At 33.0% G+C, this 72,089-nt stretch overlaps 1 long non-coding RNA gene across 1 annotated transcript; it reads right to left on the reverse strand.

Moving 5' to 3' along the window:
* Positions 1–50,135: 50,135 nt before the first annotated feature.
* Positions 50,136–59,707, reverse strand: LOC123661064. Its single transcript, XR_006744280.1, has 3 exons — positions 59,391–59,707; positions 59,295–59,296; positions 50,136–50,147 (listed from the first exon to the last, which is right to left on the reverse strand). It is a non-coding gene; the product is annotated as an uncharacterized LOC123661064 (long non-coding RNA).
* Positions 59,708–72,089: the final 12,382 nt, after the last annotated feature.

Genomic DNA, 72,089 nt, shown 5'->3' on the forward strand with positions numbered 1-72,089 from the left:
ATCATAATAAGATTCTGGTTGCGGTTCATCATCATCATTACAGCCTATATAGTCCACTGCTGGACATAAGCCTCCACAAGTTTACGCCAAAAATAACGTGAACTCATGTGTTTTGCTAATAGTCACCACGCTGGGCAGGCGGTGACCGCAGTACTGGCTTTGTCGCACCGAAGACGCTGTTGCCCGTCTTCGGCCTGTGTATTTCAAAGCCAGCAGTTGGATGGTTATCCCGCCATCGGTCGGCTTCTTAAGTTCCAAGGTGGTTGTGGAACCTTGTTATCCCTTAGTCGCCTCTTACGACACCCACGGGAAGAGAGGGGGTGGCTAAATTCTTTAGTGCCGTAGCCACACAGCACAAGTAGGTTGCGGTTCAAGCTCTGCCTTTAGAGAAATTTAAAAAAAACTATTATGCGAATTTTATGTAATAAAGCTTTTTAGGATATCCATGAATACCATAATGATGTAAAGGCATGGGATTGAATATTTAGTTGGATTGGGCTATGGTCCCCATCATCAGACGTCTTCCTGTCTATAGATGTAGTTACATAGTATTGTGAGCAGGTGGCATGTGGTGATTTCGGCACACACGCTTTTTTTGTTGATGACTTTAAATTTTTAAAGAGTAATCGATAGTGTTTTCCTCCGGCCTTTTTTCCTCTCGAACTAAAATACTACATTCATTAATTAATTGTACGAAATACTTACAAATTTAATAAATATTGTAATAGGAAGGTGATATATGGTCAATTTTGTTTGTTTTTTTTTTATTTTATTTAACTACATTTACATTTTTTTGAATTTATGATATATCTTAAAAAATTTAATTTATCAATCAACAACGTATATTGAAGTTATTCATATGCAAATATGAATATATTAAATATATAAAAAAAATCGTTAAATCTATGTAAATAAAAATGAATGTTGCTAAGCGCATAACTCGAGAATGGCTCGAGCCGAATGACGGCTATTTTTTTTTGTATGTTCCTTAAAGCCAACGGAAGGTTTCGATACTGAAAAAATAAAATAAAAAATTACTATTAACTTTTGACAGTACGAAGTCTGTCCGGGCAGCTAGTAGACCATATAAATTGTATTAAACTTGAACACAGTCCACACTATTGATCATTTTAATGTCCATATTTCGTAGAATTAATGCTCATCCAGTCCCAGTTATCCAACGAACTTTTGGAATTAACGGCTCTTTGATTTTCGGCATCACAAAGCGCAGTAACTCCCGCGATAATTATGCAAGCGTCAAATTGCTCCGACGTAAAATTACGCTTCAACATAAGCATTTTTAAACTTAATTTTCACTCTGTAAAAATATTTCACAACTTGGTTTTTAGTACGGGAACTAAACTGAGAAGTTTTATGAAACCACTCTCGCGGAGAATTCGCGTATGGATGTGACTTAGTTACTTGGATCTTGAAAGTTTGTTTTAGGGTTTAATCTGCGTTATATGTTACAGGGTTGACGACTCCTCTGATACAGTGGTGTCGGAACTCGATTAGATCGACGGTCGCGTCTTCGATGTTCATTAGGAGTAGATATCAACACAAATATTTATTTGTAGTTTGGTTATCATACCATATAGAAGGCCAATATTACGTTGCTAATTTAATTTTGTTTTATACTAGAATAGATGGCAATCGAAATCTCCTATTTACTCCAGCCTTAACTTCCTCTTACTTTCGTTAATTATTTAAGCCTATAAAAATCTGTGAGTCCTATAACCTACAAATTATAACTAAGAGACATCTTTCTCGATTTCAACTCAAACACCCCATATACGTTATATCTAAACTTTTTTTTAAATATAAAATTTTTAATTATCTAAAATATAAAATTCTCGTTTCGCGGTGTTTGTAGTTAAACTCCTCCGAAACGGCTTGACCGATTCTCATAAAATTTTGTGTGCATATTGGATAGGTCTGAGAATCGAATAACATCTATTTTTGATCCCCCTTAATGTTAAGTACTCTTAACCCCACCCCTATTTTTTTTTAATTTTTAGATAAATAATTTATTTTTTATTTTATTATGATTTGGCGTTGAAAAATACATACAACCCTAAACTTTCTACCCTTCTACCACCAATCCCTATTTTTAAATAGCGTTTAGCGGCAAGACAGCGTTTGCCGAGTCAGCTAGTAATCAATAAAATGAGTCAGGTAATTATCTTTATCGATCATAGGTTACGGGTTACATGTAGAATATATCCAAAAATAATAAATGTTGGGGTTTATTTACGTCACTTACATCACATAAATATACTTTCTTGTTTAAATAGAGTAAAATTGTTTTACTCAAATTATTTTGCATCATTTTAATTTTTTAAAACAAATACACTTAAAGTCTATTGACTTAGAAACAAAAAAGTCTTAGAAACAGCAAAACCAGCTAAGTCAGAGTCTGAAATAAACAATTCCTTCAATAGAGTAAGGTAGAATTAAGAAGGTCTCAAAAATACTTTTTTATCTGTGGATTATTTTGATTTATCTGTGGATTCTTTTTTATCTGTGGATTTAAAAATACTTTTTTATCTGTGGCGATTATGTTCACTTATCGACGCGAAAACCTTAAACAATATTAAACGTTACAATATTAAATTGGTCGTTTCTAGTACCTATAAGTCTCCGCAGCCACTAACAAGGTTGGGAGCGCGCTGCTACCTAATTGTATGACAAACGATATCCCGGCTTGGACCGTAAGCTTATTTGTAGCGCTGCCGTACATAGTCGTTTCATTTATGCGAACAAACTATGTTTTATAATTTTTATGATAAGCGTAAAATTTCTTATTCTCTATGCACAAAGTAGAATTAAATATGTAATAATGGTGATACTGTATACAATTTAAAAAGTTTTATTATAAAAAGTTTTGTCGTGTGTTACAACTGTTATTACGGTTTTCCTTATTTCATTTTTTAAAGAAACATTTATATAGGCATAGTATGGCGATATAATGAAACAAAATATATAAGATATATTAACGTATAAAATATATATAAAATTTATATAATAGTATTGGAAACGTATTCATCGTACCAAAGTCAGTCGAGATGTTATGATGTTATGATGTTACTAAAAACGTGTCACAATGACGTATCAATGTTCAATAAATAACTTGACAATATTTTTGTGATAGGTTCATTATTATTTCGTCATACAATGACTGATGAAATATTTAAAAAAATCCTCTTCATTTTATTCGTTTTAATTCATCGGCGTCTCCTTGATGTAACATGTAAATTATTGCTGCAGCGAATACGTTCGTTCTCACGAAAAGGAAATTTTATATATTTGAGCATACTTTTTATTTTTGTGTTCATTTTTTTACAGCTGCAGTGTAAAAGATTTGTTTGAAACACTTAATATATCATTACTGTTATATATGTATAGGCCTATGTCCAGTAGTGGACTGTAATAGGCTGAACTGACTGACTGACTGACTCTTATGATAAACTTTATTTACAACAAACAAACTGAGGTATGGCACAGCAGGAATTTCCTGCTCAAAATATGGAGCAGCCCGACTGAGGTAGTACCTCGACCTTACAGAAGATCACAGCAAAATAATACTGTTTTCAAGCAGTATTGCGTTCCTGTTGGTGAGTAAGGTGACCAGAGCTCCTGGGAGGGATTGGGGATTTGGGCGGCAACGCGCTTGCGATGCTTCTGGTGTTGCAGGTGTCTATAAGTTACGGTAATCGCTTACCATCAGGTGAGCCGTACGCTTGTTTTCCGACCTAGTGACATAAAAAAAAACCATCTTTTTTTAGCTTAAATATTTTTCCGAAAATTTCCAAAAATATCGGAAGAAGTCGCCAGGAGTACATAGTTATCAATCGAATAACTTCGAAACAAAAATAACAAATTCGAAAATTCGACCAAATCAAAATTCAATTTAATCAACGTTTTCAAAGTAAAATTTCTAAACAAGAAACTCCTTAATGGCTCAACAAATGGGTACAAAAAATAACAGAACAGAGTTAAGTCATCGTTGTAGCGATCAAAAGCTTGCGATACTGAACTTTTATGAAGAAACTTCGTAGCTGTATTCTTAGGGTTTTTATTTGTTTACAAGTGAGACAGTTTCAAACACTAACAATTTATATAGTTATAAAAAGGTAATAAAGATTACCTTGGTGAAGAAATAAAAAATGGCATAAAGTGTAATAATGTGTTCATATATTATAGAGATGGTAAATTTCTCATTTGTGGATAAATAGTTGTTTTTAGATTAATCATGGGAATCTATCCTAATATCATAAAGTTGAAGAGTTGTTTTTGTCTGTTTGCTGCTTGAAATTGTTTTCATTGTTAGATAGCCCGTACTGTGTGGCTACGGTACTAAAGAATATAGCCACCCCCTCTCTTCCCGTAGGTGTCGTAAGAGGCGACTAACGGATAAGACAGTTCCGCTACCACCTTGGAACTTAAAAAGGCGACCGGTGGCGGGATAACCATCTAACTGCTGGCTTTGAAATACACAGACCGAAGACGGGCAGCAGCGTCTTCGGTACGACAAAGCCAGTACTGCGGTCACCAACCCGCCTGCCCAGCGTGGTGACTATGGGCAAAACACATGCGCTCACATTATTTTCGGTGTAAACTTGTGGAGGCCTATGTCCAGCAGTGTACTGTATAGGCTGTAATGATTAGATAGCTCATTTATCGATGAAGGCTAAAATACACTATATTATCACGCTAACACTAATAGGAGCAGGGCACCAATAAAGAATGTTTAAAAATTGTTTTATTTTTTCCTTTTGATAGCTTCTCCAGCTAGCCAAACGTAACTATTCCACGCGGACGAAGTCGCGGGCAGATACTGGTTAATGATATTATAACGAAAGGCATGTGATGAAATTTGAAAAAAAAATCTTTAAAAGGCTAGTAAGCGTAAAATATTTCCCAAGGAATTTTTATAAATATAATTAATTTAATTTTTATTATATTATATGATATAATAAAACTGTCTATCTAAAAAAAATAGTGCTTATTTCCAAAATAACTTAGTAAATTAAGTTCCAATCTTTTATTCGCGGCAAGCATATCTGCCTTTTAAAAATAATACGTAGGTATTATTAAATAGCGGACTTGTAAATGGGGTTGCCATTGTAATTATGACCATGAATTTCAAGAACCGTAATCATTATTTTAATTCCATGTATTCGTTTCAATATAACGACAAAACGGTTCGATAGACAAATATCAGTTAATAAAAGATCAATGTATTTGTTTTAGATAAACCAATAGATTAAAAATTGGTGTTTAATAACTACGATCTTTTACTACAGCATAAGAGATCAAGAATCCCCTTCTGCTCCAAGAAAGTCATATGAAAATAATGTGCGTCTGTTTCGACTTTAAATTCCAAAATTCAAGATAAGACAAGAAATCATTCCGTAAAAATAAATTATAGTAAAATTCAGCCAACACACATTATTATGTTAAATATTATGGTAAAGGTAAATAAAACGTGACAATTAAAAAATTCTAAAAGTATAATTGTGTTTGATCGCAAACGAAAATAAACAGACTTCAATTAGGTACATCGACAAGTACAACGCAGGTAGACGAAAATATAGTCAAGTAAATGCGCGTCGTCATCAGTAATCTTTGAGTCATCTCAAATAAATTTAAATTGGACCCATATGACCATCTTTACAATAAAAAAATAATTTTTGAGATCGTTACACACCGTAAAAAGTTATGAGGTATATACAACGGAGGTCAACGAAAAAATAGCCAAGTAATTTACGCATTATCAAAGATAACTTAAAAAAGTACTTCTCAATTAAATTTAAATGCAATATGACACACCACTTTTCGATTTAAAAGAAATCGTGGAAATCGGACCATGGAAGTTTAAAGTTTAAAAATTTATTACGTGCTAATTAATGTTGAAATTAATCGCCAGAGAAACAAAGAGACATGTACGATTTATGCCTGTTGGCTTCGTTATTTGTAGTGGTCCTGCTTCTCCGCGATTTCGTTGTTGTGATTCGATTTCCGCCTGAATCTGGGTCTAATATTTGTATTTAATTATTTATTATGTTTTATTTATATGTAGGAAGTAAATTAAGAAGAAGAACTAATCCGTAAGAAAACCAGGGTAACCGACATTTCTCGAAGGGTCGCACAGCTGAAGTGGCAATGGGCAGGGCACATAGCTCGAAGGACCGATGGCCGATGGGGTGGAAAGGTTCTCGAGTGGTGACCACGTACCGGGCGCCGCAGCGTTGGCAGGCCCCCCACGAGTTCGACCGACGATCTGGTCAGGGTCGCGGGAAGCCGCTGGATGAGTGCTGCACAGGACCGATCGTCGTGGAAAGCATTAGAGGAGGCTTATGCTCAGCAGCAGCCCGTGAGCTAATATGATGATGATGATGATATGTAGGAAGGGAGGTTCACACTAGTTAATTACAATGTAAGGATACAAGATAGTTATTAGTTAATGGGGGCGAGACTAAATTCTTAGCATTCGATATATTCACCGTGTGGGTGCCGGGTCCATCATGTGGCAGAGGAAGAAACTCAGAGCAGTTCCTAGGACTCGCGACCTAGATGTAGACTTAAGGAGACTCCCTTTGAGATGCGCATCAACGCTCACTGCTCGAGTTGCCGGGGCGGCAATTATAGGCGCCTAGCGCTAGAAATTATAGATCATAATATAATATCTAACAATTAATTCATTTTGTTCGTTTCGTTTGCACGAATTAACTATCGAAAGAATCTAGGTTAAGCTATTAAAAGGATACATCAAGTGCATCGTACCAAGCCAGAGCCATGACTGCCTTACCGCGGTTGCTTTGGACGTTTTATACACGTCAGAATGACACGAGTAATAGAATGAGTGAGGGTAGGTGAATATCGAACGATGTGCTAAGTGGCGTGATCGGTGCCCCTGTTGTTTAAAAATCTCTAATTGTCTACGACAGGACAGGTACCGACATATATTTGTCATAAAAAATATATTTGGCTATATTAACCGGTTATCAATAACACAAGCAATAAATTGCTTATCATAGGAGCAGACAACCGTGTGTGTATGGTACTACCTACTCGACTATCAAAAACAACACTAAAGCAATAATGTATATTTAATTATTTTTCTTTGATATTTATAAATGACATCTTAAGAAATACTAGTAAGATTGTAAACACAACAAATGAACAAACTTCGCCCTGAATTTGCTTCACGACGTTATAAAGTAACACGAACAAACATAATTTGTCGTAACTCGTAAGACATAGTCGGTGCTACGAAATTCTGAAATCCTCACTGAAATTACTTATAAATCTGTCGCTTCTTAGATTTCGACGAGTTTAAGTGAGACTGTGTTGTGGAATAGACTGGTGTTCTCAACAGTTTGTCTAATATAGATTATAAATTACAAAATGGTTTATAGTTTACCAATTACACATTTTTATTTTCAAAGTACTTTTTGGTATTCTAAAAAGTGTGTACTTATAAATTTAGACATTAACTTTATCAATGTCAAATAATATTAGCATGCTAATATATTGGTAGAAGATACTAAGCCTTAATAAAAGGATTAGAGGGTACTTAAAAGTTTGTCCTATACACTAAACGCATTTGTTTTATTACGAAAAGATATAAATTCTTGTCATTTTGAAAAAAAAATACATTACATAATATATTCATATTAAATATAAATAAATCCAGTAAAATATATTTTATCTTGAAAAATGTTGTTAACCACTGGCATGGAAAGAGTATTTTAGAGCAATTTGCACGTGTGTGATATAGCTTTCCTTAGGATTCTGGGACTTACACTAAAACTCAGCTTTGGTCGGCAACGTTCTATTAGTTATCTAGGCGAGGCAAACCTAAATACAAGCACTGACCTTGTTTTTATTAAATAGTTTTTCTTCTAAACACTAATATCAAAAGAGAAAAAGTTGTTTCGTATTTTTAAAAGTTTATGAACGTCGTGCAATTATTTATATTTTTACAATCAACATAGTTTATTTAGTGGTTTTCTAAGTGAGATTTTTTATTGTAGTAATATCGATCAATAGTACCTAAGTTGCGGGTTTTTTAAGTAGGTAGGCTCGAACTGTATTAGAAATACAGGTAAAGTTATGCTTAAGTTTGATGTGAATAACAAGGGTTAAAATAGTAAAATATGCATAAATTCTTCTGTGAAACATACTTTAGCATATATAAATCCTATCACTTATCAAATAATCTATTAATTTTAATAAAATTGATGCTAGCTGTTACAGCGAAACTCTTTGAATTATTTTGTCATACGTCATTTTTCTGTCAAGCTAAAAATTGAAGAGTTATTAACAGAAATCCGTACAGCGAGAACTTTGACCCAATACAGTCTTATATATAAAAATGAATCGCAAAATGTGTTGCTAAGCGCAAAACTCAAGAACGGTTGGACCGATTTCGCTAATTCTTTTTTTAAAATGTTCCTTGAAGTACGAGGATGGTTCTTACGGAGAGAAAAATTCAAAAAAAAAAATTTAAAATTTCCTGAAAAAGTCTAAAAACAACACTTTTCTATACTCCCATACAAAAGATTTGTGATAATACTTAAAAGTCAATTTGAACTTTAATACCATACGATAAAGTTTGTGTTAGGCGATACGAAGTTCACCGGGTCAGCTAGTAATATTATATTTATTATAGATGACGTTTACTTAAGGCAATTTCATTAAAAGAATAAAAAAAAGTGTACATAAAAGTAACATATTTTCTTTTTCTTAGCTAGTATATCGATAAGATTACATTTATGTAAAATTTAAGAAATGCAGTTTTGATTGCCATATTATAATACATTTTCGAAATATTTCATCAACGCTGAAAGCAGAGCAATCACTTTTCTATATTACAGTACTTTGTTTTTTGTGTAAAGTGAAAAGGGAAGCTAGTATTGAGATGGCGAATACTAGCGCGACCCCATCTCGCCCCATCCAGGTGGATGACTGCACACACGTGATGGTTTTTGGTCAGTAAAAGTCTGACAAAACCTCTCCGGTGCCCCCACGCTGGAGGGGTATCCATGACGATTTTTCCCACGTAAAAAAAGGATAGCTAGTATTGTGTCATAAAACTATTTTTAAGCTCTGTAAGACTGTTTAGTATATGTTATCGTTAGTACTTTATTAAAATATATCGTTATGTTCAGTGTAATTAAGCACAGCGGGCAGATTCTTATGAACTGCTAATGTCTTAGCCTGGTAATAAAATGTTACATTCTTAGTAATTAAATAATAAGAATAAAATTTATATACATATTTTTTGGTTGATAAAATACCTCGTGTACTCAATTAAATTTTTTCTTGTAGTACCCGATTTATTTGAAATGACTGTACTAAACAGTATGTAATATTTAATACAATTTTTTTTTTATCTGTATCAGTTGACTGTTACCTAAAACGAGGGCCTTAAGTTGCTTTGATTAGAAATAGTCAACTATTTGATTATATATGATACATAAAAAAAAAATAAAAAAAACCTGACTTGTAAGTTATATTTATTTATTTTTGTTCATATTTTGTGAAATTTTATTAGATTTTACTGAGCAATAAATGTCATAAATTTTTACGTAAGGGGTTCCATCACGTCTGTTATTACTGATAATATTATTTTGTAAATAAAGTTACACAATAATTAATATAATTATTGTACTTTTTGATACTGTAAGACGTCGAAATACAAAAACAAAGATGTGTGTCAGCTCCGACGCACGTCTGGAGTTTACTCGTTCAGATCGACTGTCTTAAAAGGCCCAAAAAAGGCTCACTAGTCTAAGAAAAGGATTATTACCATATCAAATCGTAAATAAACGAATCAAAGAACACCATCTATCGGAACCCAATAAATGGCTACATGACTAAACTATTCTCATTGAATAGAAAAAAAACATTGCATTAATTATAACAAAGTGAAAAGTGAAAACATAGTTTTTGCTATTCGACGCCTAGTAAAATAACAAAGTTGAGAAAAATTGTGGAAAGTAACCATAAACATACGTTTTGTTATTTTAAGAACCGACCCTAATGGATTAAAACTAAAAAGCCAGTCTGAACTCAGCTCTTGAACTAAGTTTATACAAAAAAGGTTTTAGGACATGGCTTGCCGCACGTATGTTGGAAGTGCAAAATAAAATTAGCTTAAAATTCACATTTAGTTGAAGACTAAATATGTCTAGGTCTTACACTTAAGCGTTCCATTTTCGTTCACAGAACAAATATTTGGAAAAATGATATCTAATATACTTAATGACTACTTAACAGTAGGATAAGCGCAATACAGAATGTTAACAAAAGGCATAAGAAATTTAGAGCTTATGGATAATAATTTCAAACTAAAGAAGCGATACTATAAAAGCAATAGAACCAGCTGACGACCCCGCTATATCAGCCAGCCTGACTGCAATTTATGTGAAGACGAGGAGGATGCTTAGAATATGCACCAAAACTTTGCCTACCAAACCCAACTACGTGGAGACACAACAAGGACGACGAGAATTTAACATATATTTATAATAAATATCACATTGTATGTACATTTTGATTAATATATTAAAATTGTCTTATTCAATTTACACAATATAGTTCTTGGATTCGTAAAATATTTTCAGTTTCAGTTTCGAATGTAAGACTGAGGACACGACTTTAACATTCCTTAATGTGAATAATTTACACTATATTCGAATTGTGTATATCATTTCCACATAGCTTTCTGCTCCAAGATTTCATTAGACATGTTCAATGCTGACACAGCGTACTGTCAACGTTTTCATGCCAAACGCCTCCAACTAAGCCGCAGAGATGTCTTATTCTCGATGTACTAAGCAACTACTCCTAATATTCATCAAATGTATTTTATAAGTAGTTTCGTTTTTAGATAATGTTTAATTTTTAACATAATTATGTACTTTTAGAGTTTACTCTTAAAGAATAGATTTTCATTTAAGACCCCCGGTATAAAAAAAATATGACGAGCAAAATCGAACGAATGACCTCATTACTTTTTTGCTAACGCCATCTACCTCACTCTATTGAGTTCCGATAGATGGCGTTATTTGATTCGTTTATTTGCCATTAGATATGGTATTAATATTTTTTTAGACTAGTAAGCCTTTTTTTGCTTATTAGACAGTCGATCTGAAGGAGTAAACTCGTAAAGTTATGCGTCGGAGCTGACACACACACTTTTTTAATTTTTTCTTAATTTTTTGTATTTTTAGTGTGTGTGTGTTTGTGTATGTTTGTCTCTGTTGTGTGTGTGCGAGCGCGCGGTTGAGCTTGCGTTTCTGTCTGTTTTTGTTTTATTAACACCTCAATTCCAAATCGAAATGTATTTTTGTATGTATACAAATATTTCTTGTCTTGTAGTTGGTGCCATGGGTCAAACTATCATTTTAAGTATCATTTATGAGACAGACCACGACATTAAACTCAACGAAAATAATAGAAAAATAAGACCTACGCACGGCTTGATAAAATGATTGTACAAATGGTTACGCTCTGAATTTCATACATTTAACAATATTAATTCAGTATGTTTTTTTTTTCGTCATTTCATCCACTATATTATAATTTATTTAGAAAATAATGTAAACACTACCTTTTGATTAGTTTACATGCCCCTATATGCCCTAACAACTTTTATCAATACATTAATCTTAAAAGCTATTTGCAACCCGTCCACCCTGTTAATAATTTAATCGATGCAGTAAAATTACATTTTTGTACGGTAAAATCGTTTTTTTATCATGAAAATTGGTGTTTTGTTTTACCAATGTTTTTTTTTTTTTATATACAAATGGGTCGGCAAACAAGTGTACGACTCACGTGATGGTGAGCCGTTACCGTCGCTTATAGACGCTTACGACACCAGAAGCATCGTAAGCACGTTGCCGATCTCACCTCCAATCTCCCTCAAGAAGCTCTGGTCACCTTACTAACAGGAACACAGTTTGATAGCAGTATTATTTAGCTGTGATCTTTTAATTAATATATAGCACGACTTACTTTTACTTTTCAATTCAATCAATATCATAAAACTACTGCTATCACTAAACTACTACTCTCAATTTTTTTGCCTTTTGTACATTTTTTTCTACAAATTATTGCTAATGTTGCTTGTTTATTTCATTTGTTTGGTGTACAATAAAGTTTAAATAAATAAAATAAATAAATAATAAAAATTAGTTATGTTAATAATTTAAAAGAAAAAACGAGTGTACTTTAGACCCTCTTAACTTCCGTTTGCCTCACCTGGTCACACTTATCGCAATGCTCTCGTCACACATTCATCAGCTTGCTCTCAAATTCAATCATGCGTAAAGAAGCCTTACTTCAAAAATTAATAAATTGTAAGCTCGTAAGGAACAACTCGGTTCATTTAGTAATTAATAAACGTCAAATTTATGCTTGAAGTTACAATGGCTACACAAATTACAATAGAATTTCTTTTTGTCACTGAAATATTAACTAAATTTTTTTTTGATGGATTCTTAACTGTTTGATCAACAAAATATTTGATTGATAAAAATCAGTCAAATGAATAAATTAATGTCATATTACCTTCTCCACTTGTTATTTCATGGTTGCAAGGTGTAATAGGAATTCCTTTGTGTATCGTGCGACTGAGGGCCCAGCTTGCAAGGCGTAGCGTGGCATAACTTAAGAGGCTAATCCAGGTTAACTATGGTACTATTACCTACTCACATTTTCATTACATTATACTATATTATTAACCAATGATAATAATACAGAAGTTGGTAAAATCATTGGTTCTTATAATCACTGTAAAAAACTTTTTAATTTTAAATTAAAGTATATATAAATTAATCAATGCATCACTTTAGATTAATAGCTACCAATATTATGAATTATTTGACTTAAAACTAAGAAGACAAAAAGATGGTTGATAGGTGTGGTTGAAATAATTACATTTATTTTTACTTTTGACAAAATTATCTTTGAAATATCATCAACATCATTATCATCATTTCAGCCTAATACAGTCCACTGCTGGACAAAGACCTCCAAAACTTTGCGACGAAAATGGCGTGTTGTTATGTTTGCCCATATCACCACGCTGGGCAGGCGAGTTAGTGACCTCAAGGCAAAATATGTTTTAGGACAAATATTTGCTTAATCCTTGTGTATATCTTAAAAATGGATGGTAATAATTGTGTTTGCTCGCAAACGAAAAAAAACCAACTTCAATTACATCGACGAGTAGTACAACGTAGATCGACGAAAAAATAGTCAAGTAACTGCGCGTTATCAAAGATTACTCAAAAAGTAGTTATCAGATCTCGATAAAATTTATATGTGACCAGATGACAAACATCAGCTTTTGATTAAATTAAAAATTATTAAAATCGGTACACCCAGTAAAAAGTTATTGCGGATTTTCAAGAAGTTCCTTCTATTTCTCTGGGATCCCATCATCAGATCCTGGTTTCTTTATCATGGTACTAAACTTGGGATATCTCCTTTGTATGGTATATCCAGTAGAAAGTTATGTGGTATAATACAACGTAGGTCGACGAAAAAAGCGTCAAGTAAAAACGCATTATTAGATATAGCTCAAAAAGTAGTTGTTAGATCTCAAATAAATTTAAATGGGACCAATTGGCACACACCACCTTTCGATTAAAAGAAAATTTGTCGAAATCGCTCCACCCAGTCAAAAGTTCTGATGTAACATACATAAAAAAAAAAATACAGTCGAATTGAGAACCTCCTCCTTTTTTGGAAGTCGGTTAAAAAGAATTAATCTTGGGGTTTTTTTTTCGTACGTGTTTTTCAAGTTTCAAAGACCAGATAAGTCAGAGGAAGTAAGGAAATATAATCGTTTTGTAAGTCACAAATTTTTGTCATAAAGTAAGAGGTACGTAAAAACATACTTTTAAGGCGGTAAAATGTATTTGGATTTGAATTGGCGCCTGTGTATTTCTCGATAAAAATGCTTGTGGTATCGCAAACTCTTCTTAAATTTAATAATATATTAAAATTAATAAAATATGTTAAAAATCAATCCAGATACTTCTCAGTTTGAATACAAAAAATCGAGTGTGCTTTAGACCACACGACTGAAGTAAAACTTACGAAACGTAACTCTAACTCTTTCTATCATCACTAACTTATATCTCCCTCTCAACTTACGTTTGCCTCGCCCGAACACGTTTTCGTAACGCTCTCGTCAAGTCAAGCGTACGTAAAGAAGTTTTACCTCAAAAAATACAATATAATAATTACAATGACTAGACTGACAAGACTTTTAATTTTGAAAATACTAATTTTTCTATTACTTTTTTTACGTACTTTTTATTTTGTAAATAGTAAAAACTACACTTAAAGAAGATTGAGGAATGGAGTCTCATAATTTACCAGCTCGGTGCTGCAGTTGTGTTAATAAAACGGCTTTTAGCGAAGACACTACATGTTACGTATTGTTTCCGAGCTTTGTCAATAGATGGCGCTGAACGGTAGTTTATGGTATCCTGTGTGATAGTAAAAATAATTTATTGAGTTTTTTATTTATTCGTTGTAGTTGACTCATTTTTCATTATAATTATTATTAAATATCGACATATTAAAGCAAACTTTCCCTTGCACTTTGATATAATTATGTATATTAAACAATAAAAATATATTCACAATTAGGTACAAGAAAAAGAAATTTCCAAAAAAAAAAAATTAATAGTTGTTCGTATTGTACCCAGGACTTAGTTAAGGTTCAAAATTATTGTTCTTCATAGTTTTTTAAACAGTATGATCAATCATATTGTGACATTTAACAATACTTACAGTGAGACAATTGAAAACAAAAATCAAAACAAAAGAGGGAAATGATCCAAAATTTTACAACAAGTATCAAAATGTGTATTAGTCAGCAAACCAAAATTACAAGATACCTCGGTGTCTAAAGAAATAAAATGAGATTCGTCTATTACAATGCTGTGTCAAGAATTCAAGGTTTCTAGTTTCGCTGGTTGTCATGGCGATATTGCAACAGTAAAGAACAAAAGAAATTGCTTGCGGTTCAAGTTAAAAGAAGAAAAATTTCAGTTGTAATAATTTTTCATCTAAATTACATATCTAGTGCGTCCCATTATAGAATAATGATGCGTCACTTTACTTTGTTTTATTTTATTTATTAAAGAAATAATAGTGTAACCTTTTTATTACAAACATCATTAAAAAACCACGCATGTTTATGTATAAATTCCCACGACTCGATTCGTTAGCTGGAGCTCGTTGCGAAACTTTCCCACCTGGGCAACGCACCTGGGCACCGCGTGAAAACGACCCAAAACGAAGAATGCCACACAACCCGATGCCCCAACTGAACGATGCTTCCTCTTGTTTCTCACATCGAACCATTGTCACGTCTAATCTATAATATATATAAAAGCGAAAGGTCACTCACTCATCACGAAATCTCCGAAACTATAACACCTACAAACTTGAAATTTAGCAGGTAGGCTCCCCATAAGACGTAGGCATCCGGTAAGAACGGATTTTACGAAACTCGACCCCTAAGGGGGTAAAACGGGGGTTGGAAGTTTGTATAAAAGTCCTATGTTTTTGAAGTAAGAGACTTGAAATTTAAAATGTATGCTATGTTAAAATGTATGTATATGTCACTGACTCACGCATCACGATAACCCAAATACCGCTGTATGGTCCATCCATCCAAGATCGACAAAGATGAAATTTGGCACGGAGGTAGATTATAGTTAGTAGACGTCCGCTAAGAACGAATTTTGAGATATTCCACCGCTAAGGGGTTTAATTGGGGTTGATAGTTTGTATGACACATATACAGCAGCTATAAGTTCGCCTGATAGGTTACTGCAGCCTGAAAATAAAACTAAAAATGTGGTGTATAGAGAGGTTTTATAAAAATAACTATTAAATTATATTAAATTGTGCCTTTGAAAAAGTTACTCAGAGTGATAAGCATTTCAAGTGACTGAAATAAAAAAATAATTAGCGTTAAGCATCTTAATAGTAATGCACATCTTCATAACCACACGGACGTAGTCGCGGGCAACAGTTAATGTATTATAAAACAAAGGCCCAAAAGCGTATGTGATCGATTCCCTCAAAATCTACTGAACGGATTTTCATGCGGTTTCACCAATGGAGAGAGGGCTTCAAGAGGGAGGTTTACGGAACGGTTAAGCCAATTTTGATGAGAGTTTCACTGGAAGTTTGCCGGGAAAACTTTGTGACAAACTGATTACAACGCGGGCGAAGCCGCGGGCACAGCTAGTTAATTATAATTTAATAATAATAAATTTAATTTTTAATTAAACTTGGCTTTTTTTGCAACCTTCGGCTGTCGGTTTTATAATTCACATTACATTATTGTAAAATATGTTTGTAAACTATGCATCTGTGTATATTTTATAAGCTGTTCTAAATAAATAAATGAAAAAAGTAAAATATTATATTACTAAAAATACCTCCATAGACTTAAACCAAACACTGAAACATTTTTATGATATATTCAAATGAAATCCGCGATCTCAAGAACGCGGACTGTTATCATTAGTGCCCCGGAATGGGATGAGAAGGGGTGGGCACTAGATACCGAGTAAACGATACGTCAATCTCGCCAGAGATCGACGGAATGAATAAACGTTGTAACTGCATTTTATGGAATGGAAATTAAAAAATGGAATTCTTAAAGAATTTATAGAAAAGTTAGATTCAGAATTTACTCTTTGAAACGTTATCAAATATTTAACATATTTGTACCCTCCACCAATTTAAAAATGGAATGTCGAGAAATATGCTTGCGGAGCAGAATGTTTAAGTTTTGAGAATCTGATGATTTTTTCTTCTAAGCTGCTTTTTGTTAAATTATTAATTTAATAGCAATCATTATCTTGCTTCTATGACGCCACCATCCTACAGCCATGTATTTAAAATTTGTATAGAAAAATACCCTTTTATACAGTTATCCCCTGAATTTAAATTGTTGTAGGTAATCGACTTCCATTAATCATACTCGAAGGAGATATATAATTAGTTGAATTAGTTACCAGGAATGTTGAAGTCTTTGTTATTTTGTATTATTACAGTTAGGTCGGTGAACAAGCGTACGGCTCACCAGATGGTAAAAGATAACCGTAGCTTATAGACGTCTGCAACACCCCCCCCCCCCACAAGACCTCTCGTCACCTTACTCACTAACAGGAACACAACGTACTTGAAAACAGTATCCTTTAGCTGTGGTCTTCTGTAAGGTCGAGGTACCCTAGTCAGGCTGCTGCATATTTTGAGCAGGAAATTTCCTGCTGTGCCCTACCAAGTTACGTGGTAAGGAAGATAAATAAGGTAATTTTTTTACCCACTTTTGACTTCCGACCCTTCTATATGGAGAGTTAGGCCTTGTTCCAGCGACGAACGTTACGGGCTGAGTCAAACATACCACAATAAAAAACAACAACGTAACATCTGTACACGTAATGAACGTAGAACGCATACTGCACAACTAACGCATATAACTTGTAATTAAGTTTGTTTGTTGTTGTTTTTAACGTAGTTTGACGTTGTTATACTTTGGTTACTTCATTTTTGATGTAACATGCAAGTTAGTTTCGTTAACAAACTGTATCGTCAACGTGTACTAGTTGTTAGCAGGCAAACGCGTTATATATGTATAATTTATTGTTATATTATATGCATGAAATGAATTGTAGTTTTCTAAAGAAAATAGTTGACTAATTTTTAAATCACCACAAACAACAAACAACAAGATGGAGTTTAGACTTTTGTGTATGATATAATATTTACTCTATAGATTGAATTCAAAACTCTTTGATAAAGCATGTTTGAAGCAATTTGTAGTCTTATCATTAAAAGAAATGCATCACATTTAACGGCCTCAAGTAAGATGGATGTGAATTCTTTATCAGATACATGCTAGAAACAATTATGCAAAAATACAGCAGTGGAACGCGTGACTGCTGACGCTAAAAAATTGTGTTTATTTACAAGAGATACTTAAGAGTTAAAACTACCAAACATTAAACATTATCATCATTAGGACTCAATCAGAGTAAAACTTTGATGTCACAAATTCCACGTAAGACAGCTATTATAAGTGCCTTGTCGTCAGAATTTACATTTTCAGAATTTAAAATTTAAGCACTAAAAGAAACAATAAATTCTTAAAAAACAAAAATTATAAAAAGAAAATTATTAGAATCATACTGAATATTAAAACTATTTAACAAATGTTTTTAATATATCTTAACATATCACTGACCTACCAAAATAGATAACAATTCTGCACGTTTTTAAATTACGCGTACGCGTAATATTATGGAAGTGAATCGATTGTTTGTACCGATCCCGTTCAAAGGGTTGTTAACCTGCGCGTGACCGTTTATTAATGTTATACAACACGTAGTAATTTTAAAAAATGAAATATCATATTTTGTGACTAAACACAAGGGAGACCTTTGAAAGACTTTCTCCTGCTTTATTCTTCAGCTTTTATAGCCCACCATCGCCTTATTGTTTACGTCATCAACGTAAAGCATTTACTATTGAGCCAATGTCATGTGAATATCACGTAAAATATAAATATTTTCTTGAGTATCGAATTTATTTGACCGACTTCAAAGAACACGTTAATCGTATTCTTGTAAACACTACGCAAAATCTTCCTTATCGTCTAACGATTTTTGAAATTCCTTTACTTACTAGACTTCTCTGAATGAAAAGAACTTTCCGAGTTGGAAACGGAAGACTATTGGACGACGGAAAAACGTTTTCGACTAACGCAGTCGCAGTAAAAGAGTTTAAATAAATATATATTTGTGACAAATCGCGTATTCTTTTCTTGCATATTCATCTATACTAAAATTATAAGGTGATAAAGTTTCTAAGTTTGTTTGTTTGTAGGGGGGTAATCATCGCAAATACTGATCCTATTACGAAAATTCTTTCAATAAAAGAAGGCTACACTATTCAGGAGTGACATAGGCTATATTTTATTGTGATTGAACAAAAAATTCAGTGAAAAATCTTATATATCTCCCCCGAAACGACTGGACTAATTTTTATGAAATTTTGTGTGCATATCGGGTAGGTCTAGGAATCGGCCAACATCTATTTTTCATACAGCAAGGTTTAAAGGGCAGGGGGATTAAGAGGGTTGATAACTAACATACATGCCAAAACAACGTTTGCGGGGTCAGCTAGTCCTCCATAAAAAAATAAATGTCAATTGACTTTAATAAGTAACAAATATAAAAATAAGTATGAAAAAAATAGCTACAAAAGGAATAAAATAAAGATAATTCATAGATCAAGTAAAAAGAATAGATAACGCACCAAGAACAAAAAAGTGAAGCCACTTTTTTAAATATGTGTTAGTGAGTGAAGTGTTGACACTTTTTAAAAAAATTCCCTGAAAATTTTATTAAATGGGATTAAACACAATTAATTTAATATAGGTAAAATGGGTATGCGAAAATAAAAATCTGTTTATAGTTTTAAATATATTTACTCCTTTTTTGCTTCAAATTGTTAAATAAATCTATTGCAGCCATGTTTTGATTTAATGAATTATATGAATCTGTGTCAATGAAAATTGCGTTTTTAAGTAATTGATAATTCCTCTAAAGGGCAAGTTCCTGTTTTAAAGACGTCTAACTCTTTGCTGTAATGATTTAATTTTTTTACATTTTTTTTTTAAATTAATTTCCTGTTTTTTTTTAACTTTTCTCTTAGTTTATGTTTTCTAGGTGTATCAAAGATTGAATCTTGGTTAACGACTGACTTTAGACTTATCCGGTAGGTCCTAGAACAAAAATACAACATTAAAATACGTAGTAGTAAGTAGTAGTATATACGTGATGGTACTCTGCGAAGTCCACGTTTTGTACCGTACATGTCAGCTTTATCAAAATGGTTTGAACAAACGACATTAGATGAGGATGGCAGTCGTTGTAGTTCATTTCGGCTCAGTCGTACAGCTACCTACTCTATCTATCTCCTATTAAAATATTCGATGGAAACCTAAAATCATGATATTTAGCCCATATGTGCTCACCGCCCCATTTTTAAAACGGCAGGTTATTTATTTTCTGTGTCGAACTAAAACTGTGGTTTGATTATTGAATGGTACTGTTCGCTTTGTTTACATTTTGACATTATAAAAAAAAAAAAAACGAAAATTTGCTGGCGCCATTTTTTCTGTTTTTTGGAAGAATAGAAAGTGCAAGTGTGGTGTTCACGATGGCGGGAATAAAAAGTAAGTTTATTTTTTATTTATTTATAAGTAAAACCGTGTAAAGCAGTTTTTTTATATGTATTATTTTATATTTGATTAGTTTTGTGATAAAAATCAATTCTTTCGGTTGAGATTTAGTTTTTTAGAGGCATTATTTATAGCGCCCCATTATTGGGTCGCTGGGCACGTACTTGCATGTTGATTTCAAACTTCATAGTATATGTGTTATATTTTATTTACATTGTTTATAGCAACTTCCAGTTATATTGGTACTTTATATGTTATACTTTTAAATTTATTATGTTGTTTTAGGTTGAGTTTGGCAGAAATTATCGACTTATTGGAGACGGGAGATGAGGACACTATCTACACATAGCCCAGCAACCAAATGTTGACGAGAGACTGCGATAGTGACGAAGTAAATGCGCTTGTAGGTAATATCAATCACCTGACAGGCAATCAACTACGAGCCGAGGCGCTACTTGTATCGAGCCGAGGCGCTGCTTGTATGTGTGCGCAAATTGGGTTCACTTTTACAAAGATAAGTTATAGAAGTGGACTCGATTGATGACGACAAGATATCCCTATCGGGAGATACATCCACTTCTGCGCCAAAAAGAGGTAGCACAGGTAACACTAATCCCGATCTAGGTGTTGGAGGATCTGTCATTACGAACTTGGCGGCCAAATTGCCTACAGATTTTCGAGTTCATGTTTACATAGACAATTTCTTTACATCGTTTAGATTGCTTATCGCTTTGAAGGATTTTGGTCACCAGGGGACATGAACAATACGGGCCAAAGGGTCGAAAATGCGCTGCTGGAGTCAATCGACGACATAAAGAAAAAGCAGCGAGGGAGCTATGATCAACACGCCTGATGTTTCATCAAATCATTGATGAAACATCAGGCGTGTCCCTAGTGCGATACAACGTCAGTAACGTCGTTACCGTAGCTTCGAGCTGTGAAGGTGTTTCTCCAGTTGGATCCGCAAGCGATGGTCAAGTGCTGTAAAAGAACCCTCGATTTAACAGCCCTTTTGTGTTCAAATGTATAATCAATATATGGGCGGAGTAGATCGTCTAGATCAAAATATAGGCTGCTACCGCAATAGCATAAATAAAAAAAGTGGTATTATTCTGATGTGTGGATGTGTATAGATGTTCTTAGATGTAATAAAAATTTCTTTACTACCTCTATAACAGTTATTTTATTAATATTACTCTTTAAAATAAATGCAATTGAAAAAATTAAGGAGTGGTTATAGACGTGATCTGCCGTGCTCAGCGCCCCAAAATTGGGGCGGTGAAAATGTCCAAAACGGCATATTTTTTTTTATTTAATTTTCAGAATACCTTTATTTTTATGCTTATTGGACTTAGAATATAACGAAAAAAATATCAGTTTTTACGAAAAAAAAAGTTGAGCACATATGGGTTAATAGTAAAATATGAGTAGTCAATTCACAAATTTAAACAGACGAAAACGAGTTAAAAATTCATATTGACTTCAATTTAGGTAAAACATAAAATCACACGATAAAAAAAAAACACAATAATGATGTCCACTTTCCACTTAATTATTTTTCTATGATTGCCTACAATTTACTTACCCGCATTTTGGGCTAATGGAAATAAAAATTACTGGTAACACTCCCTCGGTACGTCATTTCGGGGCATAGAAATTATAAGTTTCGAATAACCTCAATATTATTTTGGAATAACAAAAAATATAAAGTTTTGTATGTATTTACGTGTGAAACGATATTTCTTCAGACTTTTTGTTCACTTTGGTATTGTTTTTGCACCATTTAATTACAAAAGAACGCCATTTTATAGGCAAAGTTACTGTACGAGGCCTCGTGAGATACTAACGAAAATGAGCGTAGTTTGATGCATATGTGTGCGTGAGCGCGTGTATTTACTTGAAGGAGCCGAGTTTTGTGGTTTCACTAACAACAAAGGCCGCGCATTATCTACTTTTTTTTACTTCATCTATGAGATAATTTTAAGTTAAACTTTGTATTTAAAAAAAGCACATATCTCTACAAATAAATAAAATTAGGGTGTCTGTTTGTAATATTAAAATAACCGTTTTTTACTAAATGCATATGGATGTATAGGTACATTTTTTTGTACAGTACAATAACCAAAATAACATTTTTTTACAATGTTTGTCTGTCTGTCTGTTTGTTCCGGCTAATCTCTGAAACGGCTGAATCGATTTTGAAGGGACATTCACTGACAGAAAGCTGATGTAATAATGAGTAACTTGGGCTGCTTACAGGCGATATATGTCAATAATTCTTGTCTTATATTATGATCAAACTTATCAATACTAAGCAATTCATGAAAACTTGAACCGAGCTAAATTTAATATCTTAAAATTACACTAATTTTTATAGACTCCACTCTAACGATTTAAGCGTATTTTTATATATTTTAAATAAACTATACTGAACATATTTTGTTCATACATTGTTCATACGGAGAATAAAGCAGTTGAGAAAAATGTACACACAAAGGTAGTTTTATCACTAAAAGGGCCAATCTCTTTCAGAAAACTTTTCTTGTTGGAAGGTAGACAATCTTCTTTCTTCTGATGCAAAGTGAATAGTAATAATAGCTACATTTCTACTACATAACATTTTTTTAGCTAATCCTATCAGATTGCGAGTTTTTTGTAACTAAAATTAATAAATAAACCGTTTCACTCAATCATACTCATGTAGGTTTTCGATTTTAAAGCGAATTTACTCTTCAGTGGTCAATTTGCGCATATCCAGTTGGTTTTTACGTCAACTGCTATTACTCAATTCAGTAACAATAAATTAAAACGAAATTGGCCCGGGAATTGAATTCGACGCAGATTGTCGAAAAATTTTGTGCATGATTTTGTGTGTAAAAAAATAAAGATTTATTTTTTATTTATTTATTAGTTGACTAAATTGTGTAGTGCAGTCAGACATTTTTTTTTTGTATATTTTTTCATTGTTGTTTTTTCTTGTTGTGTTAATTGTATATATATTATAAACGTAATATTAGCCATATATTTTTTTAAATAATTTAAAATATTAATGGTGTATCTTGTAATCTATATTCTAGTTATTTGAGTATGAGATTAAATAATTAGTTTAAAGATTTACTGATTCAAGGTTTTTGGGTCTAAACTAATGAACATTTACGTATTTTTAATTTAAATTTAATGAAGATGTATTTCAGTGTTTCTAAAATGTTAAAACTTTCAGAGAATACAAAACAAAATCGCTACTATCGAAGTTAAAAGAAAGAATACTTATTTGAAAAGAAAATAAGTGCGCGTGACAGCGTTTTTGAAATTTCATCCTTACGGTTTTAGAATTAATTTTGCTATTTTCTAACAACAAGTTTCTCTTATAAGTTGTTCATTCTTTACAACACATACATACATACATACATATAATCACGCCTCTTTCCCGTAGGGGTAGGCAGAGACTACTTCTTTCCACTTGCTACGATCCTTACGTACTTCTTTCGCTTCGTCCACTTTCATTAATCCCTTCATACATGCTCTTCGGTTTAGGGTACTCTCGACCTGGCCTTTTTTCAAGACGTCCCATATTTGGTCTCGGAACGTCCGCCTAGGTCTACCCCTTCCAACCCTTCCATCCACACTCGCCTTATACACTTTTTTCGTCAATCGTTCTTTACTCATTCTTTCGACATGACCAAACCATCTGAGCATACCTTTCTCAATTTTTGTCACTGCATCTTCTTTTAGACCACAACATTTCCTTATCTTACTATTTCTTATCGTGTCACTCAGTTTAACTCCTATCATACTTCTTAACGCTCTCATCTCAACTGCATTTATTCTGCTTTCATGTTTCTTCTGCCATACCCAACTTTCACTTCCGTACATGAGTGTCGGAACCAATACTCCTTCATGCACAGCCTAACGAGCCTTGTTAGACACCTCCCGACTGCTCATAAAAGAGTGCAAAGCTCCATTCACCCTGTTTCCTGCATTCACTCTTCTTTCAATATCACTCTCACACTTTCCATCTCTTGTAAACTCTGAACCCAGATACACAAACTCATTCACCTGTTCAATTTGTTTATCTCCAATCACGATATTGCAGTCTGTCACTGCCTCATCTCTTTCAAACACCATCACTTTCATCTTCTTTACATTAATCTTCATTCCTTTTCTTACAAAAGCTCCACTCATATTAGTTACCATCTCCTGCAACTCTTCGGGCGAGGACGCAAGTAATACTTGATCATCAGCATAGAGAAGACATTTGACGAGTAACTCATTCATTCTAAACCCATTTTCATTCTCTTTTAAATCTGTCAAACAATTGTCCATGAACAGATTAAACAGCCACGGTGACGCTACACATCCCTGTCTAACACCTTTTTCGATATTAAACCATTCAGTGTATGCCCCATTTATCCTCACATAAGCACTAAAATCTCTATAAAGAGATTGCAATGCTCGTATGAGGACACTACTCACACCATTCACGGACAATGCTGACCACAATTCATTTCTCATCACATGATAGAGTTATCATAGGCCTTTTCTAATCTACAACACTAATATTTAAAACAATATATTTGGTCATTTTTTTTTCAATTTTTGACGGAAATAGTCTCGTGCAACTTAATTAATCAATATCTTTTGTTCCTTTCATATTTTAGTACCGCACCTTGTTATTAATATTCAATTAAAAAGAGGGTACGGCATCATATTTAATTAATAGGCTTTATAATCACCGACCTTCATAAAAGAAAATCCTGGGTCATAGCTACGACACTGATGCGTATAATAAGTATTTATATTACACCCAGACTCGGGGTGGGAATCGAACCCACAACCCTCGGAGCAGACATCAGGGTCACTACGAACTGCGCCAACGGGCTAGTCAATGTATGTATGTATACATCAATCAATTACCATATTCCATAGTCCTTAAAAAGTTAATCGTTTTCCTTAAGCTATCGATCTAAAACTAAATAAAACGAGTCTATCCCATATTAACGTACTATAACATAATTACATTGTGGCACGTTTTATACGACTAACTAAAGGTCAAACTAATACGAATTTCTTAATGTTACTATTAAGTTGCGACGGTTATTTATAAGTACGTCAAGTATTATACCTTTTAGGATTACGGCCTTTTATTATGGCCATTACTTAATCTGAAAACCTAAAAACTTTTTCAATATAACAAAGAGGGTAGCTAACAAAAAAAAATTTTTTTTTCATCAATCTGGAAAAGCCGAACCTATAAATAGTATATACTGGAATCTCGTTACAGAAATCGATTAAGAGATTGGAGTGGAAAAACTGGTGTAAAATTAATAAGGGCTTGCGACCCGACCGCGGATACACCAATAGTGGTCGCTTGCGGGTTAATTAATTAACCGGGCGATTGCTTTCAACGATATTATATTTTTGCGAATTCATGATTCTTTTATACGACCAATATTTTAACGTAGATTGGAAAAGATATTAAAAATATATTTTAAACTGTAATATTATTAAAATAAGGTACTTTTTCGAAGTTCGTCGTCTGTAATGAAACAATATTTAATACTAAATGAACTAATCATCTACGTGTAAATATTAAGAAGACTGTAAATTTAAACAAAAAGTTTAAGAAGTTAATCCTTTAATATTTTAGAGCCAATAATTCTGTAAAGATCACTTAAATTTCAATTAATGATGATAGATCGAATTTAAGCTAACATTTTAAAGTTTCTAAAAATAGGTTTATCACACACATTTACGCTTAAAACTAAATATAAATGAAACAAAAATAATTGTGTTTGCACGCAAACGAAAAAAAAACCGACTTCAATTACATCGACGAGTAATACAACGTAGATCGACGAAAAAATAGTCAAGTAACTACGCGTTATCAAAGATTACTCAAAAAGTAGTTATCAGATCTCAATAAAATTTATATGTGACCACATGACAAACATCAGCTTTCGATTAAATTAAAAATTATTAAAATCGGTACACCCAGTAAAAAGTTATTGCGGATTTTCAAGAGTTTCCCTCGATTTCTCTGGGATCCCATCATCAGATCTTGGTTTCCTTATCATGGTACTAAACTAGGAATACCTCCTTTCCAACAAAAAAAGAATTATCAAAATCGGTACACCCAGTAAAAAGTTATTGCGGATTTTCAAGAGTTTCTCTCGATTTCTCTGGGATCCCATCATCAAATCCTGGTTTCCTTATCATAGTACTAAGCTAGGGATATCTTCTTTCCAACAAAAAAAGAATTATCAAAATTGGTACATCCAGTAGAAAGTTATGCGGTATAATACAACGTAGGTCGACGAAAAAAGCGTCAAGTAAAAACGCATTATTAGATATAACTCAAAAAGTAGTTGTTAGATCTCAAATAAATTTAAATGGGACCAATTGGCACACACCACCTTTCGATTAAAACAAAATTTGTCGAAATCGGTCTACCCGGTCAAAAGTTCTGATGTAACATACATTAAAAAAAAAAAAAAAATACAGTCGAATTGAGAACCTCCTCCTTTTTTGGAAGTCGGTAAAAAAAAACAGTGTGCTTGAGACCACACGACTGAAGTAAAACTTCTTTAGCAATAATCCAGCATGGTGTCTTAGATATACAAAGCGTAACTGGCTATGAGAGAAAGAGAGAAAGAAAATGTATGCTCGTGCCTCTCTCTTGCTCCTCGTGCCTTGCCTGACCACACTTTTCGTAACGCTCTCGTCATGCATTCACTACTCCCCAAATCAAGCTTCATCAGTTCAGCCTATCACAGTCCACTGCTGGATAGGCCTCCACAAGTTCGCGCCAAAAATGACGTGAACTCATGTGTGTTGCCCATTGCGCAGGGTGAGTGCTGGCTTTGTCGCACCAAAGACGCTGAATCAAGCTTGCGTAATTTTTTTTTACTTCAATATAATTTTAGAAATAAAGTCAAGAGGTCAATCAGGCAAAATTATTTTTTATTATGTTATGTTTTAATGCGTTTAAAAAAGTAGGTACTCCAATAATAAAATATGTACGAAAGTATTAAATATTTTTAAGAAGTTTCTGATCTTTGGCAAGTGCATTAGCAAATCATGTTAGGAATGAATTTCAAGTAATATTTTTTTTATGTCACTAGGTCGGCAAACAAGCGTACTGCTCACCTGATGGTAAGCGATTACCGTAGCTTGTAGACACCTGCAACACCGGAAGCATCGCAAGCGCGTTGCCGACACAATCCCCCCAGGAGCTCTGGTCACCTTACTCACCAACAGGAACACAATACTGCTTGAAAACAGTATTATTTTGCTGTAATCTTCTGTAAGGTCGAGGTACTACTCCAGTCGGGCTGCTCCATATTTTGAGCAGGAAATTTCTGCTGTGCCCAACCTCAGTTAAAAGATTGACATTAAGCTAGTGAGTAAGGTGACCAGAGCTCCTAGGGTGTAACGTTATACGTACATTATTTGTGCTGCTAAATTAAAATATACTTAAATTTAATATTTAAATACGTGAAATGATTTTTCTTTAAAAAAAAAAAACATTAGTTTATTATAATTAAATGAAATGAAAATCTATAGTAATTTATGATACACTATTTTATCATAAATTATTTTTTTCTACAAAAAAATAATAAATTCATTAACCGGCATTTATATATTCGCGCGGGCAACATTTTATCTTTTTTCAAAAATTCAAATGAATCTTTTGTCTCGGCTTATAAAAACGGCAGTACTGGTCGCCGCCGCGTCATTCATTTTTGGAAAATTGTCTCAAGAAATAGTTAACGCACATCACCTGTTTTATTACGGTCTCTTAATACGGTGTCTAATATATATATTTAAGCATCGTAACCGTACTTTATAAAATTGTGTGATCCTTGCTTAGCGTTGTCTTGATTCAACGAATATATATAGTTTTAGTGTTTATCGCCCCCAAACTGGGTAAGTGGTATTTTTGTATAGCAGGCAATTTATGTAGTTAATGCAAGTAATCATGCCTATTGTAAAATATAATATTTGTATACAGTAGCATAAATCTCATCTCAATTATGTTCTTAGATTTCATCTTTCAAGTCTACCCTCATTTTTAATAATTTTTTTATTATAATTGTATATTGAATATAAGTCAACCTACTTTTAAAAAAATAATTATCTCCGCTTCTGGCTTTATGATTCCACGGCACTACTGCTACAAATTAGGTGCTTTCTTTTATAACGCAGTGCCGTGGATGTTTGCAAATAGTGCTGGAACGCTTATTTTTATATTTTGATGGCGCGTTCCAGGGTTCGACGTTTGGGGTCACCAATTTCGACGTTTGGGTGACCGATTTCGACGTTTGGATTACCAATTTCGACGTTTGGGTCACCAATTTCGACGTTTCCACCTAACCCCAACGACGAGAATACACTCCGCCGGGTCTTGAACTACCCGTTCCTGCCGCCCCCGGTCGAAAGCGGAATCCTGCCACGCGACTCCCGGGAATATCACCTGCACGGCGAACCAGGAGAGTACCTGAGCCGAACTGCATTTGGAGCTTGTGTGAATTGAGTGCTCGACCCCGCCCATATACGTACATATTTTATTCTACCTCACCGGGTTAATATTAAGCTAATAAATTTTTTTTTGTTCATGGTACCCTGGTTTTATTTACTTCCTCAATAGACCAGGGGAACCGTGACAAGGGGGGATTGGGGATAGGGTCGGCAACGCGCTTGCGATGCTTCTGGTGTTGCAGGCGTCTATAAGCTACGGTAATTGCTTACCATCAGGTGAGCCGTACGCTTGTTTGCCGACCTAGTGACATAAAAAGAAAAAGAAAAAAAACGCGTCCAGGATGTTGTTCGATCTGCCACGCTTCTGTAGCGCGTCGTCTATGTTCGTCGAGGCGCATACTAATTGCTTCTACGCGATCATTAGAAAGCGGTGCGCCTCACAGTGGAAGCGAGTGCGCGGAACATCGAATACCATCCTGAGTGTGTTGGCCGACCGATGGGACTCCCCATTGATTTATCGCTGGATACAGCTCCATGCTCCCGCTGCGGACTGCTATTTTTAGCACGGGAGTCTCACCGGAAGCCACAAATTTTAATTTAATTTAATTTAATTGATATAATGTAATTGTTACTAACCATCTTTTTGTTTTAATTTTTTTAAGTGTATTTGTTACTAACACATAATTTATTATTATTTATTTTATACTTTATTGTACACCACAAATATATTACAAACAAAGCATAAAGATAGTTACAGACAGTGAAGTACAATGGACGGGCTTATGGCTAATTAGCCATTTCTTCCAGACAACCCAATTTAATTTAATTTATTTTGAATATAGATTTACTTCTGAAATAAATGATTATTATTATTAATATTATTTTTATTACTTTTAATTGAGAAATTACTCAAAATGAATTATTTCAGGACTTCGTCTTTTTTTGGGTTTTAAAATGTAATAATAATAATAATAGTAATTACTTGCAAGAACGTGGTGTTGAAGTTGTTGTACGTGTACTGTACCTTACGGTGTGTAAATATTAAATATCAATGTGGTTCGATACAATATTCTTAACATTAACTGTAGATTATTTATCATTGAATTATACATTATTAAATTATTTATAGATTATTAATAGATGATATAATTTCTTCCTAAATATTTATACATTATTTAACATGTGATATAATTTCTTTCTAAAACTATATTTATTTATTTATTTATTTATTTATTTATTCATTTATTTATTTATTTATTTATTTATTTATTTATTTACTTATAAGGGATGGTACACAGCACAGAAAAAAATATAATCCAAACAAGAATGAAATATAATCAAAAAGGCCAATTACGACCATCCATCCGATTAAAATTTAAATTAACAAACGTGAAAAAATAATAGGCAAAACAAAAAAAAAAAACAAACAAACTTATTTTCATATTATAAATAGGTACCTATAATTAATAATACCATAATTGATATGTTTCTTAGATGTCACGTTTAATTAAATATCTCTAAGGTCATTAAATTAATATCCTAAATTCCGTAATACGATACAATTCGATAAGTGATACAATATAATTCCTTAATAATAATACAAAGCTTCTTCTCTCGACAATATCGCAATACAGAATGAGTAAGCTTCACGTGTGTTACCGACGTCGAGCCGAGTAAATTTGCGATCTTAAAAACCGCGTTTCAGTTCACACGTTCAGCCCTTTTACAGACTGAACATCAGCTATCAAAATTTTTTTGTATAGCTACATTATTTTTTCCACATATTTACACATTTATTTATGCATCTTGCAAATACTCTATTATATTAAATAGCATACATTCTATCGTATAATCTAATTTATGTATTTAATTGAAATTGATATAAATTATGTAGTAATTATAGCAAGTACTTATTGACCGTTAACACCTTCAGCGATTCAATTAATTAAACCAAATACGATTAAATTATTCCGGAATCGATCGTCAACAAGATGTGGATGATTAGCGTTAATTAGTTATTATTTAATCAAATAATTAATATGATACATAATTTATATTATATATTGTTCCAATATTTGCTGGAACTGTTGATGAATTTTATTTTGATTGAAAAGTGTAGCGTGTCATTTGGTCCCATTTAAATTTGATTGAGATCTGACAAATAACTTTTAGAGTTATATCTAATAATGCGTATTTACTTGACTTTTTTTTTTTTCGTCGACCTACGTTTTATTAAACCGCATAACTTTTCACTGGGTTTACCGACTTTGATGATTCTTTCTTTAATCAAAAGTTAATGCTTATCATGTAGTCGGATTAAAATTTGATTGAGATCCGATAGCTACCTTTTGAATAATCTTTGATATTATTTGCCTTTTTTTGATACCATATGACGTATTTACTTGACTAGTTTTTGTACCTATGTTTTATTAATTGTCGATGTAATTGAAGTCGTTTTTTTTCGTTTGCAACCAAATACAATTATTTTAAAGATATCCTAATTTTAAGCTCTGAGCAAATTTCAATGGCCTTTATAAATAAAATCTCCCTAGAAAAGAGTTGATTTCTAAATGAGAATTAACTTCTAAGGAATCTTGAAAATGTTTCACTAAAGACAGATTAATTATCTCTAAATTTGTATTGTTTCAAGAATTCATCTCATTCGCTCTAATTTAGAGCACTTTTGGAATGCTTTAATTGAAAAAATTTGTATTTGCTTTAAAGTCGATCTAAATCTAATGAAATATCATTTAAATAATTTTAAAGTAGCAATTAATAGATGAATATCTAGAATTTTTCTATTTATAAATAACTATATTAAATAGTAGCATAGTTCTTCGAGAAACACAAACAAAATAAACGCAATATAACTACCGACACTTAGAACTAAGAATAAATGTAAATATAAAGTGAAATTGTAAAATTAAATCCTTAATTATTTAATTTTCACGGATCAGATATAAATATTGCCATATATTTTTAATTAGTTCAAAAATAATAATAATATACAACATAATTTACCTACTAAAATAAGCATACAAATACAGGGGTCTAGACTCGGTGTCGAGACCCTTAGTCCGTGGGGTCCTAGTGATATAAGACTTTTTAAGGAAATAGCAAAAAGGTTATTCGACGTCACAGGAGACCTAAGAACTAGCAGCTACTTCGAACAAAGAATTAGTCTAGCTATTCAAAGGGGGAACGCTGCCAGTATCTTCGGAACCTTGCCTAAAGGGACTCATTTTAATAATATTTTTTAGTTATTATATTATGTATACATATATAAACTAAAGATTTTTAGTTTCAGGTTCATTGTTATAACTTTGATATTACCTATTTATTTATTAATACTATTAATATTAATACTTATTTTACTTAATTAAATTCTTGATATAATTATATAGATAGATAAAATATAATTATAACACACCACTCAGGAGATATTAACATTAAACAGTTATTTAAACATAGAGTTGGTAATGTACAAAGGCGGTCTTATCGCTTAGTAGCGATCTCTTTCAGGCAACCTTTTGATAGAAGAAAATGTATATTGATAAGAATTTAATCATTTGAGTGTTAAAACTATATTTTGAAATGAATTTCTGAATTGAAACTCTCGAAATGTTTATTGACAAAAATGCAGTAAGGATCTCTATACATGCTGTGTGGCAAGCAGTGTGCAGTTATCAACCGGTTCTTAGCAGGCAGTGTTAAATTTTATCGATCCATGTAGAATCATAACGTTACGGCTTACCTTGTCACGTTACAGCAATATAGTGTAACTACTTCTAAAAGCTCGCTAAAGGTAACCCAGAGGCTACGTTAAAGAAAACTGTCGCCGCTCATACATGTTAATACATTTCAAAAACATGAATAATAACAGATAATATTGTTTCTAGGTCTTCGTCTGCGTTGTCCAGTGTATGAACAATGTATTTTATATTATACGAAACTTATATTTAAAAAAAATCAAACAGACTAGGCCAAGAAAAAAAACGCATAAGTTAGTGCATACATACAAAAATTGCTGTTTTATATTTATGTTAAGTAACGTAGTTTTTATTTTAAAAAATACACTAATAAGTTTTCTTTGAAAGATATTCAAGAGACTAAACAATAAAAATTGAAAGAATATACCCTGTAATATTTTCGAAATGCACGCACAGCGGCAAACCTTAAGATGACAGAGCTGTTTTTTATTTATTTATATAAAAGAAGAACAATATATCGATGAGAACTCGAAACAATATAAAGACATATGCCAAAACTGTATAACATCATGATGCTTTGTGGAACTATTTCGTAAAGTTGGACATTGTGTTAACGAGGTTGTTAGATACGAGAGAGCTATTACCGAGCTATCATAGCTTTATTAGCACTATATGATGAGAACTATGTTACTAATGATGTGAATATAGAATTATATTGCTAGAAATGGTATACGTGTTGGAAATGTATTATTTTCTTTTAAACGGGGAACTAAAGAAACAAAATTGTACTCTTGTAAATATAGCAATTTTACTTTTCTGTTATATATACGGGCGTTTCGGTTGTGATTTCCATCTTTAATGAAGTCTGTTAGGTATTGTAAGCAAGCTAGTTAGCTGAGTTGAGCAGTAGATACTAAAGTATCAGTACAATTAGGATTTAAAATTGGGACCCAATAAACATTTTTCACACTATTACTCTATTATGGTAAAATAAAACATCGGAATATTTTAACGCCAATGTTATTCTTGGGGAGGCCTATGTCCAGACTGCAATAGGCTGAACTATATTATTGGAGAAATTGTAAAGCTTAGAAATACATGTGAACATTAACCAGGCAAAATATTATTGGAGATGCAATTTTAAGGAATTTAATTTAGCACTTCCATTATGTTCTACGTTCTAAGTAATCAAATTTACTTGTGGCGATGCATATGATATAACACTTGCGCAATCACGACCACAAAATCCAGATTAAATATTTTATAGATTACCACATTCGACCAGTCTTGATATCAGTAACTGTTTTGCGTTTACCGCAAATATAATTTAAAACAGAATATAAAGATACAAAAGCGAAAAACCATATTGTGGTCTTGTTATTTTTGATTAAATAATTTAAAGCGAATCGAAGCAGACCAGTTCAGAATGTATTAGTCTCACTGCTTGGTAAGGGCCCTTCTTATCCATACAAGGTAAAGAGTTGAAGATTCATCATATAAAACTAGGTTTCATAAGGAAATTACCAAAGCAGAGAAATCCTCTAATAATTATCTGACAATGAATATGAATAATTATAAATCAATTATAAATTAATAATTAATTTAATTATAATCCAACGAACGTAGAGCCTTTTGAGGTCACAAGAGAAACAAATGTTGATGTAAATAAATATCTGCTAGTTATGGGAATAGGTAGTTTTTTTTTTCACTTTATCACAAATGCGCTTATGAGCCCCGCGATAACATCTTCTTTCACCACCATGGGTAGAGATCTCTTACAGAGATAAGTTCGTCCTTGCCAACATTCTTTGTAAAAATGACTTGTAATTATGTTTTTTTTTAAAGTGCAATAAAGAATATATATATAGATAGGACACAGCAGGAAATATCCTACTCAAATTCTGAAGCAGACCGACTGCAAATTAGAGTGTCCATTTGTAAATAAAATAATTATAATTGTGTTTGCTCGCGAACGAAAAAAACCGACTTCAGTTACATCGATAAGTAATACGACGTAAGTAGACGAAAAAATTAACAAATGCACTGGCCGTCACTACGATTTTCGAGGGTTTCTCTCGATATCTGTAGAATTCCATCATCAGATCCTGGTTTCCTTATCATGGGTCTACACCTGGGATGTCTCCTTTCCAACAAAACAAGAATTATCAAAATCGGTTCATCAATGACGAAGTTATCCCCGAACATACAAAAAAATATATATATAAATATATATATATATATACTAGCTGACCTGGCGAACTTCGTATCACCTTATTTTTTTCTGAAATATAATAATAACATAATATATCAAAATAAAATATAGCCTATCTTTTAAGTTGGATCAAACTGCACACGGTGTGCAAATTTGACTAAAATCGGTTAAGTAGTTTAGGAATCCATTGAGGACAAACATTGTGACACGAGATTTATATATATTAAGATATATATATCTTTACGTCTCCTAACCAGGGCGACATAATCGCTCTTGCGATAAAGCCCTTCAACTTGATTAAAAAAATATATATATACACGGTCGAATTGAGTAAACTCCTCCTTTTTTGAAGTTGGTCAGTAATCGCTCTTTACTAAATGCATATAGATATACACACGATATATATACCAATATAACATTTTTTTTACAATTTTTGTCTGTCTGTCTGTTTGTCTATTTGTTCCGGCTAATCTCTAAAACGGCTGTACCGATATATAGCTGATGTAGTAAGGAGTAACTTAGGCTAGTGTTATTTTATAAATTTATTTATTATATAAGTCGCAGGCTCAGCAAGTACGTTAATATGTAATATTCAAAATTGACCGAAGAATGAGATACCATTCCGAATAAAATAATTTATATTTTTATTGTGTCTCACTATAATCATAAATCATTGACTAAAGGCGTTAAGAACAAAGTCTTAGAAATCAAACAAATAGCATCATTTCCTATGATCTATCAACGCTTTATCCTGTCAAAGAAAACGTAGGAATAGTGACTTAGACTAGCATAAACTTTACGCACTCGGTCACGTGTCAGATGAGAAGTGAGTAATATTATATTATTTTGTATCTTGAACTGGACATACACATCAGAAATTGCTACTTTCTTTACACTGTATTTATAAGAAAAAAACTATCATCTATGTCATACATTCCTTTACAACTATAAACTATAATAAAAAGATTGAAGTGATTTCATATAATTTAATTTGATTATATTGATTATTAATTTGATTTTTAAATTAATTTGAATAATTGTATATTATTAATTCTAAAAAAAGATAGATATTAGATTCAAATATAGACTATTTAATAATATAAACACATTTATATTGTGTCTCCCATAGTAACATATTAAATGAATCTTTCAACATAGCTATAATAGACGAAAATACATAGATGAGTGTCAGTAATAAAGTACTGTGATTTGATGTGGAAAATGCTAAAATATTTACACAATAAAATAAGGTATCAGCTGCATAAAGTACGTACTCATTACGAACAATTAATAATAATAATAATAAATAACTTTATTGCACACAGTAACATATAACAATTACATAAGTATAAAGCTTAAAGGGAAAAAAAAAATTAATAATTACGTCGCATGCAACGGGCGGTCTTATCACTAGATAGTGATCTCTTCCAGACAACCCACCAGAAAGGAGCTTGCTGAATTTAAGGGCTTGTGCAGCTTAAGAATATAATATAATATATAATTAAATAATATATACAATCCATATATTATACATATATCCACACATGCGCAATACTCACGGCATTAAAAAGTATAAATAGATAAAAAATAATTAAATGTATAATATAATAAATAAATAAATAATAATAATAATAATAAATAAATAATACTTAATTGGGTACAACTATAAGTCGTTTTGGGAAAATAATGGCGAATGTATGCGTGTAAGAAATCAAGTCAAAGTTTTGTAAAAGTTCTTAACTCGATTTTTGAAGACAGATATAGTAGGGGATTGACGGATTTTAGAAGGAAGGGCATTCCACAGTTTTACCGCCTTTACTGAGAAAGAACTGGAATATGTGCTCGTGTTATATTTAGGTAAACTTAACTTGTTATCATTTAGAGAGCGAAGATTTAGGTGAAATGTCGGGTTACCCAGGAAAGAAAAGCGCTCTTTAAGGTATAGCGGGGAAGACGTACGAAAAAGAATAGAATAAAGGAGAGTTACGACATGGAGGTTTTAAGTAAACAATCAATTAATTTAAACATTTAACGTTATCAAGTCACTAGCAACAGTAACCTTAATCATATTTGTAAAAAGCAAAAACAAATTACTCAAAATCTAGTGCAGAACGTCAGGGGTTCCTTAACTTTACAAAAAAAAAAAATACAATCCGATAATAAGTAAATATTTAAGTAATATTGTGTGGCTACGGCAGTAAAGAATATAGCCACCCCATCTCTTCCCGTGGGTGTCGTAAGAGGCGACTGAGGGATAACACAGTTCCACTACCACCTTGGAACTTAAAAAGCCGACCGATGGCGGGAAAACCATCCAACTGCTGGTTTTGAAATACACAGGCCGAAGACGGGCAGCAGCATCTTCGGTGCGACAAAGCCAGCCCTGCGGTCACCAACGCACCCGCCTGCCCAGCGGGGTGCCTATGGGCAATACACATAAGTTCACGCCATTTTTGGCGCAAACTTGTGGAGGTATATGTCCAGCAGTGGACTGTGATAGGCTGAAATGAAGTAATATTGTATTAATGTATTGGGAAGGTAGCCAGAACTACTGGGGATACGCTATATTGATAGCAATGAGAGGTTGACAACGAGCATCTGACATTTCTGGTTTTAGATGCTTTCATAGCTACGGCAACCATGTCCCATACGGAGAACTTTATTTAACCTTTAAGTATGGACGTGGAGTCTCACAGGCTACTCGATGTTTTCGTTTTCCTAGTTTCACCTATTTGCCCTAACTCCCAGCGGTTGAGCGGCTCAGTAGCTTTTGTTTTAGTTGTAAAAGTACCAACGAGAGAGGGGGTTGCGTCTTCCAATGAATATCACGTAAGTAATGACCATCAAAATATTGACCGGAGTCTGTCAGGCTACACGTCCATTTTTGCCCTATGATATATTTTACAAGAGTGATTACGTTTGTATCAGATTTTGAAGTACAAAATGTCAAAAAACAATAAAGGTAAGGTAGTTCTAAATCAAAACGACCATCTACGAGATCTGTTCAGGACCCTGTGAGAAAAAAAATTGTGCAGGAGATCCACTTTTGTGGTGAAGTGAGTTAGTTGTTATTAGCTTCGGGATCAGTCTGACAATGAAGAAAGTACTGAAGATTTTTTTTTTTTATATTGGAGTCCAAACTGATACAAAATCATGAAAGTGACAGTGATGATGACCAGGACCAAGACCAAGACATAGGAGAAGAATCTTGTAGTGAAAGAGATAGCCTATGGTGTCGCAATATCGTGTCCTAGACTTGAGTACCATGAATGCGTACATCTCATATAAGATGCACCAAACAAAAGCTGCGGAAAGAGATTTAAAACATTAGTACATGTGCTTGTGGTGCCTTATGTGCAAAGACGTTTTATACATACACGACTGCCAGGAGAGCTGAGGTTGACCATGACTCTAGTTTTAGGTATTTATATGGTTACAGAAAATGTCTAGGATAAAGAAACCAGCCAAGAAACCTGAAGAGCATATAAAATCTGTTCCACGAAAAAACATAGGATGATTACCCGTGTTTTATTGGGTGCAACAAACCTGTGTGTCTCCAATGTTCTAGACCTTTGCGCACTGACTTCCAATAAATTTACGTTATTTGACTGTTGTCAAAATTTTTTATATTTGTTATATGAAGTAGTTCTTTTGTGTTTTTGGTTTGTTATACATTATATTTTGAGAAAAAAAGACTTATTTTGTTATAGGAATAAGTTTGGCTGCTTTTATTACCTAAAAATGTAACCTAAGTAGATTTCGATTGAAAAGAGCCATAGTTTTGGATTTTTAATATTTCTATAATTTTTTAAATCAAATTTGATTATATAAGCACGTTATTTAATTGCTAAACTACGTAACTTTAATATGTAATTAGTTTTAAAGTGATCTTATATCAAATTCTCCGAAAAAAATTGTGTGTATATAGGAGCCTGTGAGACTACACGTCCACAGTAGTGTTAAGAAAAAATGACGTCCATACTTAAAAGTTAAACATTTTTTTGCCACGCTAGCTATGTAAAAATATCACCAACAAAACAAAATATTTGAATAAAGGGGAATATTTTTATTTTCAAAAGTAAGATTTCCATATACAGACAGCGTATACATTTAATAACTTTCTATATAAAAGAAAAAGTATTTGAAGATATAAAAGTTACATCATAGATCAGACGTTAGATCATAGACCTTGAAGCTCGACTTATTTTCCTACATTTACTTTTTTTGATAAGCGGAAAGAAAATATTTCAAAGAAAAGAGTGTTGTTATTTAATAGTCTGGAAAGTAATATAGAAATGTAATCATTAAAAAATACTAGCTGACCCCGCAAACGTTTTTTGTTATGGATGTTATTAACCCCTATTTAGGGTATGAAAATAGATGTTTGCCGATTCTCATACCTACCTGATATGCACACAAAATTTCATAAAAATCGGTCCTGCAATTTCGGATAAGTATGGTAACTAATATTGTGACACAAGAATTTTATATGAAAACAAAAAAAAAAAACAACAAAACAACGTTTGCTGGCTAAGCTAGTAAATATATAGAATTTTGGTGAATACATACTACCGGCCCCTAAACTCCGCAAATTACAAATATTTGTTGAGGCGACATTTGGAACAGCCAACTGAGGCAGTAAGCCTCAACCTTTCAAAAAATCTGAGTTATATAATACTGTTCTCTAGTTATGTTGTGTTCCTGAGGGAAATAAGGTTGCCAGAGGTCCATGGGAAGATCAGGTATGGGGTTGGTAAAGCATTTGCAATTCTCCTGATATTACATTCCATTGACTAGAGTAACTGTAACAATCAGGCTGACTGTACATATGCTTGAATTTGAATTTGTTATTAGTTGTAAAAATATATTAGTTTCAAACATATTTCTCTCTTATTTTTTATACTTCTAGGGCGGAAACAAGCATACGAGTCACCAGGTGGTAAGCGATTACCGTTGCTGATTGACGCCTGCAATACTAAAAGCAAGCGCGTTTCCGACCTTAGCCCTAATAACCCCCAGGAGCACTAGTCACATTACTCATCACATGAAAACAAAACTGCTTGAAAGCAGTAGTATTATTTAGCTGTGACCTTCTGTAAAGTCGAGGTACTTCCCCAGTCCGGCTGCTCCAGATTTTGAGCTGGATATTCCCTGCTGCGTTTTACCCCAGTAGAGTCTTAATAAAATAAGTATACACAAGGCTCAATTATACTGTGTACAAAAATTAATTAATATTCTCGCAAAAGATTAAGATCAATTTACAACTTAATGGGTCGGCAGAATGAGGTCACGCTCTCAAGATGCTACGTGGCTATTTGCCAAAAATTTGCAACATATGTAAGTCTTCAGTGCTGTTCACTTAATCACGTTCACTTACGTTTGTATTAACTTTTCCATAACGTGCATTACTTTAAAAATACACAATACACAGGGTACGAGTAAGAGACAAATTCAGCGAACGTATACTAAGAACAATTATTTAAGCAATTTACAGAAAAAAATCATATAGAAACTTTGCCAGAAATAAACCTGTCTTGTACTGGAACTAATGCTTCATTGTGGCTTCATTGTGATTGATTTTTTGAGTATAGCTTAGAAATACTATCACAGTGTATATGGTTCAATTTCATTCCTCTCGCTTACATCCACCTTGTTACTCACTTCAACCTAACGTAGTTCGTCAGTAATTCACAGAGCCCATCGCTAGATACGTCTTCTGGACTTTGGCCTTCCCGAGTTTGCGCCAAACTTCCCGGCCCTCCACAGTCCTCAACCCCAAAACGAGCTACAATACAAAAAGTCTATTCTATATTTTTCTATCATCATCATCATCATCATCACATCAGCCTTTCGCAGTCCACTACTGGTCATAGGCCTCCACAAGTTCACGCCAAAAATAGCGTGAACTTATGTGTTTTGCCGATAGTCACCACGCTGGGCAGGCGGGTTGGTGACCGTGAAATTTTTCTATACTGTTGGATAACCATTCATCATTATAGATTATAACAGTTTTATGGAACTTACTTTCAGATTACAATAATATTTTTAAAGTGGATCTTTTTACAATAGTTGTGATTTGAACTTCGAACAAACGAAAATGCGTCACGATAGAGAAAGAAACACATAAATGTATAGGAGAGAATGAGAGAGAATTCATTTCACGAAACCGTGATCATCATCAATAGAACAAATCGCAACATCCTATGTTCCTACGACATTTCAAAAGTTTTACATTTTCACGCGTGTGAATTGCACACACACACACACACTTTTTTCTTGCGTACATGAATTTCTATGTAGTATATTTTTTTTTAATTCATTGAGTGCAAAGTAAAGATTGTTTACTCTAATAGTTTCATCATTCTTAATTATGTATGAACTAGATAAAATACCAGATATATATATAAATCTTCCGCTCGAATCACTCTATTTACCAAAGAAAACTGTATCAAAAAGCGACTTTGTTTTATATTATGTAATGATAATTAATTCGAGTCTAGACATTTAGGCGTAGAATTTATTTCAATCACCTTGAACTAGTTCGTCTGAAAAAATGCTTAAGTTAAAGAATAGAAGTAAGATGACTAATAAATAACTAATAATAATTAACTGAGGTAGGGCACAGCAGGAATTTCCTGCTCAAAATATGGAGCAGCCCGACTGGGGTAGTACCTCGACCTTACAGAAGATCACAGCAAAATAATACTGTTTTCAAGCAGTATTGTGTTCCTGTTGGTGAGTAAGGTGACCAGAGCTCCTGGGGGATTGGGCATGGGGTCGGCATCGCGCTTGCGATGCTTCTGGTGTTGCAGGTGTCTATAAGCTACGGTAATCGCTTAACATCAGGTGAGCCGTACGCTTGTTTGCCGACCTAGTGACATCCTAGTGAATCCTCTAGCTAGAGCATCTTGGTTTTAAAGAATCAAATCCTGTTTCTAGTAGCACTAGGTTACAAATCTTTTCCGAAAAAAAATTGCGATAAGTTTAGGAAATTGATTTTCGAATGAAATTTATATGTAATAACAAAGATTTTGATATTGAACAGTAAATTCTCTTCTTGACGTATTATGACAATCATGAAAATGTCATTGACAGTTCAAATTGGATTCATAAGAAAATGATGTCAAAGTGGATTAGTCCCTCCTTAATACTTTCGTAATTTCAATTTCTTTTTCCTACTAGCAAAATCTGAAACAATTTGCACTAATTTTAAGTCTAAGTTTTATATCTTGTGATCGAAAACTGAGATAGGTAATATCAGTAAAACTTCTTGATATATCGTATGATATCAATAAAACCGTGTCAAACAATAAACCCGCTTTAGAAGACTGAAGAACTTTTACGTAAATCTAAGCTTTGAAGGAAGTGTTACTTTTAATTTTTTGACTTCTGGAGGATCTGATGATGGGATCCCAGAGAAATCGAGGGAAATCTTGAAAATCCGCATAACTTTTTACTGGGTGTACCCATTTTGATAATTTTTAATTTAATCGGAAGCCGATGTTTATCATGTAGCAAATTAAAATTTCATCGAGATCTGATTACAACTTTTAGATTCATCTTTGATACCGCGTATTTACTTGACTAATTTTTCGTCTACCTACGTTGCATTACTTGTCGATATAATTGAAGTCGGTTTTTCTTCGTTTGCCTGCAAACACAATTATTTTCCATTCCAAAGGATATGTTTGATTATGTGATTGTGTATGTGAGTGTGTATGTGATATGTTTAATTTGTGATTTGTGCTTATGTGATCTATTTTCAAAGAGAAAGGCATTCATTTGCATATTTTAGAAATTGATAACCGTGTGTGTTTCTTAAAAAAATAGTAAATATATTAATCATGCAAATAAAAATTTCTCAAAATTTTGGAAAGCAACAAATCAATTCAATCATAAGCCGAGTCTTCCCGTGAGCGTTGCGGGGGTGTGTGAGCCCCATCGCTGCAGCCTGTAATATCCCACTGTTGGGCATAGGCCTCTTTCCCCGTGTAGGAGAAGGATCAGAGCTTAATCCACCACGCTGCTCCAATGCGGGTTGGCGGATATATTCCCTACTATGAGTAACGATCGCTATCAGGTGTACATGATAAAAACCGGGACCGACGGCTTAACGTGCTCTCCGAAGCACAGTGGGGAGACCCACTAGGACTACACAAACACCCAGACCATGGCAAACACCTGTATGGCCAATACAAATGTTTGTCATGTGCGGAGATCGAACCCGTAACCGCCAGCGCAACCGGCACAATCCATAGCTGTGACCGTTGCGCTAACGCGGCGTCCCCAAGGCCAAGTGTGAGCCCCATGAAATAGCCAATATATTTCAAAGGCATTTCACGGTAAAGTCTCCATTAGAAAGGACAGTGGTGGAACAGGTGTTCGATGATGGGACCGTCTCTGGCAGGGAATTGACTATTAGTTTCACAGAGAAAGAAGTCACATCTGTTATAAAAAAACATGGTTAGAGGGAAGTCACCTGGTCATGACAGCCTTAGCATCGAGCACCTGCAGCACGCTGGAGTTCACTTGCCGAGAATTTTGTCAATGTTTTTCACACTGTGCATTGGTCACTCTTATCTTCCTGACAACTTGATGCGAACCCTAGTAGTTCCTCTTATTAAAAATAAGATAGGTGATCCGTCTAATATATTTAACTACAGACTAATCTCACTTGCGACTACTGTAGCTAAGGTTTTGGACAGCCTGCTTGACCGGCACTTGGATAGGCACCTCCAATTAAACGCTGCTCAGTTTGCCTTTAGGCCTAGTCTGTCCACTGAGAGTGCTATCATCTGTCTCAAGCAGACTGTTCAATACTACACTTTAAGAAAGACACCAGTGTATGCATGTTATCTTGATCTGTCGAAGGCATTTGACCTTTAATCATATAATAAGCTATGGGACAAATAAAGAAAATAAACTAGTGTGCCCAATGAAATAATATCTCTGTTTAGTTTCTGGTACAAACACCAATGTAACCGAGTACGATGGGCTGATTAATTGTCGGATGAGTATAGGCTGGAGTACGGCGTGAGACAGGGGTGTTTGAGTTCACCCAGACTTTTTAATCTGTACATGAACGCTCTGCTCGATGAGCTCAGCAGTACACATATAGGGTGTCATGTTAGAGGTGTTTGTGTAAATAATATAAGCTATGCTGACGATATGGTGCTGCTGAGCCCATCGATCGGTGCCCTGAGGAGGCTGCTAGAAATAGTGAGTATTGTATGTAGCGACGATACTATTTACTTAGGGTCTATGTTACCAGTTGCGCATAAAGTTTGTCCTGCAAATAAGTTACGATTAGACTTTGAAAATGGGAGGTGTACATGATAACAACCGGCACAGTGGGGAGACCCACAAGGACTGCACAAACACTCAGACCACGCCAAAAATCTATATAGCCAATACAAATGATTGTCATGTACGGGGATCGAACCCCAAACCGCTAGCGCAACAGCCACAAACCAGCGCTGTGACCGTTGCGCCAACGCGTCTAATACGATATAACTGATAGCGATCGTTACTCATAGCACGGAATATATCCGCCAACCCGCATTGGAGTAGTGGGATATTACAGGCTGAAGCGTATGCACGTATACATATAATCATATGCACAGTATTAAATAAGTTACTAAACTATTGTATTAATAAATTATTTATCATAATTACTCTAATTGATATAAATTTTGTATGAATGTGACAATACATTGTACTTTATTGTAATGATTATGTTTAATTGAGTTAATTCTCAATGCGTGAAACTATATCGAAATGTGAAACATAAGCAACATCTGTAAGCATTGTTTTAAAACAAATTATAAATGTATTATCTTGTATTATTTTTCAACTTTTATTGTTTACATTACTGTAACAAACCTTATTAAATTAAAAATACGAAAATGTTAAGTAGCGCGCTCGTCACTAGATGGCCCTGTTCGTAGCTACATCACGCTATTTAAGTTATACGGGAAAATGAATATACCTTTTCGACTACTTATTTTAATTAAAAAAGGTACGACACTGGTAATGGTAGGGCACTACTGTATAAACGTACTAAACATATTTCTTTCTCTCTTTCTTTATGATGTTGTTCTTTTGGTGGTACACTAGCCTCTAGTGCTCTGCCTGTTGATCGGTTATTCCCTATACATTTTGTTAAAACACTCTATATACTTCAATAAGTATGTGGTATAAAATTCAAAGACAATAAATATCACGTATACAGAACCTTATTTTATTTATTCTATTTTTTACTTACAAATACTAAAAGAACACGCGTTTTAATTTTGCTAGGGTTATATATAGTGGCACGCATAATAGTAATAGAATTTGAAGAGAAAATTTAAAATGATCTTAATTGATAATATACGGAAACGTTTGAATTAGTTTCGTGATAAATAGTTTCACTAATTAAATCAAAAGCATTAATAAGCATTTGTGATTATACCATCTGTTCTCACATTGATGATAACATATTAATATGTATTAATATTATTTTAATGTTTTTTTCTCTGACACACACATATATAATATGTGCTAAAACTTATTTCACTTGTGGGTAAGATTTTTTTATTGTCACATATACAAACGCTCTGATGATAAATTCATTAGGTGTGATGTGTGACACGTAAAACGAAAGACAAGGATGGAAACTACAATCTCTAGTGCAACAGCCAAATGCAGTTGCCCCTGCGTCAAACTGTCTTTATAATGGCTATTTTCCATTTACATACATATACACAGATATGTATGTCTATAAAGGTTTCGACTTCAATACGCCCACGCAATTTTTTTTGGAGTCTACTCCTTAATAATCGATTTTCATATAAGACCCCCCGGTAAGAAAAAATATGAGTAGTAAAATGTATTGAACGTATGACCTCGTTACGTTTCGCGTAACGCCATCTATTGAAACCCAATAAAGTTCTGATAGATGGCGTTATTTGATTTGTTTATTTACTATCTGATATGATATTAATCTTTTTCTTAGACTAGTTAGCCTTTTTTGTGCCTATTAGACAGTCGATCTGAAGGAGTAAACTCCAGTCGTGCGTCGGAGCTAAGACACATACTTTTTTTATCTCCATCGATAATATCACGCAGGAAAATTATATACAGTGTGAGAATTTATGATGAAAGTTACTTTACGAAAGATAAACCCTTAATGTTCGGGTTACAAGTACCTCTATATAACATAACTGTAGGACCGTGTCTGCGTATGACACGCTAAGATAAACTGAGTGAATGTTATCATCGTCTTTCTGTCCATCTGATTTTCTTTAAGCGTGTCACGTAAATACTCTTACATTTAGATTGATATATGATGAACATATTTTTAGCTTTTATTATTCCTTATACTACGTGTTATTAGTATACTTAAGACAAAAACACAGACACACATACAAACAAAAAGACGCATCAAATCACTACGTGTTATCATGTATGTGTTTTGGATAATGTTCTAATTCAATACTTTATAACAATATTCACGTAAATACTCTTACATTTAGATTGATATAATATGATGAACATATTTTTAGCTTTTATTATTCCTTATACTACGTGTTATTGGTATACTTAAGACAATGGATAATGTTCTAATTCAATACTTTATAACAATAAAAATAAAAAATATTCAAAAGCATTAGAACGAAAGAAATAGCGGGCACAAATTTGTAGTATTCCGAGTATATGATCAGTCATTTATTTTCCCCTGACACTCGAGACTGGTCAACTTAATCAAGAAGCGAAACTTGATATTACGGAATTGTGCAAATGTCAAGTTATCTTGTTAACGTTGTTTTTACAATTATTAATAGTTTCTAGTAGTGTTAGTTGGGAAACTGGTCAGCTCAGCGTAATATTTATATATGTATAGTGTCTCTCTGTGTGCGTATATATGTGAGTTAATAAAAGTTGTCAAGGTCTTACGCGTCGGCCGCACTAATACAACATTTCGTATCGCTACGAGGCTTGTTGTCATATCGTGACAGACAATTTCGTCGGAATTGCAATGCAATGTTTCACTCGTCACGCGTTCAATCGCGCCTCCGAGATGGTATGGATTGTGGTTGTCAATAAGCGTATATAGCTTATTTTATATGTATTAAATGATTGATTTGGATTGTTATTTTTTTTATTTCACAGTTATTTTTACGTTACTAAAATTGTACCATGATTATAGTTCAAACTTATTTTTATTTTTTTTGTTGTAAACGACTAGAAATATAATTTTTAACATGTAATCATATTACTCATAACTAATATAAGCGTGATCACAGTCGTAAAAAAAATGTACTACTTCATAATATATATCTACGTTGCCGAGGGTAGATTACTAAAGTTTCTAAGCCATTCCGTCAAAACGCCAGTAAAATACCAACATCTAAATTCTCACCATCTATCCCTCTTACTCACTTATAACACGAAAGAGATAGCTTGCATTTATGTCAAATATCAGCTTATAGTGCGGTTAGCAGTATCGGCTTAACCAGCCTGTTCTGATCCATTAAACTAATGAAGACCCTTCGTAATTAATATGCCATATCTTAGACGAATGAACAATAATATTCATCAAGCAGAATCAATAAATATTTTCAAGACCACTTACATTGTCTTAAATATGTATTTTATTGGTATATTGTATAGGTATGTATGTATGTATGGTATTAATATTATATTATAAAACTATTTTTTTGTATTTTATATTGATTTCTGTCTTTAATGACATTACATTTTTGTTTGCGCCGTCTCCCCGCCATTTTTGCCTAAACTACTATCATTAAAGGTTGCCTGGAAGAGATCGTTATACGCGATAAGGCTGCCTTTGCATAGATATTTATTTGTACCTAATGGTTCTAATTTGTTTTTTTTTTTGTGTTTCATAAAATTTTAATAAATAAATTAAAATAAAATTTACCCTTACAACTGAAATCATTTGAATATATGATTTTGAATATTTGAATTTGAAGGTATTAGAGAAAATATTCTGTGTGCTGTGTGGCTACGGCACTAAAGAATTTAGCCACCCCCTCTCTTCCCGTGGGTGTCGTAAGAGGCGACTAAGGGATAACAAGGTTCCACAACCACCTTGGAACTTAAGAAGCCGACCGATGGCGGGATAACCATCCAACTGCTGGCTTTGAAATACACAGGCCGAAGACGGGCAGCAGCGTCTTCGGTGCGATAAAGCCAGTACTGCGGTCACCAACCCGCCTGCCCAGCGTGGTGACTATGGGCAAAACACATGAGTTCACGTTATTTTTGGCGTCAACTTGTGGAGGCCTATGTCCAGCAGTGGACTGTATAGGCTGTAATGATGATGATGATGATGAGAGAAAATATTCAGTTAGGGTGTTTCATCCAGTCCATAGTAAATTAAGCATAAATATACGCGTATTATTTTTATACTATAAATGTATCTATTAATAGATAGAATAGATAAAACATATTTTATTGCACACCACTCAGAAAGATTTACATAGAACAATTATTTACATATAGAGTTAGTAATGCACAAAGGCGATCTTATCGCTTAGTAGCGATCTCTTTCAGACTACCTTTAGAAAGAAGAAAATATGTATTGAAAAGGTAGTTGCAGCAGCGTAATTATCTGTATTATTTGTAAATAAAAAGATAATAGAATATTAAATATATATTAAACTACATTACAGTGAGCAATTAACTTATAAAATTATTTAATAATCTTTTGAACTAATATAAAGGACTGGCTTAAAGAAGATTATTTTAAGTAGACTTATCTTGAGGCTTATCTCCGTCTGATCTTTGAAAAAGAAAGATAATGAAATATGGTCGATAGGCCTAGATATAAAATCCAATAAAAAATAATTTGACATAACGCTCTCAGTTGATAAGATTTAAAGTTTACATATATAAACATTATAAATTTTATTATAAAAAATAACTATGATTAAAAATCAAACTTATTATCGCTATGCTTAACAAACCTTTAAAGACTACTACTACTGATAAAAATATTATTAAACAATAAAATACTAAACTTCAGTTCTATTCTCGTATATTAATAATTCAGTCGTGCACCTTAAAAAAATACTCCCCATAATTAAATAAACAAATCTATCATTTACGTTTTAATCATTGCTACGGCGTAGCAACGAGCTACGTACGCGCTACATTGTTCCTTATTTCAATTTCGGTAAAGGCTATAATGTGCAAGCCTAAAATCCCAGATCTCGGCTCATACTAGATGTGATTCGGAGCCTGCGCGAGGTCTCAGTTCAGTTTCAGCGTTCAAGGAGAACGGACGTGTCAGTTCGTAGTGTGCGCGCGGCAAAAAGTGTTCTTTTAAACGTTAAGCTTCGTTCGTAAAACCGACGAAGCGCAGCCAATGTGATATAAATATAACCGGTGAGTGCGTGTGATTTATATTCTATATATTCTAAGTGTAAAAAAAAGTGTTGTTCACGGTCGATTGGTTTAACGTTATTTCTTATGTGTTATCTCAGCGGAAAACGGCCTATGGTGAAATTTATTCGCTTGTTTGGAGCTTCGGTACTGTGATAATAGGGTTTTATTATTCTGAAATATAGTTATTGTCTCCTAATACTATGTTTATCGACTTCCTCGATGTTCTGATGTCTTCATTTTTGTGTTAATTAGACTTAACGACCTTGTCGTATTCGATTGATGGATTTTTTTTTTGTATAAACCGAAATAATAACTCCTCGTAAAAAAAATTATACATTGTGCTAATGATTTAATGAAATATAATAACTTATATACATATTGACATTTGAAATTAATATATGTAAATTTTTATAAGATATATCTTAACACTAAATCAAGCTGTTTTAATAAACAAGATATGAAAAGCTTAATACGACCAATATTAATGTAATATTCCTTAAAATAATGAAGTAAGCAAAACAAGAAGTGAAAGCGAACAAAAAGCAATTTATATACGCCATTTGCATTTAAAATATTTTTTTCTAATTGATAGAAGTATGAAATTACGAATAAACGCCTGTATATGTATCACTCGGCGATAAGATATTTGACTTTTTTTTTTTCTTTTTTTTTCGGATGATACATAAACTGGACTCAATATTTAAGAGAGAAAAAAAATTTTTTTTCATCCAAAATGCGTAACTCTTAAATATTTAGAGTGCTTTTTTTCAATACCTTGTAATTGTGAAAAAAAAATGTGAAAATGTCATCAAATCACAGTTTTTATCATTTATGCGGTCGAAATATCTTTTTAAAATATTAGCGCAACAAAGAAGTAAAATTTTGGTAAAAAACTTAAAATTGAGTCGTTTACGGAAGTGACATACATTTAAATTATGATACAAGAAAATTAATTACACTTATTGTGTAACAACAAATTGGAACTTTCATGTTCAAAGGATGACCTCCCTTTGTTCAAAATTAAGTAGCTTTTGAGTAAACTGAATGAGATGAACTTTGGGCACACATTATTAATGAACTTTCATTACTCGTAACTCGAGATTCTCCTGTTTAGACAAACCACAGATATGATTTAAATTATATATAAGCTACAACGGTCTTACACGAAAGGTTTCGAAATAATCGTGTTTGCTCGCAAACGAAAAAAAACCGACTTCAATTACATCGACGAGTAATAACAACGTAGATCGACGAAAAAATAGTCAAGTAACTACGCTTTATCAAAGATAACTCAAAAAGTGGTTATCAGATCTCGATAAAATTTATATGTGACCACATGATAAATATCAACTTTCGATTAAATCAAAAATTATCAAAATCGGTACACCCAGTAAAAAGTTAATGCGGATTTTTGAGAGTTTCCTCGATTTTTCTGGGATCCCATCATCATAACCTGGTTTTATTTTCATGGTACCACACCAGGAATATCTCCTTTCCAAAAAAAAGAATTATTAAAATCAGTACATCCAATAGAAAGTTATGCGGTATAATACAACGTAGGTCGACGAAAAAAGCGTCAAGTAAAAACCCATTATTAGATATAACTCGAAAAGTAGTTGTTAGATCTCAAATAAATTTAAATGGGACCAATTGACACACTCCACCTTTCGATTAAAACAAAATTTGTCGAAATCGATGTAACATACATTAAAAAAAAAATACAGTCGAATTGAGAACCTCCTCCTTTTTTGGAAGTCGGTTAAAAAACCCAAAAAGTAATTAGGTATTATAATTTCTATAGAATTTTAGGTTCATTGCATCTACTTTTAACACATTTTTTAATCCTTTCACGCGTCTGAAAAATACTAAAATACGAATTCTGATTTAATCATCGAATTACTCTCTTGATTTTGTAGATTTTTGTAGTGATTTTTTTATTACAACATGTAACTTATGTAATATTTAAAAATAAACATCCAAATTTAACTATAGCTTAAAGGATGATGAGTATTCATTACTTACCTTTGTCATTTGTATTTTTTCAATGATTTTTTTTTTTTACTTTATCTAATTAAAAATTCATCCTAATTAAATATGATATTATATTATTATAAAAACATATAGGTCGATAATAATATCTGCTTTCCCGTCGGTTTGTTGAAAGAGGAATTCATCACAGTCCCTTGTAGATACGACGATATTTTAACGTCAAACTGGCTTCCATTAAACGAATTTTTAATTTTCTCTAAAATTTTTAATGTATTTTTCATTGTAAATACTATTACAGTAAAAAAAGCTAAATATAATTTTTGTTACGCTCGTAACAGTAACTGCGTTTGATATTTATGAATAAAGATTATTCAAACTCTTTTGTTGATAGTTTCGACACATTTATACCTTTACTGTTTTGTATTTCAAAGAAAAAATAATAATAATGAATTTAGTAACTGGTGACTAATGAAAAATCTTAAAATAATTCTTATCAAAGAACTATTACAATTACAATATTTTCTCCTTTAGTACAATTTTACTACAACGAAAACTAAACATGCGTATCAACACTATAACGGTTAGACCCGCATTAAACTTTCGTTGTTCCTACTTTTCATATTGTTTGAAATTCAGTGTTATTCCTTTGATCTTTTGAGTTTTAGTTTAATAGCCTCCTAAAACAAAGCTATATGAAAACACATATCTAGTTGTTTCTAAATTCAAATTAACCATCAAGCTAAATATAATAAATAAACAAAAAAGTAACAGTTGAATCCAAACTTCACTTAAATAAGTTCTCGGGAATAAATCTATATTTACCTTACAAAAGCAGATATCGATATTATATTTGATAGAAAAATCGATATTATTACGAGGTTATAATTTAATTACTATCGTCGACTATAGTCGCTCGTGCGAACATGTACAAGCATGCACGATTCATCCCGGTCTTTTGAGTACGACACACACTTGGTGTGAACTGTTCGTGCGTGTGCGAGGTCGTCGCCTTTTAAGGGTTAATTTAAAAGAAAAGCGCACAAATCGTATTAAATAAAGTTACTTTTACTGATTTAAATTTAAAAAGTTTTTATGTAAACTTGATTTTTTTTTTGATATATCAAGACGGCATGCGCAATATTATTCGATTATATACAGTTGGATTCTCTTATAAGTCTTAGATTCTTCAATCAATCAAAAATATAAGTCTTAGATCCTGTTATACGTGTTTTTGATAAAAGTAACTGGGGTATAACAATATCTAACACAAAAAAATTATATGATACAATTTTCTTTTACACCAAATTCGATTAGCAAAATGTGAATCTTTAAGATGTAGTTTACTAGTCGAGATGAAATAGGCCAATGGGCTTTTTTACCTAATGTTTGTGCTTCACGATTCACAATTCGGCCTGTAACATCCTACTGCTGGGCATAGACCTCTTTGGTTTGGAGGTTAATCCATCGCGCTGTATATATGATAACAACCGGGACTGACGGCTTAACGTGCTCTCCAAGGCACGGTTGGGAGACCCACAAGGACAGACATCCATACCGGAAAGAAATATTTTTACAGATACAATTATAATATCATAATAAATATCAAAAATAAATATCATAAAATATCCATCCCGAATGGGAATCGAACCCGCAAACGTCTGTGTTTTAGACACGCACCACTACACCAGAATGGTTGTTATTTGTTTCCTAGGTCTTTTTGTATTTTATATAAATATTAAGTTTAACAATATCCTTATAGCCTAAATTATGAAAATAAATTTGATACTTTAGAGATCGCTTTCACAAAAACAGAAAAAATTCTCGGAGTTATTATTTTATTTACAGTAATTTTTATACACACATAAATAGTTATAATTTGGAAGTGTATACAGTTGACCTTGCTGTGGTGCTTTTACATGTAACGTGTCCTTATTAAGCTTTCTAAAATAAAATAAAAACTAATCTGATAGTAACCAATTACCGTAGGTTATAGACACCTGCAATACTAGAAGTATCGCAAGCTTTTTGCTGCTCCTATTTCCAGTTCCCCCCAGCAGCCATACCCAATCCCCCCAGGAGCTCTGGTCACCTTACTCACCAACAGGAACAAAACACTGCTTGAAAACAGTATTATTTAGCTGCGATCTTCTGTAAGGTCAAGGTACTACCCCAGTCGGGCTGCTCTATATTTTGAACAGGAAATTTCCTGCTGTGCCCTACCTCAGTTAAACCTAGATTAATTTTAAGATTGGAGTAAACAAACGAAATACACAAAACTGAATATTCTTTTGAATGAAATACCAGTAACAAAGAATGCTTATTAGTCCTCGGTCGTGGTCGTAATATCTTAAATATCGTAAGAATGTTCATATTAATATTTAGTATAACAGCGGTTTTTGGGACGAAATTGTTTTTTAATATAATATTGCAATAAGGAATTTCTTTATTGTCCACCTAATTTTTTTTTCCCGAGAGCCTTATGGAAAATATCTTTTGTTTTTCTTTATAATTGTGTAACAAATTAAAAGTATAAATAACTCTTAGTTGTTTACAGTACACGTGGCGGTGAGTGTCATTAAGGGTCAAATTTTTGCTTGGATCAGATATTTTCAATTTTAAAAATATTTATATCAAAGAGCACGAAAAATAATCAGTCTTGAGTGTTATCATAAGGACTTGATATATTGTATACATTTTTTTTCCTTATAGTACTTCAGCCTGTAGTATCCCACTACTGGGCAAAGGCCTCTTCCCCCATGTAGGAGAAGGATCAGAGCTTAATCCACCACGCTGCTCCAATGCGGGTTGGCGAATATATTAACTACGAGTAACGATCTATCAGGTGTACATGATAACAACCGGGACCGACCGCTTAACATGCTCTCCGAGGCACGGTGGGGAAACCCACAAGGACTGCACAAACACCCAAACCACGGCAAACACCTGTATGGCCAATACAAATGTTTGTCATGTGCGGGGATTAAACCCGCAACCGCCAACGCAACAGGTACAATCCATGACTGTAACCATTGCGCCAACGCGGCTTTTTCTTGTTGAGACGTTACTACCCAATCCGCAGTCGTGTAGCGGATCGTGTGGTGGATTTAGATAAACCCTAGCTTTATGTGAAAGACGAAGTCATCTTGATTTGGTTTACCTAGTTGGGCATTTTTAGTGTGATTCGGTAAAACTCGTTTATAGCTGGTGTGCTATAGACATAGAAAAAAACGAGTGTGCTTTAAACCACAGGACTGGAGTAAAACTTCTTTAGCAATAGGCCAGCACTATAGGCCAATACTGTGTCTTAGAAAAACGTAATTGGTTATGAAAGAAAGAGAGAAAGAAAATGTGTGCTCGCACATCTCTCTCTTGCTCCGTTTGCCTCACCCGATCACACTTTTTGTAACGCTTCCGTCACGCAATCACCAGTATACCTCCCAAGTCAAGCATGCGTTAAAAAGTTTTACTTCAAAAAGTTTTTATTTATGCTAATTATTAATACGGAATTTGTTGTTACGTTGTCTTTACACACTTATTATTCAGCTCTCTTATCACTAATTATGCCCCGAGCTTTTGTCCGCTTTCATTTGAGAGAGAAAGATGTACGTCAAAATATTATATAGCCTATGGCATTCATCGTTAAAATGGGCTATCCAGTACAATTTTTTTTTTATATTCTAACCAGGAGCTCGTGATATGTTGAATAACAATAGTTTATTAAACATTATACATATTTACAACTTAAGAACTAAATAAATAGCTCGTGATATTAGCGCATTCAGTATAGATATGTTTATGTCGTAGAATGTTTATCAAAATTTTTGCTTCATAATAACATTTTCTCAGCTATAAATAAGTAATAGGTACAAAAATTTATCAAACATTATACATATCAAAAATCCACAACTTAAGAACTAAATATTTACAGATGATTTTATAAGTGATATTTATTTGTTTTGGGTTTTTAATTTTGATTAATTTACTATAACCTATCATTGCTTTAGAGTGCTTTTATGTAATACTAATTGGTGGAAGATACTGGAGTTTGTATATTTAATTTGTGTTAATGTATTTTATTATGTATATCTGTTTGTATCCCAAACATTAAATGAATAAATAGTTATAGGTCAAATAATTTAATTATTTAATAATTTATTTATTTTTATTTTCATAATGACTGCTAAAATATATCACAAAGAGCTAAGATGAATTATACGTTTTTTTAACACGTTGAAACTGTTTTCACGGCAACTGACTGACGGACTAGCTCTTGCGGGTTCGATTCCCGCACATGACAAATGCTTGTATAGACCATATAGGTTTTCGTGTTGGTCTTGGCGTTTGTAATTGTTTTTTTTTTTATTTCTAGACCCCTGACACCGGATTGACATGCGAGGTTTTGAGTGTAAAGCGTTTATATATTAAACCTTAATAATATTTTAATTTGTTGAATTTTGTCAGAAGCTGAGGTTTTTAGGTAAAGGTACACGTATACAGTCCACTGGGACACCTGATATATCGCCGCATTATTATATTATATAACTAGCGACCCGCCCCGGCTTCGCATGGGTGCAATGCTGATACTAAATATACTACAGAATGTCTTTATTTATTGTGTGAGCTTATAGCATGCTTATTAACATAGTAACAACATTCAAATATGCGTCATTAGATTACAGGTTGTTTCAGAATGCGTTGAAGAAATAAAGGTTCACTGCTCGTTCCCCGTAGGTGATAGCGTGATACTATGTATCCTATATGTTGACCTGACTTCTTAATAATATTTATGCTAAATTTGAAGTAAATCCATGCAGTTCTTTTTGAGTTTATCCCGGACATACAGACAAACAGACAAACAGACAAACATTCTAAAAACTATATTTTTGGCTTCGGTGTCGATTGTAGATTACAACCCAAGTATTCTTTTAAAAAAATATTCAATGTACAGTTTTGACTTTCCTACCATTTTATTGTATGTATATATAGATTTTGCTGATATTATATAAGCTTATATTTTCAAGACGAACAATTCAAAATCTCTAAATTACTTCTCAGAAGGATATTATTCATGAAGCGTCCCGTAATGTTCACTTTCGTCGAAAATAAAGCGGTTTGAGTCGGATTCCATAATTATGCTTTATTGCTAACTGTGAAATTTGATATCTAGGTTTGAAACGTTTGAAGACAGTGTTTAGTTTGTATAATGAAACTAAGATGTTCTGGCTTTGGAGTATGAATACATATTAAATGAGGAAAAAAATGTGTTTGTTTGCTAACGAAAAAAAACTGACTCCAGTTTACATCGATATGTAATACTATGTACTCATAGGTAGTCAAAAAATAGTCAATTAAGTATGCATTATCAGGCCACCACATGGTCAGCACATTTTAATAAAGAGAAAATATATAATTGGTAGTACGACCAGTAAAATGGTTATATCGTACAAAAAAAGCAGTTGAATTGAGAACTTCATTCTTTTTTAGTTGGTTAAAACACCTAACATACAGGTGGAATCATTTGTTCCCAAAGTGATTTGGTACAATTTTATACATGATTGTGCCTTTAGGCACAACACAGACAACCTTAAAAAGAAATTATCGTCTTGTATTTAAAAAAAATGTCAGAAACGTGAATACAAAATAATGTTTTGACAAGTAATGCTCAAGAAATAAAGTTACTGTTACACATACAGTAAAACTGTTCTAAAAATCGTTTTACTGCAGGTCTCTGTACTGTCTCAAGTACGTAAATAAATGCTCATGTATGTTCGAGAATGTTCGAAAAATATATTCTCACTTAACTAAAAATAAAGTATTAAAGAACATATACCACAGAATTCTTTGTCTGAAATTGTAAAATAGAAGTTCACTTGCATTAGAACTTATCCTTTTTTGTGTTGCAAGAATTCATTATGTACATACAAATTAGTATCTATATAATAATATTTTTTGAAGCGAAACTTTTTTAGAATCGTGATTATGATTGGTGCTGTGTGGTTACGGCATTAAGCATATAGCCACCCCCTCTCTTTCCGTAGGTGTCATAAGAGGTGAATAAGGGATATTGAAATTGAAATTCAAATAGAGCTGTTTTAAAATATTTTGAGGCTAAAAGCAGTTAAAAATTTCTCTTTAGAGTCGTTCTGCCTGTTTTTTTTTTTCTCAAACAAAAATATTATATTTTACCATTTCAAAGATTAGTCCTAAATAAACGGTAAATTCAAATTTCATTCGTAAATGAAATAAAAATATTACCGATGTTATTTTTTACGTTCATTTTGTATAAATAAATCTTTTTTAAATATTTCTTTTTTTATGATTCTCTAAAACACGAAATAAATTTTGAAAAACAAACTAAATTTATACTTTCGAGTATATCTGACTATTAGCGACAGCTAGTGGGATACTTTGGATACCAGTAAAATATAGTTCGTAATTTTTGGCGCGAACTTGTGGAGCTATGTCCAGCAGTGGACTGTAATAGGCTGATGTGATGATGTGATGATTATGATGATGTTGGTAAATGATTTTTTATAAAAATAATTAATTACACAATACACAGACCTTAAACACGACAATTTATATGTATTACTACTACATAAATAGCAACTTTTAAAATAAATTTATGATCAATGAACATTTTCGTTATTAAATGAAAACTGTTTGTATAGATTTCTACTTTATACAATCTTTAGCGTAATAAATAAAAAATCGCTGAATAATATTCTATAGAAGATAAATAAAGGCGTTTCAGGGAAAACTCCGGAAATTCCTTCCGGCAATATTTCATACTGAGGACTCTTCATAATCGCGTATCAATTACCTAAGTGGTTCGCTGACTGTATGAAATTTTCGTATCAGATTTTCTATTTTTTTTTTCTTCTTATTTTTAATCATATTTGAAAATGAAGACATTATTATTATATAATTAATTTATTTTAATTTATATATTAATTTCAATTTTTTTTTTTCGTAAGCTGGTTTTTGTTATGTGGTTCCCTTGAAATTGAGCAAGATTGGATGAGTACTTTTTAAGTTATTATATATAATAATGTGTATTGTACTCTACTTGTCGATGAAATTGCGTTTGGCTCTCAATTTCCATACAACAAATTCTATAAAGTTGACAGAAATATGTGATAACAACTAGGACTAACAATTCAATGTGCTCTCCAAGACAAGCTTAGATGGCTCATATAACATTTACCTAGATCAGAAACAAATATTGGATAATCTGAGCATAAATTGAACCTGTAACTACACAATAATACTTATTTTGTATATTTATCGAAGTATAATCTAAGAAATATAGTCCATTTCAAAGAACAACATTCAACATAAATTCTAACATACGTAATGTGAGAACGCTAAAACTCACCCAGGGAACGTCACATTCACGTTACTTTGCTAAAAGTTTTATTGGCGTAGACTGCGACCACCGCTGGTGATAAGTATAGCTGTAATAAGAGTGACATAAAAATATATTTGAATTCTTTTATGTATTTTTGATACTTTTTATTATACAATGAAATGTGACATAATTATTAAAAATAATAAACGTACAGTAATATCATCTGTAAGCTTAAGCGTTTCATAATGCCTTAATCATTAGGTATTTTTTTTTATATCACTAGGTCGGCAAAAAAGCGTACGGCTCACCTGATGGTAAGCGATTACCGTAGCTTATAGACGCCTGCAACACCAGAAGCATCGCAAGCGCGTTGCCGACCCAATCCCCAATGATCCCCAGAAGCTCTGGTCACCTTACTCACCAACAGGAACACAATACTGCTTGAAAACAGTATTATTTTGCTGTGATCTTCTGTAAGGTCGAGGTACTACCCCAGTCGGGCTGCTCCATATTTTGAGCAGGAAATTCCTGCTGTGCCCTACCTCAGTTAACCCTTAATTACTCGCATGGGGTCAAAGCATTTTCGGATTAAAAAATGAAGCACTTGGCTTGGCCCTATATCTCCCGCGCCCTCGCTAGCTTCATAACGTGCGTCTAAGTTTGTATTTTACTAGCGACCAAGTCACAGGAGTGGAAGGATGCGTCGCTGCACTCTTCAGCGCTGACCCCGTGCGAGTAATTACGTTACTTTTTTGGAAGAGGTAAGTTTTTTATTTTATGTATTTTTTTTGTGTATTATGAATTATATTTGTGTTATTGTATGTTCAGTGAATAAATGTTTGTTATAAATATGTTTTTTACATCTTTATACAATGAAATTAACAAAAAATTCCGTTTTACTACGAGTTTTGTCTTTTTGTCAGAGTTAGTCATGGATAGGAGAGAACAGCGATTTACGCAATGGTTGGTAGAGAATGAAGGAGGTTCTGATGAAGAAGAAGTTGGAGGGTCAGGTTTCTTATGTTTAAAAACCAAATAAAGCTGTTGTGTTGTTATCTTCCATGCATCATGTAGCTCATATCGACCCAGCCTCAACTGACAAGCAGAAACCTGAAATAATAACATTTTACAACAGCACTAATGGAGGAGTGGACACCAATGATCACTTGTGTGGTACATTCAACGTAGGGAGGTGAACCAAACGGTGGCCGTTAGCCATTTCCTTCCACCTAATAGATGTTTTAGGCATAAATGCACTCATTGTACATCGAGTAAATACCGAAAAATCACGTAATCACATGAGGCGTAATTTCTTGCGGCATTTGTTTATTGAACTTATTCATAATAACCAAAAACGACGACTTGAAGTCAGAGCAACTCCTAAGAAGGTAAAAAAACGTCTGATGGAAGAGCACGAGTTGGAAATCGCGTCCCGCCAACCATTGCAAAACGTGAACGTTGCAACAGCTGCCCAAGGAAATGCGATCGCAAAGTACCAACAAAATGCAAGAAATGTATAAGATTTGTGTGCTATGATCATTCTGACATATACTGTCAACAGTGTAACGAGAGTGATTTGGAGAGTTCCTAAAAAATACGAGTATTTACTATGATCTCAGTATACCTAAGTACAAATTGTTGATTATTGATATTAATTTTATTTTAACTTGTTTTTGTATAATTAATTAGTAATTCATGTTATTACTTATAGATATTATAAAATAAACATAGCACTTTAATAATAAAATCATTTCATTTACTTATATATTTCAAAATATATTAAAAACTACTCATACTATTTGGGGTCACCCGTGACCCCATGCGAGCAGTAATGTAATATTCTTTGTGCGAGTAATTAAGGGTTAAAATAAATGTAAATAATAAAATTTAATAATGATACTGAACCACTAAGCAGAATCCTCCTACTTTACCTCTTGGTTCATTTACCAGGTAGTGAATTAGTAATTACTATACAGTTTAGTAATTGTCTTTAAAATGGACAGATAATTGTTGGTACGAGAATCAATATTTCTGTAATAGAATATCATAGATGATAATCTATCTTAAAGTTCCAAATAAAATTAGGTACTAAACCGATAAATTAAAGAATTTTCCCAACTTTTGAGGTTAATTAGAATTCAATATAAATGTAAGAAATATTTGAGGACGAGTATGCGCACTTATGACAGCAACTGGCGGTTTTTTATCTGTTACAAGTTTTATAATTACTCGAAGAAGAATCTCTCAAAAACTATTGCAAGAGAGATTTCCTTAGCTCCCACAGATTTTTTTTTTTCTAAATAGATCATAATATTATTTTTCAATAAATTTATCAATCAAAAATATCAGCTTTGTTAGCTTAAATTTAATCTCAAGCTCAAGCTTGGATAGTAAAAATCAAGACTCGACACCTTTATCAAAATTCAAATCCACGCTCGTGACATACACACGTAACCTGATACATTGCACTATCGGGTTAACTTTGCGTATTCATCAATATATCTAAGCCTCGTCAATTCTGTGAGAGCAATTCCATATCTGACAGTTTACGTGTCAAGCATACGAAATGAACGACTTCTGCGTTCCAAAGCTACGCAGACTTACGACAATGGACGTAAAAGCGTGCTCTTTTTTAAGCGTATTTATTCTACCCTTTAAAAAAGAAAGAATTTTTGTTTCTAACCAGATTAATTTTATTTATTTATTCATAAGTCAACACCAACAAGTAGTACAACAACAAATACAAAATTAATAAAGTAAACATTGGTATCTAGATAATTGCCTACTTTTTTGCAGGTGTTCCTAAATTACTAAGAATATCGTCAAAATCGAAATAAGTCAAATTAAAAATTGTCCAAGCAGATTAGCTTAATTAATGATCTTCCTATAGCCATATTTTCATTCGTATTTATGCCTATTATTCTTTAAATTATTCTTTTATAAAAACTTTTTCGTTATAATAACGAAAAACACAAGGAAAAAATTATACAATTTTGTGCAGTCATTCGAAAGTTATGTGTGCACATAAATTATGGTCATCAAATTTTATATACATAGATAATATATGAATAATGGGCGTACTGCTTAGCGCTTACGTTAAAAAAAAATGCTTTATATATTTTTATTATACAAAGAGTTTTTTACATATTAAACAATGGCTAACAGATATGAGGTACGATTAATATCGAACATTTTGCTAATTTTTATTACGAGACATAAAATTTGTTTATGTGCTGTTTTGTTAAGGTATTAGATTCTATACAGCCTTATTAGTAATAATAATATGATCGGGTTTTTAAGTTCCAACGGAGTGGAACTGTGTTATCCCTTAGTCGCCTCTTACGACACCCACGGAAAGAGAGGGGAGACGCCTATATTCTTTACTGCGGTAACCACATATCAGTAACTTATATAAACGATAGATATCGTGATTAGACCGATTCAGCAGTTTTTATAAATTATTTCTACCATTAGTGTTTAGACTTGAATTATTATTTATATTTTTTTTTTAAATATCATATCAAAAATTTGAGCTACGTTATTTTGAAAATTTAAAAAACTGTTTTACAGGAGCATTTTTTTTCTCTCTTCTTATTAGCTCAGAATAATATTCTCTAAAACATTGAAATATTCTAAAGACATAAATAATATCAATGAAATATACTAACGAATATAATTTTTGGAAAAATAAAACCTAGAAAAATAACCTGCATAAAAATGTACACAACGTTTTTTTTATTTTAATTTTTTTTTTTTAAATATATTTTATCGCTACACATTAACCAAATGACACAATAAATTTATTACGAACTGCAATTTTAACCTCATTTACAAATAGAGAGGTACTTTATGAAAGCTAAATGAAAGAGCCGAAAATGATTTGTTGCCGCTCGCAAAACTAATTCGGAAATACAAAATTCATTCTCCGTTCAATGCGATCTAATGGCGTCGAGGAACGCTAGTTTTTTTTTTTCTTTCCGCCAGTATTTGGAATGATTAATTATGATTTAATAGTTCATTAGACATTACAAATATAGACTATATATAGACTTTACAAAGACAGTCTATTTCTTTTTGACTCTAAATTAAGCCTTAGAGGTACCTATCAAAGGTAACTTGAACAGTTACATCACGTGATTATCAAAAAGATGGAATATTTAATGTGTCATTTGATCTCACTAAGATTGTGAAACAAAGATTATGTGAGTAAATATTAAGTTATTAGTTAGTTTAATGCTAATAGATCTGAAATAACAAATTGTATTTTATTATTTATTTATGTATTACCATAAATATACTGCCATCAGGCTTATTACCCAATGCGATAGTACATAATAAAATATTGTAACCAAATCTACCACTAACCATCAAATATAATAAATAAAACAGCTCTTGTGAATTCATTCAGAGTACAACAGAATATGTACGATTTTATTTTGTGTTACACACAATTAGGAATTCTAAACATTTTTGAAATATCATATCAAAAATTGACCGCTCCAGCGGGATTCGAACCCGCGTCTCCGACTGACCGTGTCGGCGCTCTAGCCAATTAAGCTATGGAACGATGTACCCGCTAGAGCGAAATTTTTGATATGATGATTTTTACTTTCGGTTTAAGCGAACCGTGGCGCCGTCTATAGTGAGTTCTTTACAGAGACCCGTAACTATTCAAAGTTTCATATTACAATGAAAATCTTTGACAGGAGACGACACCATGCTATTTTTAATATGTACGATTTTATTTTGTGTTACCCACAATTAGGAATTCTAAACATTTTTGAAATATCATATCAAAAATTGACCGCTCCAGCGGGATTCGAACCCGCGTCTCCGACTGACCGTGTCGGCGCTCTAGCCAATTAAGCTATGGAACGATGTACCCGCTAGAGCGAAATTTTTGATATGATGATTTTTACTTTCGGTTTAAGCGAACCGTGGCGCCGTCTATAGTGAGTTCTTTACAGAGACCCGTAACTATTCAAAGTTTCATATTACAATGAAAATCTTTGACAGGAGACGACACCATGCTATTTTTAATATGTACGATTTTATTTTGTGTTGAAATGAAATGAAATGAAATGAAATGAAATGAAATGAAATGAAATTTATTAAACAGAAACAGAACAGAAACAGAAAATATTTTACAATTTCAGACATATAGTTGTAGTAACGTTATAAAATACAGACAAAACAGTATATATGTAAGGAAGCTCTATTTGTTATCTATTCATAACGTATTTCCTTAATCCCTCAATCATATTAATTTCTTTTTAAGTGCTCGCTTATACTATAAAGAACCTTATTGGTGTCTTTTAAGACTCTTGGATTCATAAACTTTATATGCTTATTTATTTTGTATATGCTTATTTTAAATATTTAATAATATATCTGTGCACTGAAATTTTAAACCCCTGCCGCCTAAAGTAGGAAAGTCCTGTATCTTAGGCAGGCAGTGATTCCTCCAGTAATTATAGCACAAGTAAGATATATACATGTTTGGTGTTTTGTCTTATTATACAAACATTTTTATATATATTATTTATATATATATATATACATCTTTTATATTTATGACATGTATCTGGAGTGATGTGTGCCCGTCCGCCAGTAAAAGTGTGGGTGAAAGAGAAAAAGAGAGAGTGAGTTTGTGTATGTGTGTGTGTGTGTGTGTGTGTGTGTGTGTGTGTGTGTGTGTGTGGGTCTGTGTATGTGTGTATGAGTCTATGTGTGTGCATTGTATCTGCGTGCCGCCCCTGCCAGCCCTACGACTAATTTCTTGGGATCGGGTTAAAACACCGACCAGAGCGGACCAAGATACAGATTTCAAATGCTTTCACTTAAGCAGTTCCTCGGTATCATTGTAGTTCAATGTAAGTAGGAAATTCTGAGCAACCTGTTTGACTTTTCTGTAGGTAAGTGAATAAATATGTATAATCCTGTCAATATTATTGTATACTTTGGAACTCAAGGCCCCACTTTGGTTACTAGCCCATGATGTACGACATCTAATATGTGGAATTGATGGAAGCTGTATTCTTCTTGATTTAGATTGAACAGACGCTTGCATAAAAGGGGATGAGGAATGTTTACGAAGTATCATACGAATAACGGCCAACTGTCTAACGGTGAGTACTTTACATTGAGAGTAAAGTTGGTCAGTTGGGTATGTTCGCTTTTGTCGTGTTATGACCTTCAGGATGGCTCGTTGAGCACGCTCGAGTGTGAGCAAAGAAGACTTATTAGCACAACCCCAAACTGATATACAGTAAGACACAATTGATTGGCATAACCCACGGTAGACCAAGAAAAGGGTGTCACTATTAGCTGAATTGCGGAGATTTTTGAAAACATAAATCAGTCGCCGAACTCTCATTGTGATATTATTTACATGGACATGCCAATCAAGTCTCCTATCCAAAGTTACTCCCAAATATTTGACAGTGCTTACTGTTTTAAGAGCTTTACATCCGCATAGATTTGAACTCTGCTTACAGGAGTGCATTATTATGTTGTCAAGAGATGCATCCCTTTCATGGTTTGTTTTACTTATATCAAATTTAATAATTTGTGTCTTATCCAAATTTAGCGTCAGACGATTTTCAGCAAGGCATTCCATAACGACCCCCATAGCATTTATGACATGATTCCTGGCAGCCTCAAAACTATTACCAGAAACCAGTAGGGCTGTGTCGTCGGCATATGTAAATATCGAGCAGTTATCAATATGCAAATTACATAATTGGTTAATATAAATAAGGAAGAGTGTGGGTCCCAATATGCTGCCTTGGGGTACGCCGCATGATATAAATTCGTCGTCGCTCACTAATGATTCAATTTTAACACACTGCGTACGGTCCGATAGATAGCTGGTGAAAAGACTAAGGTTTACACCGCGGATTCCAATCGATTCCAGCTTGTTGAGTAACATCGGAATAGAAACCGTATCAAACGCCTTCGAGAGATCCAGGAAGACACCGTAACATTTTAGTTTGCTGTCAATGTTCGAAACAAGAGTTTCGGTTACCCACAATTAGGAATTCTAAACATTTTTGAAATATCATATCAAAAATTGACCGCTCCAGCGGGGTTCGAACCCGCGTCTCCGACAGACCGTGTCGGCGCTCTAGCCAATTAAGCTATGGAGCTATATTAAAAATAGCATGGTGTCGTCTCCTGTCAAAGATTTTCATTGTAATATGAAACTTTGAATAGTTACGGGTCTCTGTAAAGAACTCACTATAGACGGCGCCACGGTTCGCTTAAACCGAAAGTAAAAATCATCATATCAAAAATTTCGCTCTAGCGGGTACATCGTTCCATAGCTTAATTGGCTAGAGCGCCGACACGGTCAGTCGGAGACGCGGGTTCGAATCCCGCTGGAGCGGTCAATTTTTGATATGATATTTCAAAAATGTTTAGAATTCCTAATTGTGGGTAACACAAAATAAAATCGTACATATTAAAAATAGCATGGTGTCGTCTCCTGTCAAAGATTTTCATTGTAATATGAAACTTTGAATAGTTACGGGTCTCTGTAAAGAACTCACTATAGACGGCGCCACGGTTCGCTTAAACCGAAAGTAAAAATCATCATATCAAAAATTTCGCTCTAGCGGGTACATCGTTCCATAGCTTAATTGGCTAGAGCGCCGACACGGTCAGTCGGAGACGCGGGTTCGAATCCCGCTGGAGCGGTCAATTTTTGATATGATATTTCAAAAATGTTTAGAATTCCTAATTGTGGGTAACACAAAATAAAATCGTACATATTAAAAATAGCATGGTGTCGTCTCCTGTCAAAGATTTTCATTGTAATATGAAACTTTGAATAGTTACGGGTCTCTGTAAAGAACTCACTATAGACGGCGCCACGGTTCGCTTAAACCGAAAGTAAAAATCATCATATCAAAAATTTCGCTCTAGCGGGTACATCGTTCCATAGCTTAATTGGCTAGAGCGCCGACACGGTCAGTCGGAGACGCGGGTTCGAATCCCCGCTGGAGCGGTCAATTTTTGATATGATATTTCAAAAATGTTTAGAATTCCTAATTGTGGGTAACACAAAATAAAATCGTACATATTAAAAATAGCATGGTGTCGTCTCCTGTCAAAGATTTTCATTGTAATATGAAACTTTGAATAGTTACGGGTCTCTGTAAAGAACTCACTATAGACGGCGCCACGGTTCGCTTAAACCGAAAGTAAAAATCATCATATCAAAAATTTCGCTCTAGCGGGTACATCGTTCCATAGCTTAATTGGCTAGAGCGCCGACACGGTCAGTCGGAGACGCGGGTTCGAATCCCGCTGGAGCGGTCAATTTTTGATATGATATTTCAAAAATGTTTAGAATTCCTAATTGTGGGTAACACAAAATAAAATCGTACATATTAAAAATAGCATGGTGTCGTCTCCTGTCAAAGATTTTCATTGTAATATGAAACTTTGAATAGTTACGGGTCTCTGTAAAGAACTCACTATAGACGGCGCCACGGTTCGCTTAAACCGAAAGTAAAAATCATCATATCAAAAATTTCGCTCTAGCGGGTACATCGTTCCATAGCTTAATTGGCTAGAGCGCCGACACGGTCAGTCGGAGACGCGGGTTCGAATCCCGCTGGAGCGGTCAATTTTTGATATGATATTTCAAAAATGTTTAGAATTCCTAATTGTGGGTAACACAAAATAAAATCGTACATATTAAAAATAGCATGGTGTCGTCTCCTGTCAAAGATTTTCATTGTAATATGAAACTTTGAATAGTTACGGGTCTCTGTAAAGAACTCACTATAGACGGCGCCACGGTTCGCTTAAACCGAAAGTAAAAATCATCATATCAAAAATTTCGCTCTAGCGGGTACATCGTTCCATAGCTTAATTGGCTAGAGCGCCGACACGGTCAGTCGGAGACGCGGGTTCGAATCCCGCTGGAGCGGTCAATTTTTGATATGATATTTCAAAAATGTTTACAACAGAATAGGTCAGCTGATTCAGAAAGCGTATGGCGCGAGTGAGCGACGCCTCCCGCAGCTAGTGCGCGCGCGGGGTTCCGCATGTTTCTTTATATTTTTTTTTAAGTGAAAAATTCTTGGGCACTTTTTGGTAGGGAAAATCTTATGGGTTCACGTCTCCGATATATGCTTATAGTAGTTTCTGTAACTATACAGCTGACGTATTGTGCAACTTGTACAAATTGGATTGTCTAGAAGAAATGGCTAAATAGCCATAAGTCCGCCCATTGTACTTTACAGTCTGTAAATGTTTTTAAATGTGTTTATTGTTTAATATGTAGTTGTGGTGTACAATAAAGTATAATAAATAAATAAATAAATAAATAAATAAATAAATAAATAAATAAATAAATAAATAAATAAATAAAACATTAGTGCTATGTAGGTATATCTTATAAGTGAAATTCAATGGATTTAGTTAAAAGTTCAATGTGTAATACTCTGCATTGTTGAAAACCAGATCGATGTTGATACAAATTCAAACATTAGGAAATAACATAATATTAAAAGTTCTAAGTTTTCACTTATATTGGCAGTCTTTTACTGCCAATTATTTTTCTAGTTAAAACTATTTTATAGTAGTTATATATAACTATAGACCTACCCTCAGATTACAAAATAAGGATTTTTAATATTCCAAGAATGTATAAAAACTACATAACATACTTACAAAGGCTAACGTTAAAATATAAATATTTTATATAGATATTTTTTATTTTATTTATTTATTTATTTTTTATGGATAAAAAACTTAAAACTAACATTCCAGTGAACCCAGTGCGTTAGTTAAGTTGATCACAAATTCTACCTTTATCTACAGATTTTTGTATGCAAATAACATTAAATTTAATAAATAATTTAAACAATTCAATAAGATCAATAAAAAAAAATAATAATTTTATATTAAAGATAAAATAAAAATTCACCCAAACATAAGAGCAGGATTTATATAAAATAGTCCCCATAATGTCCGGTTAATATAGCACGAAGACATTTTTCAGTATAAAACACGGTACATTTAACAGAACAACGAAAACATAAACAATTTGAAAAAAGAGCAAAATATATATTCCTACAAAAACATCCGAGGTCGAACAGCGATAGTAAATAATGTATTCGTGCACAGGTAACCCAGAAAAATAGCACAGTAATAAAAAATGCTTCCCATTCGAAGAGGACAATGGCCTATTTCAGCTTTTAGTACGAGAGGATTCGTTGCGCTTTTCGGTTTGATGAATGCATGTCTCGTACTCTTTCTGAGACGTACTTTTTAAGATGCTCCAATTGTACTTAAGATGAAAACGTTGCATTTTATGTAGCCTTTTTTTCAAAGTCATGTATGTGGAATGAATTTCGTAAAACATTTAAAGAGCGCTCTGCTCATAATGACATTGGTTAGTGCTGGGTGAGTTGTTTTTAAAAAAATATGGTTTCATTATTTCGGTTTTTCAGAGGACATGATTATATTTTAGTAGAATTACTTTCTCGTAATATTTTAAGTATTTATGCTGTGGTTAATTCGTGAGTGTATAAAGAGACGAACAATTTTACAATTACTATTAACTTTGTAGGAAAGGACCTGTCTTCCGTTTCTTCTTTCTAAGTCTGATCATATTGTTATGAATATCTAATAATTTATAGACACATAAAAAATATTGTCATGTAAATTAAGCCATTTATTATATATATATATATATATATATATATATATATATATATATATAATAAATATGTAAATTTGGTACATGAAGTAACTGTAATTTGAATATTAGTTTAATACCTTCAAGAGTTAACGATCACAAAAAAAGAACATAATAATATATGTGTTAAAACGTTTTCCTACTTAAAATATTGTAAGTTCCACCATGTCTTTTACCATATCAAATAACCACTGCTTAAGTTTTTCTTGGATAAATATATGCGGAAATATTTCCCTATCTTCGATCTTTTATTCGTTTTTATGAGATTCAATTTCATATACTTTTTTTTTACTTGTCCAATTGTTGTCTTAATGTCTTTTTTTATAATAATAATAATAATAATAATAATCGTTTATTCACACTCACATACATACATCGATACACAGACAACTTAAAGACTAGACAGACACTTTTAAGTTAATGTGTTTACAAAGCACCTGGAAATTCTTATTAAATAGTTTTTAGACGATCACAGCTAAATAATACTGCTTTCAAGCGGTGTTATTTTACTGGGATGAGTAAGGTAACTAGAACTCCTATGGGGATTGAGGGTAGGGTTGGCACCACGCTTGCGATGATTTTGGTATTATATGCGTCTTTAAGCTCCGGTTATTGCTTACCGTCAAGTAAGACGTACCTAAGCTTGTTTAACGACCAAGTTGTTTAAAAAAATGTGATAAAAAGACTAACAGACATACAAAAAAAAGTAAGTTTCGTTTTTTAAACAGACGAATAGAACCCTAAAAAAATCTAATTAGTTCATGGTAGAAAACAACTTAATCACTGACTAAAGAAAAGTCTGAGAGAATACTAAATAGTGATATTAAATGAAGGCTTAAAGAAATCTAGAAATCTTTGTTCATCACTTCAATAAGACTTTATTAAAAAATTAATTACTTTACTTCAGTATGTTTACTTTGGATTTCTTTTTCATTAATTTTTAGACTAATAGATGACTATTAATATAAGACAAAAATTTAAATGAACCGTTTTTGACGTGATAGCGTCTTATAAATCGATGAACATCGGCTGCACGCACGAAAAAGTGTCACGTTCCGCCTGACCCTGGGCGTGCAAGCGAGAGCGCGGAACAAGCGATACAGAGGCACGATCGGCTAAAGTGTTGGCTTGTGACACATTTATCTCTCTTGTCGCGTCACGTCAGATCTAGCAGTTCAACATAATTCAGTGATAATAATTCAATTCAATTTATAAAATAAGCATTTTTTTATCAATGCTTCTTTGTGACATTATCACTTAAAACTCTCGTCCATAAACTGAATTTAGAGACAACCAATTTTTACCAAAACTATTAATGATGAAACTTAATTATTTTAGTTGGCAACACAGACTTATAATATAACATCACCAGATAGCACAGAGTAATTTTTATATATAATTAGGATAGTTTACGGACATCGTATTCGTTACCATTCACAGATTTACTAACCTAATACGACGACCGAAGATGGTGAGTTACTGTCCTAAGCTAATATGCAGCCTGTCAAACAGAACCACCTTATGTAAGGTAGATAAGTGGACCATTCTCGCTACTAGTAAAGTGAATAAATATAAGACGAACTATAAGATCCAATAGCTGTGTATGTCAGAATTGAATATTTATAAGAATATGAATTGAGGTTTTTGGGTAAAGTCGCTACATATTTGCATTGCTACTGGTATAGCTTCCGTAGGCTACTGTATCCGTTTACCATTACGCGGTTTTTAAGTTTGTTTGACACCTTTGTATGAAAAAAAGCTGTCTACGTTGATTATTACATTTTATTACTAGTTCATGTAAATTTAATTTTTTTAAGATTATGTACTGTTATGTTACTTTTATGTTACTGTTGATTTTTATACATTTTAAATATGTTTTTTTTTATATTGGAATGTAACGCTTCTTTTTGTATGTGGTGTTCACCTTAATAAATTGTAACACTTAGCCCTGAAATATTTATTAAGATTAGGTTTACGTTATTGTGTAATTAATGTTAATAATTACTGGTGATCCTAAATAAATAAATAAAAAAATAAAAAAAATTAAATAGAATTCTTTAAATTTGTAAAATGAAAAAATAACACTCATCTCAATCACAATTTGTCGAATTAAAGTGACAAAGTTGTATAAACATTCGAATTGTATCGTAAATAACATACGCTATTACATAGAAAATACTAAAGATTATGTAATACTTTATCAAATTATATTTAAAGTTATGCAGTATTCACAGTCACGATAATACAAACTCATCAATGAAGTCGTTAACGTCTTATCAATTCAATTCAATCAGCACAGATGATATATAATTTATCAAGATCTCTCTTTGATATCGGTGAGTTATAGCTTTCGATAAAAGCACTGTAATTTATAATAATATTGAAGGGGACTTGTTTAATTAAGCATTAGAAGCTTTTTCTTTAAACTATATAAATATTGTGATTTCTGTTAGAAATGATATTTGATATTGTCAACTTCCTTATTAATTATTTCTTCTTTCAATATGCGAGTGTCGGACTTTTATTTCTATCTGTATTTTCACATTTCTTAAAAATAAAATGTTAAAATCAAATAAGAATCTCATGGCTTCAAACAACTGTGTTAAAGTGTTAAACGTTGGCACATAACTGTATTTATATTATTTCGACTAACATATATAGGTGATTTTGTTTTTGTTTTTAAATTTAGAATTTAAACAAAAATTACAAATGTTTCAATTCAGAGTTTAGTAATTCGTAAGTAACTTAACGTACTGCACAACGCTGTTTTTTTTATTTGCACAAGACTTTCAGATTTCTCGTGCTACAATAATCTTGAGATCTTAATTTAAATATCTTTGGCACCCTAATTAATTTATGTTCCATTAAACACATCTTGTATGTAAACAGTTACATTACAGAGCCGCAAATTAGAACAATATGCAGGTTAGAACAATAGTATT

This window comes from Melitaea cinxia, chromosome 16 (genome assembly GCF_905220565.1).
Source record: "Melitaea cinxia chromosome 16, ilMelCinx1.1, whole genome shotgun sequence".
In the NCBI taxonomy this organism is placed as follows: Eukaryota; Metazoa; Arthropoda; class Insecta; order Lepidoptera; family Nymphalidae; genus Melitaea; species Melitaea cinxia.